The sequence below is a fragment of the Galeopterus variegatus genome, unplaced genomic scaffold (assembly GCF_000696425.1).
Source record: "Galeopterus variegatus unplaced genomic scaffold, G_variegatus-3.0.2 Scaffold3657, whole genome shotgun sequence".
NCBI classification, from domain to species: domain Eukaryota; kingdom Metazoa; phylum Chordata; class Mammalia; order Dermoptera; family Cynocephalidae; genus Galeopterus; species Galeopterus variegatus.
In genome coordinates this window covers 41,656-113,744 of record NW_007729768.1, presented here as the reverse complement: position 1 = coordinate 113,744, position 72,089 = coordinate 41,656, and the positions used below count along the sequence as shown (strand labels likewise).

Genomic DNA, 72,089 nt, shown 5'->3' with positions numbered 1-72,089 from the left:
TTAACTGAAAATAAAAGAAATTTCATAAATTTAAGTTTAAAAAACATACAAAAATAGGTAACATTTAAAGCATGTCAACTACTTTAAAACACTTAAACTAGAAAGGGAAAACAACCTATACAGTGTGCTAAATTAGATCCATAAATGAATATCATGTGACTCCCCCCTAAAATCTAGCATATCATCTGACCAAAGAAGTTACTAATATGTAAGTGAAAAAAGATACTAACAAAATATATACAATATGACACACTGTCTGGCACAAATCAAGGCAGTGAAAACAAACCAGTACCAGTAAACTACTACTAATTGTATTCTTCACTGCTATTTTCTCTGATTTTTTTTTTGTTTTTGGGTTGTTTTTTTTTAAGCCACTCTTAATTAAGAATGTCCTTGATGAAGCAATAATTTTATTAAATTTCAACCCGTGCATACCCATCTTTTTAATATTCTAGTAATGAAATGGGAGGTGCCCAGAGTACTTCTGCTGCACACCCAAGTATGATGGTTGCCTCAAGGAAAAAGCACTTGTGCAACTGTTTTGTGAATTGTGAGTTTCCTCATGAATAACCTTCAACAATGTAAAACAAACTATGGTTATTTACACTTAGACATACAGCAGACATTTTTCCTAAAAGGAACAAAATGAGCCAGTTACTTCAAGGAAAACCACTGACAAATTTGTTGTCAATAATAAAATTCAAGTTTTCAAGCAAAAATTGGAATTTTGGGAAACATATTCACCACTATGAGCCAGCCTGCCTGCTTCCCAATACTTAGAAACGTTTATGTTGAGATCAGTGGTAATATTAACAAATATCATGTTTTTGATAGTTTAAAATGAAATATATCAAATTTGGAAGATCTGTTATAACTCAGTGAACCAATATTTTCAAAATGATCAATTCATAATGTTTACAGAGTTATGCATTGGTAACAGATCTATTCAAAGTGTAAGACAGCCCCAATGGATTTTAATGTAACAGTGCAAAGATGTTCACCAATATGTTTTCATACTCCAACTAACCTTTAAGAAACTAACATTTAGGGCTGGCCCGTGGCTCACTTGGGAGAGTGTGGGGCTGATAACACCAAGGCCACGGGTTCAGATCCCTATATAGGGATGGCCAGTTAGCTCACTTGGGAGAGCGTGGTGCTGACATCACCAAGTCAAGAGTTAAGATATCCTTACCAGTCTTTTTTTTTTTAAAAAAAGAAACTACCATTTGTTCACTTTTGGTGTAGTATCAAAGAACAATATCCATAATTATCTGAAAAGGCTATTAAGATACTCCTCACTTTTCCAACTACGTATCTGTGCGAAGCCTGATTTGGATTTACTTCATAATATATTAAATATAACAGATTGAACAAAGAGTAAGAATCCAACTGTATCATTAAGCTGATGGAGGTTTGCAAAAATGTAAAATACCACTCACTAAATTTTTTTGTTTTTGAAGCTATTTTTTCATTAAAAATATTGTTCATTAAGTTATTTTAAATTAATATGTAATTGTGTTTACTATTTTATTTATTTATTTTTTTTGTCTTTTTTGTGACCGGTAAGGGAATCGCAACCCTTGGCTTGATGTCGCCCGTAGCGCGCTCAGCCAGTGAGCACACCGGCCATTCCTATATAGGATCCGAACCCGTGGCGGGAGCGTCACTGCGCTCCCAGCGCTGCACTCTCCCGAGTGCGCCACGGGCCAGACAGTGTTTACTATTTTAAATGAATACATTTTTAAATTTTTTTCTTTTGTTTTTAATATGGTAAATATTAATAGAACCAATAACCTGAAAAAATAAAAGGTCTTTGGGATCACAGTAAATATTAATAAAACCTATAGCCTATAAAAATAAATGCTTTTTGAGGTCCTCAATAATCTTTGAAAGTATAAAGGGACCCACAGACCAAAATTTTGTGTACATTTTTGTTCTAAACAATATAGTCCTTACAGTTGTATCACACAACCTCCGTTATATACCTTAGCTCCTCAATGAGAATCCCCTTTTTTCTTTTTCAAATTACTTTCTAAGGGCATACTTTTATAAACTAGTTAGGATCATAGTAAATATTTTTAATAAAATGCTTTTAAGTATTCACTTATATGTTATTTGTGTTGGCAGTTCCTATGCTTAACTGGCACTAAAAAATATTTGACTCTTAAAGATTAAATTTCTTTATAAGAATTTATGTCAAATTATAATCGTAAATCAAATTATTAGATTAAATGTTTTCTCTTTATGTACCAGACTTTATTTTTTCAAGACTAGTCAAGTGCAGTAGTAAGAAGAGGAGAAAGAGTAGAACAAAGGAGTTCGATCTGTAACTGACTATGAACAATTGAGATAACTCACCACGTTCAGACCAGCCTGTACAAGACTCTTAAGAAAATTACTATACAATCTGTCTCTATTTACTATGCCCACACAGCACTTAAAAATTTTCCAAGTGTTTTTACATATATTTCATTCTTATGATAAGATATGTGAAGTAGTTATAAGTAGCAACTAGGAGGAAAATTCAGATCTTCTGATCCTCATCCAGCTTTCTACCACACTGGGTTACAGAGATCCCTTTAAAAGAGTAACTTTCCTAGTAGTTTTTCTTTATACAAAAAATTTTTTAAAAATCAAATTCATTTTTAAGGTTTCAATTTTTAAAAATATTTCCTCCTGTTTGGTTAAATTTAAGTGACTATTTTAAATCATATTTAGAGATACTTTTAGAAAACAAATTCTTAAGATACACAGTTCCTCATAGCCTAGTCTCCACTTTCTGGATAACAGATGATTTCAAAATATACCTCCAGTTTTTCTCTGAGTCAAGACTTCTCTTACCAGTTTTTTAAACCAATGAAAATTCAAGAATGCAGAGGAGGAAGAGAAAAACTAACTTCTCTAAGTTTCTCCAGCTCCGTGTTCTAAGAGCCCATTTCCTTCATCAGTCAGAAGAAAATGTCACCTTTTTTCTTAAATTTGAATTTTATCAGGCTTTTTGTATCCATTGACAAATATATTGAGCCTAAAATTCTTTACAGCTTTATTATAGTATCAGATACTGATAGCTTGTAAGTACCAATATCTCTAATAATACATTTAAACACAAAATAAATTAACTTCCTTACAAATTCCATAAGAATGTATTTTTTTCACATTTAAAAATACTTCATAAACCATTATAAACCCATATACCTTCTTTCTACCACTCTGAAATGAACACTACTTATTCACTACTGAGGGCTTGCTAAGTGCCAGCACAAGCAAAGACAAGTCTCTACCCTCAAGAAACTTCCATAACAAATATTAAGAACACTAATAGAAAGTGGAAAAACTCATTATTTCACATGTGTACTTTTCCAGAATCCTGAAATCATTTCCTTACTCCACCTTTATTCCAAAGGTTTTAATTGTAAAGGAAAATTGAGCCCAAATCCAACACTCTGTTTAGTAAGCCTGAAAAAAATTTTGAGATCTGAATGAGATGATGTTATAAAAGAAATTTTAAAAAAATCCTCTAATTCATCCCAAAGCTGCTCTTTAGATTTGAAAATACAGTGATCATGTACGTATAACTGACTACAAAACTTCCTCAGTAAAAGACTAAAAATATTTGTCAACAAGCTAATAATTTAACCCAGATGTTACAAGGATGCAAAGTAATAATTTTAGTACATTACTCTAAACAATAAAAGAGTAAAGAAGGGAGCCCAACAGGAAAATATCTTAGCGATCCTACACCTTTTGGAGAGTGGCAGCAGAAACAGAGAAGAATCAAACCTCTACTGAGAGAAACATGATTAACTGCATAGGATATTTAAAACACAAAATGTATGAGAAATAAAAGACAAGGTCACAAACCTAATGGCCAAGGAAAACAATCACATAAATCAAGAATTTGAAAAAGGAAAACGGGCTAGCAAAGATGAAAAGAAATATAGTGTATAAAACTACATTTAAGACTTGGATATCTAAGTGGATAATCCTGGAATTGACTGGAAATACAGGACTGGGGCTCATGGAAAAGATTTGGACTAGAAAGAGATCCAGAAATGACTAATAAATTGAGATTATTTTAGGGCATATACTGGTTTGTGCCAAATAAAGAAAACCCAATTATCAAAAATATAAAAAATAAAAGGAGACATTTAATAAATGGTTAAAACATACTTATTTCAAGTAAAACAATGTTTCTTACCTACTATTTTCCACAGCCTTCATAGCATATTCAACTTGAAAAACTCTTCCATCAGGAGAGAATGTAGAGGCTGACAGGTCATACTAAGGAGAAAAGGTCAACAATAAGCTTATAATATACCTTTGGCAATAATAACCATACAATTTTTTTCTCTCTAAATGTCTTAAACATCAGGAATGTGATATATTCCAATAAAGACTGCTTTGAAGAGGAAGGAGAAGCATGTCAGAACAGCAACAGTGGCTACGGCAAAGGTATACACCTTAGATTTCTGCTTTTGAAGAGAAACAGATCCAAGTCCTAGGGGAAGTCAGAACTTTCTTCACACAGAACACAAAATTCATTTTTGAAAAAAATTAATATGGTATAGTGGAAACAGCACTGGAGTCAGAACATTTAGATTTAGCTGTGCTGCTAACCAATTGAAGGACCTTGGACAAATCATTTAGCATTCCACAAACATCTGATGAGCATTTATAATATGTTAATCACATGGGAATACAAAGATGATCACTCATTCATAAAGTCCTTCAGTGAAGGCATTGCTGGGGCAGTTATATTTAAGCTAAGACCTAAATGACAAGGAACTAGCTATTTAGGATATGGAGGAAGAGCTTTCCCAGCATTTGGCACAAAGACCTTAGGGTGGAAATAAGCCTAGCACAGTCAAGAAACAGAAATAAGGTCACTGTGTCTCAAGCACTGTAAGCAGTAGTGAAAAGAGCAGACTACGTCAGCTAGGTAACTAAGGGCCAAACTATGTTGGGTCGACTAGGCTGTAGTAGGGAGTTTACGTTTTACTCTAATGAGTTTAAGCAGAGGGGACGATATTTCCAAGTTTTTAAAAACATCACTCTGGCTTCATGTGGAAAATGAATTGTAGAGGGAAACGAGTGGAAGCAGAGATTAGGTATTCCAAAGAGAGTGGTGGTGGCTTAGAGAAGAGATGGAAGGGAATACCTTCTGAAGGTAGCAAAAAACTTGCTAACAGATTGGCTCTGGGAGTAAAGTAAAAAAAAGAAATTAAAGATGAACCATAGACTTTTTTTTTTTTCCTGAGCAACTAGAATTGGACCATTCACTGAACTGAGGATTGTAATAGATACAAAATGGCAAGGGGAGGAGAAAACACAGAGCTCTACTTTGGACATTCATTATGAAATGACAGTTAATCAAGTGAACAAATGTCAGACAAGTATTCACATCTGAAGTTCTTGGGAGAAGTAAAGACAGAAGATAAGCCTTCATAAGTTGTACTTTCTGAGTCTCAGTTTCCTGATCTGTTAAACAGATCGTTACTCTACCATTGTAATACTAACATATCCCACGTGGTTATATTTATCAAGTATTTTTTAAAGGTTTGTAGAATGAAACACTATCAATTGAAGGTAATATCAATGTAGTTGCAAAGTCAACCTGCTACAAGATACATTATTAAGCATTTACTTATCCAAAAAAAGTATTATGATGGCATACTTTAGCATCTCATAACCGAATGGATTAAACCATCTCAAACATAAGTTGCCTGTTATGAAACTCGGAACACCAGTATTTGGCTTTAAAATTGAAATCAAAAATCTTGTAAACAACTAGAAATATATGAACTGAGAAACCCATTACAGATGCTCCTCGACTTACCACGGGGTTACATCGCGATAAACCCATCGTTAATTGAAAATACGGCAAATCGATTTACGGATTGAATGCGTATAACTTTAGCACCATCTTAAAATTGAAAAACTGCAAGTGGAACCATCGTTAAGTCGGAGACCGTCTGTACTCAATGCCTCTAGTGCAAATAACTAATAAGTATTTCCAAAAACACCTGTATTTCCTATATGGAGAAGTACATAAAGGGAGTAAGCAAAACACTGCACAAATGCAGTACGTTTAACAAAGGAAAGTGGTAAGCCGAACAAGTTAAGTCCAACTCCAAAATCCTCAAGAGTCTGTTATAGGTTGGAAGCGGTTAAGTCCCTAGATAATGCTTAAAAGCGCTGGTAAGTAATTTGTACAGGAAAAGCAGGGACAAAGGAAAAACTGAAAAGATACATCAGATTTAGTTTTCAGACCAGTTTTCTTAACAGTTCTGTCCCGACAGGGTTTCCAGGGACTCTTACACTGAGCAGTCGATCAGTATACTCGAGGGGAAGACAGAGAAGGCCCGTGAGTCAGCAGCCCCCTAGGAACAGAAAGACGGTCCACAGGAAGCCTGAGTCTCAGACCATGGAATCCTAAGCCGCACTGCCTCGGTGGTTCCCAAGAGGCGAACTGTTGCCCAAACCCTTCACACACTATTTCAGACCGCACGAATTTCCACTTTCGGTTTCCCTAAGCGGCTAAAGAAAGTGACTCAGCATCCAGAACTGCTCCAACCCTCACTGCTGCGCCGCCAAGCCTGCTACAGCCGGGCTGCCACGCTTCAGGAGTCACCTCCACCTGAAACGCAGGCCTAGAACAGAGCGGATAAAAGACCGACGGGCTGCAGACAGCTGGAAGCGGCCCACCTGGCCGCGGGCAGTCCTAGCGCACCCCATGCGGCCTGTCCGGGTTCCTTTACACGTTGGTCCCTAGGCCTGACTATCACACCAAGACATAACAAACTCACCCCGGTGCCGATCGAGCTCATCGTGCTAAAACCACCGGGACGCGGACAGCTTCCAGGCCTAAAGTGCTTGCCCTACGCCGCAGCACCCGGCACACTAGTAACAAGCCTTCTCATTGGCTGCACTTTAGACCAATGGTCTTTTTCTCTGTGGCTCGTTCCGCGGACTCGAAAAGGATTGTGGGGAAAGGAGGGGGGAGGGAATGAGAGTGGCCGGCGGTGCGCATGTGCAGAAACAATGGGGTTGGGAACCTGCTCCGTTTCTCTTCCTAGGGATTATTACTTATCTTGTGTAGTGTCACATTATATTATTCCTCTCGTTACTTTATTTTCTCTTGAAGGAAAAAGGATAGATGTTCCTACGAGTATACTCTTAACAAAGACCAGAGAAAGCAGTAGGGGAGTGGTATCCCCTCCTCCTTGGCATCCTGGTTCGGACCCAGTATCTTGATGGCGTCTACTTCACTCTTCTATCCTCAGGCTCTCGGAAATGAAGTTGCATTTTAAGGGTATCATCTTTGAGCTCAGCTTGGGATTTTACAGAAGGATTAGTGCCCTTTCAATGAGTCTAATGCTTTTTAGTAGAGTTAAGGATAAGCCTGATTAAAGAGATTTATTTAACACTAATATGTTCCAAGTACCCTGTTAAACATCGCTGATAAAACGGTGAAGACATACTCCCGTCTCTCATGGAAATTGCATTCACTGGGAAGAAATAGGTAACAAAGAATAAATAGACAAAATAAGTGGTAAGAAGGGAGAAGAGCTCTTAAATAGAAAATGGAGGTGCGAACTTTAGGCCTGGTGTTCAGGGAAGAACTTTCTGAATTGGTGATAGTACACTGAAACTTGGAATAAGAAAAGGCTGAGAGTGGTTCAGAGAACAGCAAGTACAAGGAAAAACGGCTTGTTCTAGAAACTGTGACGTCAGTGTGGCTTGTCATAGTAATTAAGTGGGGAAGAGTTACAGAGAAATCAGAAGTGTACATAGGATATATTATAGTGGTTTGGATTTTGATCTGATTGTAAATAGACCATAAGCACTTTTTTTACTCCTAAATACTTGCATGTATTTTTTCAAAAAATAAGAACATTTTTTACATAAACAATACAACTATGAAATTCAGAAAATTAACAATACTATTATTTATCAACTTTGTTCATATTTTGCAATTCTCCCACAACGTCCTTAGCAGCAAAAGAATATCCAAGACTACACACTGCATTTAGCTGTCATGTTTCTAGTCTCCTTTAATCTGGAAAACAGTTGCTCAGTATTTCTTTACTTTTCATGGCATTAACACTTTCAAAGAACATGGCTGGCTGGTTAGCTCAGATGGTTAGCTGATAACACCAAGGTCCAGATTCCATCCCTGTACTGGCCAGCTACCCAAAGACCCCCCACATTTTTGAAGAATACAAACCATTTATTTTGTAGACTATTCCTTAATATAATTAGATTTGGATGATGCATTTTTTGGCAGAAATACTGCAGAAGTGACCTTGTACTCATTCGTGTCAGAGCATTATATTGAGGCACATGATGTCAATTTGTTACATTAGTGATGATGTTAATTTTGATCACTTGCTTAAGATTTCTCCACTATAAAGTTTCTATTTTTCCCTATTTAGTTAATAAATATCTTACAAGAAAGCACCTTGAGGGCCGGCCCTGTGGCTCACTCGGGAGAGTGCGGTGCTGATGGCACCAAGGCCAAGGGTTCGGATCCACATAGGGATGGCCGGTTGGCTCACTGGGTGAGCGTGGTGCTGACAACGCCAAGTCAGGGGTTAGGATCCCCTTACCGGTCATCTTTTAAAAAAAAAAAAAAGAAAGCACTTTGAGACTATAGAAACATCCTATAACTCCTCAACCTTTTACCCACTGATAGTATCTGATGATTCTTATTTGAGTTAATTATGATTATGATGGATTCCAAATGGCAATTTTCTAATTTCCATCATTCTTTTCACACTTATTATTGATTTTTTACTGTAAAATTATCAAGAGTTTATTAAGTAAGATAATTATATGATTTAATACAAATTATTAAATAATTTCTTTTGTTTCCATGCAAAGAATGATAGCTAGGGGGAAAAAATAAAGCAGGAATACTAGTGGAAAACTACTGCACACCTGTGGGCAAGCAGTAATGGAGAGTGATTTGAACTACAGAGGAGGCAGTAGAGAAGGAATTGTGTAGATGGATTTCAGATATGCAGGGTGCTATGGTTTGGATGTGTGTCCTGCAAAACTAATGTTGAAATTTAATTGCCAATGTAACTACATTGGGAGATGGGGTCTTTAAGAGGTGATTAGGTCATGAGGGCTCTGCCCTCCTGAATGGATTAATGCTGTGATCTCAGGAGTGGGTTAGTTATCTCGAGTGTGAGCTCCTGATAAATGGATGAGTTCAGCTCACTTTTCTCTCTCTGCCTCATGTTCTCAATTTCCTTCTCCCCTTTCATAATGGGTTAATGCAGCACAAGGCCTTTGCCAGATGCCTATACCACACTCTCAGACTTCCCAGCCTCCAGTTGTGAGCCAAATAAAGTTCTATTGTTTATAAATGACCAAGACTGGTGTTCTGTTGTAACATCAGAAAACAGACTAAGACATAGGTCTTCCTGAAGAATTGGATGTAGGAAAGAGGGAAAAAATGGGAACTTCAATTACTTTTTCCTGCTAAAGAAGCATTATAATTAATGGTTAGGTTTTATTTTTTAACAAGTGAATAAATAAAAGATTTGAATTTACTTGGATAACTAGGCACTTAATTTGCCTACTCATTAAAACCTTCTAGTTTATATGTGCGCCTGATTTAGACCAAGGTAAGCCAAGAAAGCGCTGAAGAAAGCTAAAGGCTACAGGTAGTCAGTCATAGGAGGATTCACCTTGAAGGTAAACTATAAGTACTCCAAACTTGTTTAGGTATCCAGTTAAACTTTTAATTAACTTTATTACTTGTGTGTGATGAAGACTGAGTGCATAGCGCACTTAATATTTATTAATAATTAAGAATTTGAGGGTTCTTTCTGAACTCACTGTCAGATGAGCTGCCTAGTTCGGGGCTGGATTGTTGATTTGTCTTGTGTCTCAGAAGAGCGCATTGAATTGTGGTCTCAGGTTCTTGATTATTTGCCTGATTCATTACAAGTCTTAAACGTTTGGGTATGGATTTATTTGTTTCTTTTAACCAAGTTACTCCAAATTACTTTTGAAAGTAGTACATTGGAAATCGGTATGCAATTTACACATCTTTCGTATAGGGTGATAAGCATTTTGAGGCTATCCAAGTCTCTTTTATCCTTCTATTAGAATGCTAACACAGTGCTTTCCATGGGGTAGGTACTTGATAAATGTGTTGAATATGCAAAAATATATATATACAATCAAATTCACTTCCCAATTATGTTCTGCTAAGATATAAAATAATCACAAATAAATCAATTTGAAGTTGCAAGAAAAAAAACTGAGTAATTGTAATATTTTAAGCTTAAAAATTGTAAATACTCAACTTAAATCCTAGGTGTACTTTGAGGGATCTAAGCATATAGTACTATTTTATGACATATCCTAATTATTTTTTAATTATGTACCTTAGGCAATGTGATGCCCAATGTGTTTAGCTTCTAAATACTGTGGTTTAGGGATAGTATCCTAAGAATCCCAGGATTTAACTTGCAGTTCTGAGCAGTAGGATAAACAGCACCCCACACTCCACTGTTACAGAAATTTGCAGAATTTCTTATCTATAAAGGTTCGCTAGCATCTCAGAATATATTTATTTCCATAGGAGATTACTCCATTATCTCAGCTTGTCATAATTTGATTAGAATCAGGTTCATCTCTATTCCTCTTATAATTAACAATCTTTTCCATTAGATTCAGAGGCTCTATAATGTAATCCTTATCTCCCAGTTTCTGTCATTTGAGCAGGATAACAATAACCTCTGAGCGTCCTCTCTCCACTGTCAGACAGTTATCCGAAAGAGAACTTGTTTTAATAGAATCGTAATCCTTTCCTCAATATAACTTTTCATTAGAAGATACTCAAATAGCTAAGCAACAACAACAACTAAGTTCCGCTGTTTTTCAAACTAACTTCTTAGAGATTGGACTTTTTTTTTAACGCGGAGCTGAAATATGTAGGAATCCAGTATGCCTTTTGATCGAAGTTGGATGGCCTTGATACGTATTTATGTACAAAAGATAACACTGGGCAGTAAATATTTTTAAACACTTCAGAAACAAGGTTCAATGACTCTGTAATGGTAAGGACTTGCATAAGCTTTCAGTGATCTTCGGATACATACACAATAAAAATTCTCAAATTTAAGCACATCTAAATGTTTTCAAATGCTTTTAAAAATAATACTGAAGTACCGACTTAATATTTCACGAAATTTTCTTTAGAAAATGATGTGGGACAAGACCAAATGTAGTACAATACTCATCAAGAGGAAAAAAAACAAGCACGTTCACCAGGCGCCCGGCTAGCTCAGTCGGTAGAGCATGGGACTCTTAATCCCAGGGTCGTGGGTTCGAGCCCCACGTTGGGCGAAGCTGCGTTTTGCTGGGGTATTAATGTTCTCTAAATCTTTTACAGTTTCTCCAAAGCACGTTACCTAAGGAGTCTTCTTACACCGAATTGATTTAAATACTTTCAATATTAACCAGATCTCTGTTAAAATAGGTCTTCGTTTTGCACATGAAACAGGACGCAAAACTGCGCTTGCGCACTTGAGATCATTCGTCCTGTCCCCAGCCTCCTGGCGTTAGCCACTGTTTTAACGCTGGTTTTCTGTGTTACCCGCAGAGTTGCCCAGTTGTTGGTAGAGGGCAGTTTTTGCTTAAATATTAACAAAATTACGAGCCCAAATTTTGGCCGTTTTTCTAAAATTTAAGAGATCCAGTGTAAAAAGCAGTTGGAGTCGCCCGGGGACTGCGAAGAAAAAGAAACAATTTATCCTTCTTTTCTGTTTTTGTTTTTCCTTTTTCTTCTTCTCAGTAAACGGCCTTTCACGGTGGGGTGAGGGGAGGGGATATTCCCTAAAGAAATATATAAGGAGGAATATTTCTTTCTGTGGTCGGGTTTAAACAACCAGTGCATACATCAAGTTTTCTTCCATTGTTCTTGGGACCATATTTGGGATCTGTTAATTGGATGGATATTAGGACGTTAGTATTTTAGTAAAGCCTCTTGGAAACAGACGCACAAAGGAACTGAGATGTAAAAACTAGATAAAATTAGATGGGCGATTAGCTGTTTTAGGGAGGCAGGGTTTCTGCCTCCTTCTTCACTGAGAACTTTGAAGTAATCAGAAAGACAAAGTGCACACTCTGACCAGAGCAGGTAGGTGCGTCCCAGGATCTCAGCCACCCACGTAGGTGAAAGATACATGCTTCCATGTGAAGCCAACCCTCCCTAAAGCACTACATACGATACCCTCCGTATGTTATCCACCAGCTTTCTCCCTACTAAATGAATCCATTTTTCTCTCTCCTTGATTGTTTCCTTCAACTTACAAACATGCTGCTATTTCTCTATCTTAAAACAGAAACTTTGAGCCAGTTTCCCTGCAGGCTACCATTCTGTTTTTCTGCTCCCCTTTGGAGAAAAAGTCACCCCCAGTCGCCTACGCTGAGTTCCTCGCCTACCATCTCTTAACGCTGGCAATGCCCTTCAGCCAAAGACCAAAAAATAAACACACCTGTGGTCGAACAAGTTTGGTTTATTTCTCACTGCAGCTAGGGAGAACCATGGGGTGTTTCAGTAAATGGGTGTTAAAAAGAAGCTGTCATAGGGTTTGGGCTTTGGTTGGGTAATTTGGGGGAGGGTTGAAGGAGGTGGAGATTTGCTCTGGTTTGGGTGCTCTCAGAAAGCCAGGGCAATTCTATGATCTTAATAAATCTTTTCTATGGGGAGGGCAGACTAAGAGAGGGATAAAGCAGTCACTCATTTAGCAAGAGAGAGGGATGTTTGGTGTTTTGAGTTGGACAGTGACCAACTTGTCTGAAGTGGATGTTCTGTGAAAAATGGGAGAAAAATATAGTTTAGTTGAAAGCGTCCCATCAGTATGTAATAGCAGAGGCTTAGCTGTGTCAAATTAGTTCCCAGATGTCATGGCTACATTTTATCTTTCTGAACGCACTCCAGCCAGGTTTTCCTGCCCCCAACCCCATTTCCCACTAGTATCCTGAAACTGTCATGAAATGGTCACCAATCATCTCCACATTACTACATCTAATTGTTAATTGCTAGGCCTGATCTACCTGACCTGTCAGATACTTATTACAAATTTGATCACTCCCTGCTGGATACACTTCTCCCCTTAGCTTCCAGGACACTAACGCTCTCTTGATTTCTCCCTCTGTCTCTAGTTCCTCCTTTTCTCTCCTACCTCTTCATTTGGAATGCTCTAGGGATGAATCCTTGGTCCTTTTTTCTGCTCTTGCCATACTTACTCACTTGGTAATCTCATGGCTTTAAACACCACCTACTTGCTGTTGATTCCCAACTTTATGTTGAGAGAGCCCAGATTTCTCCTTTAAATGTCAAACTTGAATATTCACTTGGATGTTTAGTAGATACCTCAAACTTAACATGTGCAAAACTTAACTCTTTTTAAATTTTTTAAAGCTAGTCAAACTTAGCAGTGGGGGATTGTATACCAACATTGATGTCACTAATGGTAATTACTTCTGATAACCCAATACCATTTAGGAACAGCCTAAAATTTAACTCTTGATCTCTACCCTGAAATTTATTTTTCCTGCAGTTTTCCTTTTTTTCCATTAATGGTAACACCATCCTTCTAGTTACATGGGCCAAAAATCTTGAAAACATCACTTACTTCCTCCTCTCTAACCCCATTTTGGAAGTTCACTTCAGTGAATCAGGCCCTTCTTTATTCCCCTCCCACACTGACTGTAGGCTTAGCCATGTGACTAGTTTTGGCCAATGGGACATTAGAAAGCATGATAAAAGCAGTGTCTTGATGAGAACTTAGACAATGTGGCTTGGATCCAAGCTGCCCAGGGAGAAGTCTGAGTACCCTGAGACCTCCATGTTCTGAAGACGCCAAGCTAGCCACATGTAGGGAACCCATGCGGAGGAAAGGCCGTGAGAAGAGCACTGAGACCCCAGACTTATAAGCAAAACTATCTTAGACCTTCCATCGCAGCACACTAATTGAATACAGCTAAGTGAATAATTCCTGGCTGATGCCATGTGGAACAGAACTGCTTGACTGAAACTTGCCTGAATTCCTGACCCACAGAACCATAAGCAAATAAAATTCTTACTGTTTTCAGCTACTAAATTTTGGGAGAGTTTGTCACAGAGCAATAGATAACTGAAACATCCACATCAAATCTATCTGGTAATCCTGTTGGTCTTACCTTCAAGATATATCCAGAATCAGACTTCTCACCTTTACTGCTAGCACCCTGGTTTAGATCATTACCTCACCTGGATTACTGCAATGGTTTCTTAATTGATCTTCCTGCTTGTCTTTTTCTCCCTAAACTCTATCCTTAACACAGTATCCAGAATAATCCAGTTAAAACAAATCAGATCTTGTCATTATTGCACTCAAAAGCCTCCAAGTGCACCCATTTCACTCAATAAATATGCCCCAATACTCCCCCATTTCTCTGATCTAATCTCCTATTACTTTTCTTCTTGCTGATCATGGAACATTACACTTGCCGCTCCTTAAGGGCTCTTGTCCTGGCTGTTTCTTTTTCCTGCATCATTTTTCTTCCCGAATATCCAGTCACCTCACTTACCTAATATACCTTTGTTCAAGTCACTACAAAATGAGCCTAACTGCAGCCACCCTATTCTTATTGGCAACTACCCCATCCATAGAATGTTTCATCTTCTAACTTATTATGTTATTATCTGTCTTCCTACCTTCCTCTACTCCCTTGGAATGGAGGCTCCAGAAAGGCAGAATTTTTGTGGGTTTTTTTTTTTTTTTTTACACTTATGTATCTTGAGCACCTAAATTAGTATCTGGCAGATGTTCAATAAATATGTATTGAATAAAATACACAAACTGAATCATAAAAAAATTGTCTCACAGTTTTGGAGGCTAGGAGCTTTAAATCAAGGTGTCCACAGGGACATGTTCTCAAAAGCTCTCTTCGTTCTGCGTTTTTAGCTTCTGCTATCAACAGCAATCCTTGGGACTCCTTGGCTTGCAACTTCACAACTTGTTTCTGCCTTTGTCATCACATGGTGTTCTCCCTGTGTATCCCTCTCACATGGTGTTTTCCTCTTCTTATGAAAACACCAGTTATATTAGATTAAGGCCCATCCTAATGACTTCATCTTAATTTGACCACATCGGCAACTCTATTTCCACACATAATTAAGGTCACATTGACAGGTATCACATTAGGACTTCTCTTTTTGTGGAACAGAATTCAACCCACAAGGGAGGGCTACTTGGCCACTATGTCTCAGCTACTTTATAGCTATCTATAAAGCTCTATTTCAGTCACAGATCTTGTTTTTCACATTATTCAATGATGAAAAACTCATAAGTAACTAAATTCAACCAGACACAGTCAATATGAATACAAAGTAGAGAATTTTTAAAATTATGCTTACTGCAAAAAGAGATAAGGTTAATAAAACAGTGAATCCATACAATTAACAACTGATACCTACTCCCTGCAATCCCACTGGGAGGTTTCAAAGTTAAGAAATAGAGGAGTCTTGTTTTTATTGAAGAGAAGATACAACTTGTGTAGATACAATCACAAGGTGAAAGTTATAAGTGCCTCAGTTATAGATAATGTGCTTAGGGAAAGATCACTACTTTGGGGTAAAGAGTGCTGTGGAGGAGTGGGAGGCTTAGAAGATAGAGGAATTTCACCTTTAGGAATCAATATATTGGAAAATTGGACGGCAAAATTACACTTTCATAGTTTTATTCACTGGTTTAACATGGTTTTCAAATTCTTCATGTTCTACTCCTAAATTATAATTAGCAATGTCTCATCTCAATGCCACCCTGAGCTTCAGCAACATCAGATCATTCCCTTTAAGATTTTGTGTACAGAATTCAGTTCATATAGCCTGGAATAACTCTTAACTATTGATATTCTACTCATCTTTCAGGAACAAGGTCAAAAGCCTTCTCAATGAGATTTTTCCTGAACTTCCCAGTCAGAATTAACTGCATCAGAAACAAGCAATTGATACCTTTTATGGCACCCACCACATTCTGTTTTGTATAATCATTTGTGTACACATCCTTTTTTACTAGCCTGTAAACCTCCTAAGGGCAAAGGTCCATGTTTTACTGTTGCAACACATACAGTATCTAAAACTATACTACATATATAGTAGACATTCAATAAATATTGAATGAATCTTAGTCTTGGGCTACTGATGTGGCACATGCTGACCAAGCAGAGTTAGAAGTATTTTATTTTATTTTGGCAGCTGGCTGGTACAGGGATCTGAACCCATGACCTTTGGTGTTACCTAGAAGTACTTTAAAAAGTAAAACATACACATAGACACACACGAACACACACATCTAAAAATGAATCCTTTCTTAATACTAGGAAACTAACTCTTTAAAGTGTTAGTTGGTGTTGGTATCTTCATACATAAAGGGTATGGCAAAACTAGGAAGGATCTAGAAAAGCAAATTTTTAAGCAAATGATTAAACTATGAGTAAGAACAAACTTGGGAATATACAGACCAGAAAATGTGTCAATTCCTACTCTCTATTTAGGCATATGAACGTACATATATTTCCTATTTTCACAGGTTATCTAGGTTGAATGAAACCAGGAAAATTTCAGCAAATGTAGTTCATTAAAAACAAATGAAGAAAAATAAACAAAATTAAAAGTCAAACAATGACTGAGTACATACTTCAGAGAACCCCTGCCCTGAGAAATATAAAGCACAAAAGCGAAGATTAATGACATTATGAATACATTTATAAAGCAGTTGTAACTTCATATAAAAATGAATTTTTTTTCTTAGAAATGTAGAATTGTTCATAAAGGAAACTGTAAAGTTAAATAGTGAACATTTCCACACTTGGCTTAACTATGCTACTAAACATTCTCAGTTCAAAGGATCAAATATATTTCTGGAAAAGCAGCATTATTATAATATGTACACATAAGTACCAAAACAAAGGATTTTTAAGAATAGACCCATGTTAATATTTGAAATAGCTAGTAATGGTTAACATATTTATTATTTAAATGAAATAATTGCTGAAAATAGTAAATTTAATGGCGTCTCCAAAGACCAGGACAGAGTATGTTAACCGTGGAGGAACAATATTATTATTCTTTTTGAAAAATGGACCATATAACAAATCTCCAAAATTCAGCTGCTTTACTATATTTTATTGATATAAATACAACAAATTTCATAAACATCAGCTACCATTTTACCACTACACAAGAGAAACAAGTCAAAAGAATTAAGTATTAACACAAGAGTAAATACAGAAATCCTTTCACTTCCCTAAAGTCATCTATAATAAAGCATCCTACATACTTTGTACAATTTGCTTGTAATTAATTAAATATTTAAAGGAAGCAAAATTGAATTTTAATCAAACTTTTATTTCTCAGTGGAAAATGCTCTCTTCATCAGAGGCGGTTGAGCTTTCCCAATATCGAACATCATTTCCAAAGGTGGGTTATTGAGAGAACACCAATCAGGTATACGACCCGTCTGATTATAATATTCCTTTGAGACTGACCGGCTCCCAAGTATATCTTGCAATGCTCCAAAAATAGCCCCTGTATGGTAAAAATATTTTCATAGCTAAGATGAAAACTTTTAGCAGAAAAAGTTATGTACACATACATCCACTTCAATATATGACAACAGTGGACTGTAAAATTCAGCAATGCATATTCACACTCTTCAAATTAATTCCAGATAAACTATCCTATATCTAACATTTAATAATAGGGTAAGCCATAACTCCTGTGCTGAAAGTGACTTAAATGGTCTTTAGCAGATTATAGTGAAGAAAACAAGTATTACTTTGTCTAAAAGCAACTGAGGTAGAGTAAGGTGGAAGGTAATTTCAACTTTGTGTAAATATAATCAATAAGACCCTTAGTTTTCTTAGTTTTGCCACAACTCTAAGGTTACACATCAATAAATAAAATGGCAGTGCAAAATTCAATAGGCATCATTCTAATATCCTAAGATTCTATGTTAAAGACCTTATAAAGACCAATAAAGGGCCAGCCCGTGGCTCACTTGGGAGATTGTGGTGCTGAAAATACCAAGGCCATGGGTTTGGATCCCTATATAGGGATGGCCAGTTGGCTCACATGGGAAATCGTGGTGCTGACAACACCAAGTCAAGGGATAACATCCCCTTACTGGTCATCTTTTTTTTTTTTTAAAAAGACCAATAAGGCAGTTGGTAAAAAATAATTTAGTTACTAAATCCATTTGTCCTAGATCAAAATTATATTTTGATCAAATTCTACTTTACAAGAAATAATATTACATTCATTTAAAAATCTCAATACTTTTTCTGTCTGAATGTACGATCCTGATACCTACTAGCTCTAACTGCATTATCAAACACATATCAGAACATATACAACTGTACACATCTGTGATTATTTTTCTCTTCAAAGTAGTTACTTATTGGGCTATTTGCTTAATTCAGTAAAACTATCATTACTTAAAACGTTCAATGAACTCACTCACAAATAAAGTGTAAATATAAAGTAAAGAGACCCAGTTGTATATGTGGTTCACTAGCTTTGGAAGGAATTAAAACAAGTGTTTTGAGCAATGGTAACATCACTGGAGGAAATTCATAACTTTCACTATTCTGAAGGATCTTTAATTGGATGAAGAAGTTTACTTAAAACCACAGGGCAAATGCCAAGAGAAATAGGTATATAATTCTGAAAATTAATATAATTTAAGGAAAAGTCAATGTTCAAAGAAAATTATTCAACAGTTCTATTTATTAAGTGGGCAATTTGGAATACTGTATCATCTGTTCTAATATATCCATTAGTAGAGTCATTCAGGAACCAATTACTATATAATCATTACATTTTAAAAACAAAATTCTTACCTCCCAACCAGGCCACACAATTAGCCTTTGCAGGTGGAGTGTGAATTCGGAATGTCTTGGTGCCAAGTATTTTTTTATATTTTGGTTTTTCTACCAAATACCTTATTTCTGCAAGCAATCTATGGAGAAATCCTGGTAACATAGATGTGCCACCTATGACTACCAAATTCTCTGCTAGTTGCTTCCTGGTGTCTATTGGGCACTGTTATTAAAGAAGAAGAAAAAAAAGGTTTATGCTTAATTGTATAAATAATGTCTGACTGCACTTAAAAGAAATACACAGAAGTATGTACTACAGATTAAATAGGTGATCATTTGTATTATAAAAACAACCAGGGCCAGATTTCTTTCATGTAGCAAATATAACCACCATGATAATTCTGCCAAATATGACAGTACACGCACACATACACATACACACATGAGGGGTCTTCAAAAAGTTCATGGAAAGATTCATATTATCTTTTAATTTCATTTTTCCATGGTGTATACATATACATACAGAACTTTAAAGATTTTAAAATTTCATGGTATAGAATTTTAAATTCCACAGGGCATACGGCAGCAATAATATGTGAATGTTCTCATTTCCAGGGTAGAATGATTGAGTTGGGCACAGAGTACGAGAAGTCATCTTTTCTTTTTTAGTAAGGAAAGTATATGGAAACTTAATATCTGTATCAACCCAGAGTCAGTTGTAGAGTGGAAAGATAACACTCTGCAAAAAGATTATGTTTCCAAATCAGGAATTAGGAATGGTAAGGTCCTTCACTGAGTGAATCTCTAGAAGCAGACAATATCTTCGAAGGTGATGGTGTTTAATGTGGAGTTCTGTGATTACATAGTCATGCAACAACAAAAAAGACATATTACCATATGCCCTGTGGAATTTAAAATATAATAATAAATAAACCTGAATTTGAAGGAACCACAAGCCACACTAGGTATAAAATAAAAATCTGGTAGCCCTGCTCTGGAAAAATTGCACATGTCCATGGAACTCATTAATCCGGGGTTTGAAATGTTATAGGTACTATTATCTCAATGCCAAAGTAAAACTCTTCAACTATAAAATTTAAATAAAAGTTTAAAAAAGTAAAAAAATGTAAAAAGTTAAAAAAGGAATGGTATTCAGTAAAATTCAACAAGCAGATTAGTTAGTGATATAAGAGAATTAGAAACAAAAAACCCTCTGCATTTCTTTGTTCTTAAAAATAATACAAGGATTGCTAATTGCCTAAAATGGCTAAAATAAAAATACAGAAAATAACATTTAAAACTTTTCCTTAAAGTGCTGTCATTTATAAAGGGAAACTTTTTACAAAATAAAATACCTGCATAAGGGAATCCAATATCAAAGTGGCAACTGATTTCTCTTCATTATCTTGTTCAAAAAGAATTTCCACAACTGAATCTCTAATGAGATTAAAAAAAGAGAGCACTTTGTTTGTGTCACATAATATGATACAGAATATACCACTAGTTCTATTGACATAATATTTTTAAGTCCCAGTACTATGTTAGTGCAGAATAATTATTAAAATACAAGGTATTCTCATTTGTAAATGGGGAGAATAATAGTACCTGTCTCATAGGGGTTTAGGTGAGGATTCAATGATTTAACACAGCAGGGTCTGGCACATAGGAGGTGTAACCTAAGTATGAGCTACAACTATTATTATGTATAGATTTACCTCCCCAAACCTAAAACAGGAAAGTAATGGTATTCTGTAGAAGTTAGTAAGATTCAACAAGCCGATTAGTTAGTGACATAAGAGATTTAAAAACAAACTCCTCCACCTGCATTTTTTTGTTTTTAAAAAATAATATATGACAAGGATTGCTAATTGCCTAATACAATATTAATTTTCCATATTTCTGTCTGTTCTCAGATTTAAAAAAATTCTATTTTGGGGTAGCATGAGGAAGATCTTTGTGGTGACCGAATAGTTCTATATCTTTTTTTAATTGTACATATTTAAGGTATATGGCATGATGTTTTAATATAATATACTGAAATGATTACTACAGTCAAGCAAATTAGCCTATCTATCACCTTCCATAGTTACCTTTTGTGTGTGTGTGGCAAGAGTACCTAAGATCTACAGTCTTAGTAAATCCCACTATATAATACATTATTAACTATAGTCCTCACTCTGTATGTTAGATCTCTAGACTTACTATGCTATGTAACTCCAAGTTTGTGCCCTTTGACTTATTTCTCTCTACCCCTAGTAACCACTGTTCTACACTGTTTCTAAATATCAACTTTGTTTTATATTCTACATATAAGTGAGGTCAAGCAGTAGTTTTTTTCTTTTTCTGTGTCTGGCAATAGTTCTATATCTTGATTATTGTAGTGATCATAGAAATCTACACATGATGAAATTATACAGAACTTTACATACATTTTGTACTAAAGCCAATTTACTAGTATTGATATTGTACTACAGTTACCTAAGATGTAAACATTGGGGAAAACTGGAAGGGTACATAGACATCTTTGTAGAATCTTTTGCAAATGCCTATTAATCTATACTATAATTATTCAAAAATGAAAAAAGATAAAACCCCATATTTAAGCTGGATACATTATGCCTATCACCAACTCCACTCCCTCCAAGTTAAAATACTACATTTACCAGATTCCCTTGCAGCTCGATGTAATTAAGTACCAGACAATGAGATGGAGGCAGAAGTGTTATGTGGGACTTCCAGAAAGCGTTCTTAAAAAGGAGATGGACCCCAAGGACAAGGGCTATACTCCAGAAATGATAGATGGAAAGATGTTTGGGTCTCTGATAGGAGTTGTCATACCATCCCTGGACCATCTACCTCTGAACTTCTTTTAAATGAGAGACAAACTTCTATCTTGTTGAAGATAAAACTATCTTCAGGCTTATAACTTGTGGCCCAACCAAATCCTAAGCAAAGCAATGCAAAATTAACTATACATATGCATATATAAACTCTTTTTCATTAAACTGGGATATTATATGTACTATTTTGCTTTAGAAAATATTTTTCAAAACATAAAATTCTTTTCATGAGACTCAACCTACTTGCTAACTCACTCCATCTGACCAGTAAAGTCTACTGAGGCCTTCATGGATAGTATGAGCAGACATGGTTAGTCAGCAACTTGCTGCTATGTGTGCAAACTTCTACTTCCACCAGTTGAGTTGCATGCTTACAGTTTTCTTTTTCCAAATCTGTTATTGTCAGTTGATTTGACATTGAAATTGCATAGCTTAACAAATACTAATTAACCAACAAAATATTGAATTTTTTTTTTTTTTGGTGGCTGGCCAGTATGGGGATCTGAACTGTGACCTTGGTGTTAGGAAACTTATAATACAAATATTATAGAGCAAAAATGATAATGTTACCAACATAATTATATTAAGTCCTTAACCACAATTTATATTGCATCAACAGACAGAATGGTTGAATGAATAGTAAAAGGCGAATGACCAATGGGTCCTAAAGATTGAATATATTTGGAATAATATATTCTTTCTAATGAAACAAAGTTTTAAAGCAGTAGTCAGCAAACTATGGCCTATGAGTGAAATCTAGCCTACCACCTGTTTTTGCAAATAAAGTTTTATTGGAACACAGCCATGCTCATTCATTTACATATTGGCTATGGCTGATTTTGTGCTGTGACTGTGAGTTGAGTAGCTGCAACAGAGGCCATATGGCCCACAAAGCCTAACAGACTTACTATCTGGCCCTTTACAGAAAGAGTTGCTAACCCCTTCTTTAAAATATCATATACTTCCTGCTCCATCTCAAAGAATGGTTAGTTTCATTAATGAAACTAATCTTAAATTACTTTGATGAACAGGAAAGAACAGAAAAGCTGAATAAAAGTAATCATGAATGATGAGGTTTAATGAAAAATACTTAATTGTTAAGTCAGCAATACTGAAATAAAGGCTGATACAAATATTTTTGAAAGTCAAAAATTAATTTTAGTTCATTATTTCGTTCATAAAGATTAAGGTCTAACCTGATTGATCCAAGGACATGTAAAATCTTCTCTCCATCTAATGGATAGTCAACATTTGGGGGTGGTAAGGGACGCTGAAATATAAATATCATAAGCATAAGTCTATAAACATTGTAACCTCTGAAAAAAGAAGATACATTTATTTTTAATTTACCTCAGTATTACCATCAATATTAAATTTTGCTGCTTGGATTTCCAGTCCTCGCTTCAGGTCACTTACAAAGCAAGTGCGCACTTAAAAGAAAGGAAGAAAAGGAGACCTTGTAATGACTTGTGATTAACTGAACAGAGTGAACCTATGTCCCAGTTAATACAATTCTATTCAAGTGGACATGCTAATCATCCATTCCTTTGGATTTTATAAACTCTGTTCCTGTCTTTAGTTAGGTTATGACAATTAATTCACAAATAAAAAAACTTTTCCATTCACTGAGGGATCTTAAGACATGTTGTAAAACCACACTTAAAAAAAATCACCTTTGAGGAAACTATTATGTTGTTTGACATCCCTTATATAAAAAATACCATAATAAAATATAAATTTTGGCATCATGAAAATGTAGCTATTCTAACTGAAAACCATGAGTTTTTGAACCAGACTCCTTCCTTCCTTCCTTCCCTCTCTCCCTCCCTCCCTCCTTCCTTCCTTCTTTCCTTTCTCTTTCCCTTCCTCCCTTCTTTCCTTCCTCTCTCCCTCCCTCCCTTCCTTCCTTCCTCTCTCTCATCTCCTCTCCTCTCCTCTCTTTCTTTCTTTCTATGTCTCTTTCTATCATCTATCTGATTCTTTAAAAAAAATCCTGGTTGATTACAACACAAGGCTAAATTTTGCTCTTAGTTGCAGTAACACTCCTTCATTTAGGGTTTTGGTGCATTATTTTCTCCTTAGTACACTCCAACACTACCACTTAACTTTTCTGCACTTTGAACATTGATTCTTTTAAAAATTCTTCTGTTGCAAAGTACCCTTTATAATAAGCTTCTTAAAATTATTTTCAGAAATAAAGAATAAATACATTTTTTTTTTCCTTTTTGTCTTTTTTTTTCGTGACCGGCAACGGATCGCAACCCTCAGTGTCGTGCCCGTACCGGACCGGGACCGGCAACGGGATCGCAACCCTCGGTGTTGTGCCCGCTCCTCACACAGCCAGTGAGCGGCCGGTCTGTATGTGGGATCCGAACCCTAGGTGGGAGTGCCGCCGCGCTCCCAAGCAGCGCACTGTAGCAGTGCGCCACCGGGCCGGCCCAGAATAAATACATTTTTAAAAGTAGAGACAAAACTGATGTTGAAAGAAAGAAATCTGATTTAGTTAATTACTTGTAAAAACATGTTAGTCATATATATAGTAAATAAAGTTACTTATATATTTTATATTTTATTCAAGTCTTCATAATAATCTAAGCAAGGTAAATATGAGTATCTAGCCCTCAAGATCTTATATATACTTGGCAGAGGCAGCGCCCTTCTTTAACGCAACAAAATTATACTAAATTAAAAATCCAAGAACAGGGCCGGCCCGGTGGCACACTGCTACAGTGCGCCGCTTGGGAAGTGTGGCGGCGCTCCTGCCGAGGGTTCGGATCCCACATACAGACCGGCCGCTCACTGGCTGAGCGAGGTGCGGGAGCAACACCGAGGGTTGCGATCCCGTAGCCGGTCCCGGTCCGGTCCGGGCGCAACACTGAGGGTTGCGATCCGTTGCCGGTCACGAAAAAAGACAAAAAGGAAGAAAAAAAAAAAAAATCCAAGAACAGATAAATTACACTTAAGAATTTCAGCTTGAGAACTACTTTGCCTGTTTATATGTAGATGATATTTTCTGTTAGAAAAAAATAATAAAGCAATTTTAAATTTTTCAGAAAAAAAAATTTTAAATAATTGAATTTAGGTAATTAAACACGAGTAATATAATAAATGTGTGTTGCATACTTATTTTTAACAAAAATTGTTTCCTACTGTCCATATTAGTCAGCAACATGCTTTTTCCTTCCCATTACGGGCATCCTTCCAAATCAATACATCAGCCTCTTTCTTTTTAATAGTTGCAGTATTCCTTATAATGAAGTTACCAAACTCCATTCAGAATTCCCCTTTTAGATGGGATACACAATTTCAATAAATATGCCTCCCAAAAAAGGTTAGTTTGCAATCCTTATTTAAAGTATTATATACTCATTTTTCTATAATCTCACGAATACTGGATGTCTATCTTTCAAATTTTTGCCAATCTGCTGTTTCCCTGACTAATGGGAAAGTTAAACATCTTTTCACAATTTGGAGGTCATATGAAAAGAAATATTACACACAGTGGACAATTGTTACATCATGGGGGATAGGACTGGAAGAGAGGAAAGGAAATTATTCATTTTATCTGAGATATTTCTGTATTATGTGAGCCATTGCAATAAGCATTACAAATGACTGAACTTTTACAATAATTAAAACGATTTTAGGTAATTATACAACATAAGTAAGCAATACAATGAAGAGCAAGATCTGTTTTGCTGCCCTAGTTCTAACCGTGCCTACTGGTGTGACATCAAACAATTTGTTTTATATTTCAGGATCTCAACTGTACTGGATTATCTCCAGGCCCATTGAAATTCATTGTTGTCTAATTCTCTATTCAATGTTCTAGAATATTAATTTTACATGACACTCTAAGCACTGAAGAGCTTTAAATTACAGTTTAAATGCTTTTCCTTTTAGTGAATAAAAACATCAGAAAACCCAATTTTCACATTATCATAAAAATCCACTCTAGCAAAGTAGAAGCAATATATCTTATTAATGTGAATCTAATATACTTTGGCCCCAATTCTAGAATTTCTGAACAGTAAGTAACATCACTAACCTTATAAAAATGTATAGAGAAATTACAGTTAAAAAAAAATTACACAGCATCAAACCAGTGGCTTTCTTAGCAATTTAACTATTATTTTTTACTGTACGGACTAGTCCCTAGTAACCCTATATACTCTCTCTATAATTCTGAAGCTTCTTCAATAACACATCATGAATAATGCCAGCAGTCTGAAAAAAAATCAACATTTCTGTTTACATTATTTCATAGCCTATACATTAAATATTTTTAGGATATTACATTATGAACATATTTTCTATCTGTATAAGTATTCAGAAACATATGCTCTCCAAAGTAACACTTAAGGATGAAAGTGACAAAAATGGTAACTTATTTTACCTTTAATGTCCTCTAAGATACCTTCTGGAACTGAACCTAAAACAGAAATTTTATTTAGAATTATATAATCTTTTTTTTTTTTTTTTTTAAGATGACCGGTAAGGGGATCTCAACCCTTGGCTTGGTGTTGTCAGCACCACGCTCAGCCAGTGAGCAAACCGGCCATCCCTATATAGGATCCGAACCCGTGGCCTTGGTGTTATCAGCACCACACTCTACCGAGTGAGCCACGGGCCGGCCCTAGAATTATATAATCTTAATAATAAATAAAACAGCCTATTAAACTGCATTCACACTTCCATTTCCCATTACAGCAAAAAAAAATTTTTTTTTTTTTTTGTCTTTTTCGTGACCAGTAAGGGAATCCCAACCCTTGGTGTGGTGTCGCCCGCACCACGCTCAGCCAGATAGGATCCGAACCCGCAGCGGGAGCGTTGCTGCGCTCCCAGCGCCGCACTCTCCCGAGTGTGCCACAGGCTCGGCCCAATTACAGCAAAATTTTAAAAAATATAACTACTATAATTTTTTTAAAATAGAAAAACTAACTTTGCTTTTAAGGAAGAAATTTTAGCATTCAAAGCCAAAACAAAGCACAGAAGTTGAAATCAGGTGTGCACAAAATGCTATAGGATATTATAGATTCGCACTGTTCATAAAAACAAAACCTCTAAATTATAATTAGCATTAGATAGGAATTGACTAAGAAAATATTTTATAGCATAAGAAGGTTTGCTGGTTATCTTGTGGCAAAGTATGTAGAAAAACATGTAGGGCTTACGGATGAGTCCCCGTGGTGCCTTCCACCATGTTATGATGAAGCAAGAAGGCCCTCAACAGATGCGGCCCCTCAATCTTGGACTACCCAGTCTCCAAAACAAAATAAACTTCTGTTCATTAAAAATTACCCAGTCTGTGGTATTCTGTTATAGTAGCACAAAACTGACTTATAAGAACAAATTGCTGACATCAGGGAAGACAGAAATTTATAGCTGAAAAATAAGTCATGATTTAATAAGCATAATCACGCACTTCTTCCACCTGGATCTACACATCTTGTTAGCTGTAACTTTCAATTCTGACAGCCACTGGAACTAAGTATTAAAATCAATTAAACTTAAAAACCACATCTTCAAAATGCAAACCCATAAATAAAAAAGAAAAAAATATATATACTTAATATAGCATATTTAATCACACTGCTTTTGAGAGGGAGCAAAAAATTTTTACCATTAATAAGTCCTTTAGAATTATTTATTATCTCATCCTTTCCAAATTCTGACTTTTGGGTTTCATAATATAGTAATAATATAGTACATATATAGATTACAAATAAACAAACATACATATTGAAGGTACATGTTCAAAGTTTTCTTTTCCCTGTGGGGCCTGTGTGTGATCAAAAAAATCTGAAGATTCTTATGCTTAAGTGTTAAAATTTATCTCACAAGACAACAAAGATATCCCAAAAGATTTAAACCTGGCTATAAACAGATGAGAGAAATGTAAGTGGATTTTAAGAACCTTCAATTTAAGAATAAGTCCTAAGGGCTGGCCAGTGCCTCACTTGGGAGAGTGTGGTGCTGATAACACCAAGCCCACGGGTTCGGATCCCCTTACCAGTCATCTTTAAAAAAAAAAAAAGAATAAGTCCTAAAAACCAGAGCATTCCATAACTGTTATACTCTCTAGGAATGTTCAAATAAATTCCAACATGTGTTGAAGAAATTTGGTAATATGAAAAATAGTTTTCTTTAGACAAATGCAAGGCAGGCTTGAAAATAAAGGCTTTATTTTAGCTAGACATAGACACTGTTTTGGGAAGGGGCTCCTTAATCTTAGCAAATAATTGTTAACTATTTAACCTTTGCAAGGAAGAACAGAAACAAGAGGCATTCACTGGCTCTGGCTCTGAAAAATTGTATTTAAATTTCAGTTAATTTAGGAGAATAAGCAGCAGAATATTTTGGTATATAATTTAAATTGCACACTTTTCAAATTAGTGTACCTAGGTTAGCCATTATAAGTTATTATAGTATATTCATTCTTTTTTGAACTAGGTGCTAAATACTAAATAAGAGGCTCACGCAAAATTCATTTAAGGATACCTAAGTATATCTAAGACTTGCATCTAATCATTGCTGAGAATCTTGAAAAGAGATATATTAAATGTGCTTGCGTGTCTGATTCTCCTAAGTATGTGCTTCAGCAGTAATATGATTTAATTCCTCAATTTTAGTAGGATTGCATAGTTAACTATCACAGTCTCAAATTATGCAGCATATGAAGGGAAAGATTAGAATGAGTCCAAGAATGTAAAGTTCAAAATTTTTAGGAAATGTTATAATCTATTTTATTTTAAAGAAGACCTTTACTAAAAGTATACTGGTGTGCTATGCTGAATTTACTTCTTTGAAGACCTTTTATAATTATCTGTCATTATGATACACTAAAATAGTAACAAAATTTATCTGGAATTTTAAAATTATAATTGCATCTACAGAATGAAAACTGCTAATATCTTAACTATCAATAAGCAACAACAGGAAAACAACATGATAAACAAGGCTAAGTGTCCTAAAAACCTGCCTTTCTCTTTCCAACATTTATTCAGTGCCCAGGCACGATATCAGGTGCTATAGACTGAAAAACAAGTAAGATAGCGATTCTCAAAGTATACAGGGAAAAACAGGTAAGAAACAAATAAGAATGTATCAAATGTGCTATAATAAATATTGCTGAAGGCTTAACAGAGAGGAGCAATTTATTTTGCTTAGGGATGATGAGAAAGGCTTCACAATTAAGATGGTATTTTAGCTGGGTCATGCAGGGGGATCAAAAACTCAGCTAAGCATAGAAAAACATCTCAAGTAAAGAAATAGAATAAATAAAGGCACAGGGATATGTAAGGACTCACGGTGCATGGAAGACTGTGAGACATTTACGGTACTGAAATAAGAAGCAAAGGATAGAGTTTACTGGGTTAAGGCTAATAGGCAGAATAAACTTAGATTATGAGGAAATATGTATAGCTAACAGAACATTTAGATTTTAAGAAATATGTATATCTAATAGATCATTTAGATTTTAATCTGTAGGAGCTAACAAAAATTCTCAAGAAAAAAGCAATGCAATCAGATTTTTGTGGAAAGTTATTCCTGGCAACAGTGTAAAATAGACTAATCAATCCAAAGAGTAGCCTCCTGTAATAATCCAAGCAAGAAATAATAAGCACCTAGATTAAAACAATGCCTTCGTTTTCAGATGTTCAGTGGTGTGGAAGATGGAAAAAGAGGTGAAATGTGAAAGAGATTTCTGAGGGAGAACTGAAATGATTTGATAACTCCAGTTTTCTAAAATGGGAGATGGAAGATCTTATTCCCTTTACCTAATAATGATTAATTGAAGTGAATTTGAGGGGAGAGATAATGTGTCCACTTTGGGAAGTCTTAAGTATGTCTAGTGACACGCACTGTTTATGTCTAGTATCAGTTGGAAATATGAATAAAGTTCAGAAGAACAGTCAGGCTTAGTGATGCATTTGAGAGTCAACAGCATACACATATAGCTAAAGTCATAGGAGTCGATAAGATCACCTTTAAAAAGCCACTAGCAAGTAAGAAGGAACAAAAAACAGATTCCTAGGGGAATACCAGTAGAAAAAGCAAGAGCAGAGGAAACCAAGAAGAAATACTCGGAGAAATAATATAACACCATAAAAGAGAGTCCTGAAAGCCAAGGAAGAGAGAATTTCAAGAGTATTTGATGACCTACAAATTCTAGAAAGGATGACTAAAACAAAACTACTGAATTTGGTGATTAAGAGCTAATTGATGACTTTGGAATTGGAGCAACGTCATCAGAATGGGGTGGGAAGAAAACAGAATAACTATGCAATGGGGCAAAGACTAAAACATAGTAAGTTAAGGAAATGTAAAGAGCGTAAACTACTCTGAAACTGCTTAAAATGATTTTACCCATCACTGAGGGAAGGCTCTGTTCTTTAGCAGCACTTGTGTCAACAGTACATTGTTCCAAAAGTTGAGTTTCCAACTCCCTGAAATTAAAAAAAAAAAAAAAAAAGTTACTGGAATTAAAACACTTCAATTAATACCCTTTTCTTATTTGACACTTTCACTACATAACAGATGATGATGCTTTAAATAAAAATGTTTTTATCTTTAAAAGATGAATACACTGAAAGCTAACAGAAAATGAAATAAATAAAATTAAATGTCCATATTATAAGACCTTTGTTGATCACTGTGGAAAAACTGGCATCTGTTTTTGCAGCACAGGTGAAGAGAATGTGCTAAATTCCAAGAACCTTACTTGTGAAGAGTTTTTCCTCCAAGGGGGAGAGCTCCCCAACAATTTAGTACTGGGATTCCTTCATATATCTGTCGGGTTGTCAAGGATATTACTATTTTAGGAGATAAAATGTGGTTTCCCTGATAATTCATCGCCTTCTGTAGTATTATTATAAATCAGCTTTGATAACAAATTCTTATTTCTTATTTTTAAAAGACTTACAGAAAAATCAAAAAGTATTTTTTCACATTGTCACCAAAAAAAAAAAAAAAGATTAAAAATACACATACACACAATTCAGTAGTTATGGATGGGACATCCAATAAAGTAGCCACAAGACACATACAGCTAGTCTGAATTGAGATGTGCTGTAAGGATAAACTACACACCAAGTTTAGAAGACTTTAATAAAAAAAAAAAAACTTGTAAAATATCTCATTATAATTTTTATATTGACTACATTGGAATATTTTGAATATATTGGATTAAATAAAATATACTATTATCTTCATCTCTTTTATAAAAAATTGTACTTTCTAAAATCTGGCTCTTAGAAAATTTTAAATGACATATATGGCCCACATTATATCTCTTGAACAGAGTTGAGAGGACAATAGACAATATTATACTATGGGTTTGCTACCTTTTTTACATACTGTTTTGGTTGGTGTTCTGTAAACACAATATTTATAAAAAGAAAAAAAGTATACTGGTAAGAGCATCCGCTTTGGATGCAAACATGGGTTTTATATCCTAGCTATATGCCTCTTCCTTTTTTTTTTTTTTTCCCCTTTATTTTTTGGCGGCTGGCCAGTACTGGGATCTGAGCCCTTAACCTTGGTACCTGGCTATGTGATTATGTGAACCTAAGTCAACTACCTATCCCAACTTTCAATTTCTTATTTATATACTGAGGAGAATACTACTTATGTCACAGGATTGTTTTGAGAATTGTACACAAAGTACTTTATATTTAAATCATTATTGCCTAATTTAGATCCTTAGGAGTTAATCATTCTTGATTTAGTTCCTATGAATATTTCTTCTAATAAATATACATATAGATCTCAAAACTGCAAGAGTCTTAACTTCAACCTACTTTGCAATGAAGCAATGTCCACTGTGACATTTCTAAGAGACATTTGCCTATATTCAGCTTAAATGTTCCTAATGAAAAGGAATGTACCTTTTCAGTTATATAGTCGGTAACTGCATTAAGGGACAGCTTGAATTATTAGTAAGTTCTTCCCTAGGGTGAATGAAATAAAAACTATACCTCTTACTGAGCAAGTTACTATGTGCCAGGTCCTATGCTAAATACTTTACGTACACTACCTCACTTAACCCACACAACAATCCTGAAGTGGAATTGTTACACTCACCATTTTACAACTGAGGAAACTGAGCCCAAAGAGATTAAGCTACTTGACCAACATCATATAAACAGTAAGAAGCATAGCTGAGATTTGACTTATTGGGTATTTGATTCTAAAACCAAGCTCCTAAACCCTATGGCATACTGCCTCCATGACAGCCTCTGGAGATTAAGAGAAAAAAATATATTCACTTTTCTACAGAGAGCTCTACAGCTATTTGAAGGCTGATTTTATGCTGTCAGTAAGTTTTTGTGGTTTTTTTTTGGAGGCTGGCCAGTATGGGGATCCGAAAGTTTTAATTTTTCTTGATTGAACTTTCTCATTTCAGTTTGCCCTATTACTCTTTAAATAATTTTTCTTAGAACTTGACTATCCTGGGGCCGGCCTGTGGCTCACTCGGGAGAGAGCGGTGCTGATAACACCAAGGCCACGGGTTCGGATCCCATATAGGGATGGCTGGTTTGCTCACTGGGTGAGCGTGGTGCTGACAACACCAAGTGAAGGGTTAAGATCCCCTTACTGGTCATCTTTTAAAAAAGAACTTGACTATCCTAGTCAACTTCTTTGTCACATCCTAATTAACTGATGTTTCTCTTGAAAACTAAACATAATATTAATGGAGGTCTGCTTCTGAGGTATATACTGGGATGAAATCACAATGATAATTTCTATAAAAAGTAAACTTAAGTCTCACAATCCTGTGACCTTTTTAAACATGGTAATTCATATTTGTACATGGTAACCCAAAATACTTTGACACAATACAAATCACTTGTAATAAGCTTATTTTGAAGTAGAGTAAAAACTGCAAAATTGGCTGGTATACAAAAAAGATACAGGTAACACCAGACTCTCCCTATATCCACAATCCAGGACCATGGCAGAGTTAATCCCAAGCGTCAGAAGAGCCATTAGATGACTTGGAGCAAGCAAGACAGATGGAACCTAGAAAATAATAAAACCAAAATAACAACGACAAAACCAAAATAAGGGTTAGCATTTAAAGGTGTTTGCCTTATATTCAAATATATTTCAAAAATATCACAGGAACATTATATTTATTTATATCATGGTACTTATTCAATCATTTTATGGCACTAAATTAAGAACTACTTTTGATTTGTATGAATTTACCCAATAATTGAAATATACTGTAATAAAAACAGTTTAAGCTCTCTAAATTGTTTCATTCCGCAATGATAATTATGAAGCATTTTTATTAATTCTTGCTCTATCTCTTTTGCAGGGGAAAATTTAAAAATTTAAAGGTGTAAAAGAAGAGGTCCAAAAATATAAATTCAGAGGAAGATGCTGAATTAAAAAAATAAAAAGATGTCTTTACCATCAAGACTTGATTGTCTTTATTCACAAAGTTCACAATATAAACTATATTTTTAAAACACTATAATATAGCAGTTAAAATTAAACTGAAGAACAGAACTACAAAAATCCTTAGCTCTAGAAGACATTTTTTTCAGTGACAGTTTACAAGATCTGGTAACACGCCAAATACTAAGTAAATATTTAGTCAAAATATGAAAGTCCATCAAAATCAAATGACAGACAAAATAATGGCTGTATTTCCGTTTTCTGAGTCGATATAGCAGGTATTCTAGTCATATACAAGATAAGAATACTTAAAAAAACACAACTAAAACTCTGAGTTAATGTTAGAGAATCTTCTACTTTATTCAGATAAGAGCTGATGTGACTTCTTGTTTTGTTTTGTGGTCTCCCTACTGCAAATGAAATTCCTGAATCTATGACATCAGTAAGTATAGGAGGTTATACAACCTGTCTCTGAACCTATCTCACCAAAATATGATTTAGCAATATCAACTGCCTTTATCTCATAAAGACACTGTGATTTTTGATAATAGGTATATTTTGAGTTCAGTATAATGTATAAAATTTCATTTACACATGTGCTTAATTTTTTGTATACCGTACTCATTTTATACAATCTTCCATTTTCTCCCACTGAAAAAAACCCTAAATTTCAAGCCAGAGATTTTTTTAAAAAGTTTAAATAATAAAGATTCTGGCATACTATGAAATGTAATAACCTTATATTATATTCCTAGTCTTAAAATAATCTTGATTCCTATAAATAAAAGCTACAAGTAATACTGCTAATATTAAGATGTAAGTCTCATTCTTGGCACTGCCCACTACATCTGAGGGAGAGACTGTTTGAATGTTCCATTTAAAAGGAATTAAAGCCTAAAATGAAAGAATTAAAGAATTCAGAACAATCAGCATAACTAAACAAAGGAAAGAAACATATCATAAACTCCACAACACAGAACATATTTTTTAATTCTGAAAAAAAAGTCTCAAAACAAAAAAACCTACATTAAAACAAATAACAGAAACACCAATAAGAAGAAATCTCCAATTATCTAAGTATTGGATGAAATGCTAATTAAGTATGAAATAACCACACAAAGAAAAGAAAATAAATGGCCAATTTGAAAAGGCTTCTGTCATCTGGTTCCTCAAACAACACTCTGTAGTATGTACAATGAAGGAGATAAAATGAGGATTTTTCAGTTTAAGTTTTGAGTACCTACCAAAAGAAAAATTCCCTAAAAATTAATAAGTAAGAATTTTATTGCCTCTCTTTCTACTTGAGAAGTAAGTTACCCATTTGATTTAAAAACAGGTACCTCAAAATATTTGAAAAGAACACGAGTGAGTGTCTCTCTGAAGTGGGAAGGACATAATACCGACTCGATAACCACAACTCGGCGGTCTCTGGGATTCACCAACAGATGCCTGAAAAGTGATAGTTTTGTTTTTAAAAGTAAATAAAAATTTGTATTTATTTTGGTAAATAATGCAATTTGTTAAGAATAGAGAAACTGTACTACCTTAGCTTAAGATGCTTTATGACAAATAGACATCTCCACTTCATTACTCCAGAAAGATAATGTTTCTCACCTCTTGCTATGTGCCATGCACTGTGCCAGGAACTTTGCTCTATTAACTTATATATCTCAGAAAACTAAAACTACAGTCTACTATAATTATTAACTTGAGCCAAAAAGATACAGATTTTTTTTTTTAGGTTACAAAAGTAGTGCTCACAAAACTCCAAATATTATAGACATTTTCAACTTGGAAACTATAAGAAGCTTACACTTCTACTACCAAGAAACTACCACTGATAGTGGTTTGTATATTTTTTCATTTTTGTGGATGTGTATGCACATATTCTAAAAGAAATATTCATTCCATAGATGATATTCTTCAACTTGCTTTTTTCACTTATCAATATATTTAGGACACCTTTCCATGTGAGCACATATAGATATAGAACTCATTTTTTTTTTTTTTATTTGGTGACTGGCTGGTATGGAGATGTGAACCCTTGACCTTGGTGTAATAACACAGAACTCTTTTTTAATGGCTGCATGATGTCCCACTGCATGGATATAGAATAATTTAACTACCCAATCCCCTTTACTAATTGATATTTAATTTGTTTCCAATATTTCTTAAGCTTGCCAGTTTCCTAGTCTTCAAATATATTTTTTAAAAGCTTGAAAATAAGCAAGTCAAAATGGCAACGAAAGTCAATTTTTTTTTCTGCATCAGATGTAATAATCAAATATCATTATACTGGCATTATGCAAATCTATGTAATTGTAAAAGCTAGGGAAAAACAAACAAACAAACATAATTGTTTCTTACCTGAAATACAGTATGTGGATGAATTCCTTCAGGTAGGAATACAATTCTTCTGTATTGATATTATACTGAACAACTTTGATAGGCTATAAAAAAATTAAATGATTTATTTATTTTAAAACTTCAAATTAAAATTAAAATGTGCTTATTTATTTTACTAATGCACTTTTTGGTAATAAATCAAAAGCAATTTGTACTGAGAATAGATGCAAAAATTAAACAAAGACTAATCTCTTAAATTAGGAATCCTTAAGAACTGGCATGTCCAAGATGATGGAAGTTTTTGGCTGTGGTAATAGAAGTTTGTGTCCATAAGTAAGTAAAGAGCTGTGCTCATATGCATTTTTCTTCCATCTGACTTATCACTTTGGCATAACTGATGATAAAAATCAGCACTGATTAAAAAGCATCAAAGGCTTCCTCAAATACTCCAGACTTGGTTCAGTTCCTGTTAGTCACTCCAAAAGCACTGATACCCTCCCATTTGCAACATCACCACACTTTATTACTTGTAAAATCTCTACCTTCCTGCTAGTCTATAAGCTCCATGGGGCAAGAATTGTTTTTAGATTCTTCAAATGATACAGTGCCAGGCATATAGTAGGCTGCTCATATATATGTCTGGTAAAAATAAAAACAAACACCATTAGCACTAAAGAAGCATATGCAAACACTACTAAACCACAAATGCTAAGTCAATGCTAATACATAACAAGGGCTTCAGCTAGAATCCTCAGAAAGCTCTAAGTACTCTGATGCACCATTGGCAGATCTCTCTTCATTTACTCTTTTCAAAGAAAGACCATCAACTTGGCTAATTTCTTGATTTTATGTGGATTAAAAAAGGTTCCAACCATTTATAACCAAATATAGGTAATTTTTATATATACTTGTCTTTCCAAAATGAAGATAAAAACTCAAAGCACTTAGCAAAGTGCCAATGAGAATGTAAAGTCTCTAAGTTCAGTCAAGAATCTATCTAGTAAAATAATAATGCCAATTATTATAAAGCAAAACATAAAAAATTAATAGACAGGAACTTCCATCACATTTTAAATACTATACCACAAATATCTACATTACTGGCTTGTCCAAGGATTTGCAGAAAATTTTAAAATCAATAAAATGATTTCCCTGATCAAGCATAATTAAAAAGATTTCTGAAGCACTCCAATGCCAAATATAAATTGATGTACTTGTCTATTCTACTACAATATGTTTTCTTTTTTTTTTCTTCAAAAGATGACCGGTAAGGGGATCTTAACCCTTGACTTGGTGTTGTCAGCACCACACTCTCCCAAGTGAGTTAACCAGCCATCCCCATACAGGGATCCGCACCTGCGGCCTTGGTGTTATCATCACCACGCTCTCCCAAGTGAGCCACGGGCCGGCCCTACAATATGTGTTTTTATAAAACCAAATATGTTCTTATGTGATTGCTAAATAAGGGAATTATGTCAGTATAATATTAAAGTTGTATTACTTCATATTGGGCAAGAGAGGCTAATACTATGATAGCAAAATTATCACCATCAAGGGCTGGCCCGTGGCTCACTTGGGAGAGTGTGGTGCTGATAACACCAAGGCCAAGGGTTTGGATCCCTATGTAGGGATGCCTGGTTAGCTCACTTGGGAGGGCGTGGTGCTGACAACACCAAGTCAAGGGTTAAGATCCCCTTACTGGTTATCTTTAAAAAAAAAAAAATTATCACCATCAAGAAAAAGTCATCAACTCAGTGGTCACAAAAGTAGGCATTCTTTTTTTATTTGTTTGTTTGCTTTGTTTTGTTTTTAAAGGTAGGCATTCTTTAGATTTAACAAATGTTTAAATGATTTCCTATAACAGGGCTCCCACCCCAGAGTGGATCCTTTCATGACTATTTATCAGGCTGCATTTCCTCCTGGTCCCAATTTAACAACAGCCCCACTAGTTCAGAGCTTTCTTCCATCTGCATTGTTTCAGCACTCATGTACATTTTCAATACAGGACTTTATTTTTAATAACCCCTAAGCTAGCATCTAGCCACACTCAGCTGCTAGCGAAAGCTATTCAAAATTCCCCCTGAGGTATCTGACTGTTTTTGCTTGCGCTCTAATTACAAAGTTACATAGATTTTGTATGGTCTACAACATCTTGTTTTCCCTATAAGTTTTTTTCTTTCTTTTTTTTTTTTTTTTTGTGGCTGGCCAGTAAAGGGATCCAAACCCTTGACCTTGGTGTTACAAGGCTGTGCTTTAACCAACTGAGCAAACCCGCCAGCCCTGTTCTGTTTTTAAAAAATGTACAATTTTGCAGAAGAAAAGTTTTTCAGGAATGCGTACATTATGTTATAGCAGAAATACCTGTATCTCTCTCTCTTTTTTTTTTTTTTTTTTTTTAGCTGGCTGATACAGGGATTGAACCCTGGACCTTGGTGTTATGATTACCACACTCTAACCAACTGAGCTAACTGGCTGGCCTTATATCTCATTTTTTAACATGTGAATTTTATAGTATGAAAAATTATACTTTCTACTGGTCTGCAATTCCTAATCTGCCAAATTAGCTTTGGCAAGACACTTACTTTAAAAAAAAATGTTTATTTTTCAAAATTCTTTGGATTTTGAATTATAGATAAGGGAATGAAGACCTTATATATTTTGAATGAGGTAAGAATAAAATTATTCAGCAATTATGTTACACTGTAAGGTTTATAAAAGTATGTTACTAAGGTTAAAAACTTTCTCTTAATATTATATGATTCCACTTATACAAAATGTATAGAAAAAGGCTAGCCAGTTAGCTCAGTTGGTTACAGTGTGGTGTTGGTAACAACAAAGTCAGGAATTTGGATCCCCTTACTGGCCAGCTGCCAAAAATAAATAAATAAATAAAATGTATGGAAAAGGCAAACCTATAGAAACAGAAAGTATATCAGCGGTGGGCTGAAGGTGGGAATGGGGATTAATTGTGAATGAGCATTAGGGATCTTACGGGGGTCACAAAATATTCTATAACTGGATTGTGGTGATAGCTGTACACAGGGTAAATTTATGGTATGAAAAATTACACCTTGATAAAGTTGATTTAAAAAAACATTCTGTTGGAACTATAGCCATAAGTTATTATTTAGCTCTGTTCTAATCAATCTTATTTGAAGTAATATTTAAAAAGATTTTTTTAGTACAGCATTTATTTTACTAACTTGTTTTAAAAAAAATACCTTAGGCATGCCAGCTCTTTTTATCACACTAGGAATTATACATCTTGGACCAGTTTCTCCAGCAAATCCACACCTGCAAATAAATGGAAAATTGAAAAACTCAATTTATAACATTCTTTCTAAATATATGTCACAGAAACAAATTTTTCCATATTTGTTTCAAAACAACAGCCTCAAAAATATCTGGAAATGCCTCTGATGCATTCAAAGAGACAAAAGAAATCCAAAAAACTAACAAATTAATCCCATCTATTAATAATTGTGTATTAAAGAAAAAATCTATCTCAAATTAGTGATACTGAAATAAACCAGTGTATTATTATAGGGCAACATTTACTTTTTTTCCTAGTTTTTAATTTTAGCTCAATTTTAGGCAAGACATTTCTACAACCTGCGATCTGTACTATATTATGTGACTTTGGTTATATAATTCATATAAGTCACTCATAATTCCATCATCCTAATATTAGCTTCCATATTGGTATGTTTCCTTTCAGTCTCTTTTTTTAACTATGCATATTTGACATAGTTATAATCACACTTTATACACTGTGAACTCATATAATATACCTCTGCCCCTACTAATATAGGCTTCACTGCTATCATTTTAAAAACTGCATTTCATCCTGTTTAAACTGTCCTTTCTTGAGTACTTAGCTATTTCCATTTTTGTTTCATGTGAGTAAAACAACACTTTCGTAAAAACATTGCTAAAAATGATCATCATGCTAGCTTAGTCTTCTTGTCCTGCCTAGTTTTTGGTATTGTTCTCCTCCTATTCCCAAAAAGCTCTCTCCATCTTCTACTATACCCATCTCCTAGTTTACTTTTATCAGTGCTCCTCAAATCACTCAGTATGCAACCAATTAGGTAGCTCCAAATCTTTTCCTTTACTTCATATATTCATCTTATCACCTTCTTGCTGTCTTTTTTCAATGACCATCTTCCTAACAGCTTTTTGCTTCTTATCTCTTCAATGTACAGCCAAAACAATTGTTTCAGTAACAGCCTCAAGGTATTTATTATGCTATTATAATACATTTCTTCAAATAAGTAAGAAAATATAAATTAATAAGGGAGGGGCTTGCATAGGACATTAAGAGAATGTCATGAATCAAGGACTGTGTTTAATCCCATTCTGGAGCTCCTAAGGTCCAATTTTTAAAGAGGCTCTTCTAACCACTTATTCAGTAAATAGTTATTAGACATCTACTATATGTGAGGCAGTGCTTAGAGATATATTCAGGTTTTTCCAAATGTTTCCATTTCATACACACACACTCACGAGTATAAGATGTAATTCTGCCTGTCACTTTCCTCTCTCCTGAGCCCAATACACGGTCTCTTAATCTGGGGTCCGAGGACTACAATGATGGTCTGTCTGCCAAAGCCCTAATACTGTGTGCAAATATTTTAAGATTTGTGCATTTGATGTTTTCATCTGGCCATCAAAGTAATATCTGACATCCGAAAGGTTGAGACCTACAGTCTCGTGTTTACAAGTTGCCTGTACAAGTTACATGTACAAACTAACCTAAGAGTTTCGGGGAGCCAACAAAGGATTTCCAGAGTCTTACCTATACCATTTCACCTCTCTGTTTATGTGCCCAGACTCCGTAATTTGATTCCTGGGGAACAACAGCCCTATCTTAAACATACTTGTATTACCAGCACTAACAGAATATCCATTCAATAAATGTTTTATGATGGAAATCGTCACCAAGCGTTACAATTCGGTTGCTGCCTTCCTTTTTAGACAAGCCCAGGGTAAGCAGGATCTAGGTTATCGCTGTCATTCCCCGCACAGATGTCCCCAAAAGTTCTGTTCGGTTTGGGGTGATGACCGGAGGTGAAGGCAATTCTCCCGAAGCTTCCTGAGCCTCAGACCCCGACCGCCCCAGCGGATCCTCAGGATCAGCATCGCCCAAGGCGCAAATAAGAAAGGCCGTCATTTGCGGAGGTGCTAGAGGAGACGAAGGGAGAGCCCCGAACTGCCCCGCAAGCCTGCATGACGACCCAGGCCGGGCCACCAGCCCTCCTCGGGCCGACCGCAGCCGGCGCCGCGGCCACTCACTTGGTAAAGGCCTCTCCCAGGTCGATCACGACGGCCGTTTTCTCCCCGCCGCTCCCCAGGCCCTCGTAGAGCGGCATGGCGGCGAGGAGGACAGTGCGGAGGAGGACAGTGCGGAGGCGGCCTCGGATGCAGAAGCCGACAGGCCTGGGCTCTCGGGGGGCGGGGCCGGGGCTCCGGCGCGCGGGCGACAGCGACAGCGGGGGCCTCGCGCGGCCGCGGCGCGGGCGTCTCTTTTTTTAACTATGCATATTTGACATAGTTATAATCACACTTTATACACTGTGAACTCATATAATATACCTCTGCCCCTACTAATATAGGCTTCACTGCTATCATTTTAAAAACTGCATTTCATCCTGTTTAAACTGTCCTTTCTTGAGTACTTAGCTATTTCCATTTTTGTTTCATGTGAGTAAAACAACACTTTCGTAAAAACATTGCTAAAAATGATCATCATGCTAGCTTAGTCTTCTTGTCCTGCCTAGTTTTTGGTATTGTTCTCCTCCTATTCCCAAAAAGCTCTCTCCATCTTCTACTATACCCATCTCCTAGTTTACTTTTATCAGTGCTCCTCAAATCACTCAGTATGCAACCAATTAGGTAGCTCCAAATCTTTTCCTTTACTTCATATATTCATCTTATCACCTTCTTGCTGTCTTTTTTCAATGACCATCTTCCTAACAGCTTTTTGCTTCTTATCTCTTCAATGTACAGCCAAAACAATTGTTTCAGTAACAGCCTCAAGGTATTTATTATGCTATTATAATACATTTCTTCAAATAAGTAAGAAAATATAAATTAATAAGGGAGGGGCTTGCATAGGACATTAAGAGAATGCCGCGCCTGCCAGTGGCGCCCTTGTGCGGTGGCAGGCGAGAGAGGACCCGAGCCACAAAACTTTGATTCGTGGGCTCCTGGGGCCAGAGTTGCCGAGCCAGAGTTGCCGAGACCCTACTCAGTGCCGGGCGTTTTGCCTGTCATTTAATCTTAGCAAGAAACACCGACAGTGGGTGTTCTTATCTGTAAAGCTCAGAGAGATTAGGTAGCTTTCCCAATGCCCCACAGTGGAGACAGGCGACCCTCCGACTTTGATTTCAAGGCCCTTACTGCTGATGCTTTAGAGAATAATACGAACAGGCAGCGCTTTATTTGGTAGTCATTCTGCTGAAAGTTTTTATTTTCATCCAAAAGAAAACAGCTAAAGTAGCGTCTCCGAATCTTTCTATCTATAGAGGAGCAGTCAGGATGGTTTAGTAGCAGGAAAGTGGAACCAAGGGCCCCTGTTTACTATCAAGCTGAGGAGCTGTGCAACCCAGGAAGAGTTACTAAATCTCTCTGTGTCGGTATGTGCACGCATTAGGAATTCTGTAATGACAGCGGACTATTTACTTTTTATCACCACGGCTTCCAGTGAAAATATTGTCTTTCCGCAAATGTTAGTTCAAACTGTATGTGTGGGAGCGGAAGAGATTGCCAAAGGAGAGGGTGTACGATAAGAAGAAAAGAAGTTCAAGAGAACCACGGAGAACACCAACAGTTAACGAGCATACTGGGTTGCGTGGTGTCCCTCCAAAATTCTCGTTCACCAGGAACCTCAGAATGTGACCTTATTGGGAATCAGGGTGTATGCAGATGTCATCAAGTAAAGATGAATTTATGTTGGATTAAGATGGGCCCTACTCTAATGACTGGTGACTAGAGTTAGCGAGATAGGTTGTTGCTTTGTCTCTGTAGGAAGAGTAAAGCCGTATTTTTCGCCAGTATGTCTTTCTTGCCTGCTGTAGATGCCTGAGCCTCCTTACAAAAGATAAGTTCTTTCCATAATAAGAGCGAAGGCTGCACAATGCAGAAACTTGGACAATGTGATATTAGTAATATTCATGTTCAAGTTTAAATAACTGATCAGCGATCTTCCTGAAAACAAGGTTCTAGGGGTAAGAGGATGAATTTGGAGTTTTGATGGGGAAGGAAACTTAGAGTGGTAAGGAATGAAGCATTTTGCTTAATATGGTCAGAGTGTTTGAACAGGACCTCTCACTTATGTTCATATTATGTTTCTGTCACTTCTTGTCAAATCCCTAATAACCTCTTATCATCCATTTTCTTATCTGTAAATTGACCTGCCACTTCACAAGGTATGTATGAGGAATAATTGAAAATGTATTTCTGGAACTATTAAAACTATAAAGTGTTATTACTCATCCTGTGTTTTCCATGACTGCTCGCCAGCTGTTTTGTTTGTTTCCTAGGGCCATAACAGTACCACAAAGAAACTGGGTGGCTTAAAGCAACGGAGAGTTCTTCTCCCACACTTCTGGAGGTGAGAAGTCAGAAAATAAGGTGTCAGCAAGGTCCTGCTGTCTCTGAAGGCTCTAGAGGAGGATCCTTCCTTGTCTCTTTCTAGCTCCTGGTGGTTGCCAGCAATCACTGGTATTCCTTGGTTTGTAGATGCATCACTCCAATCTCTACCTCTGTCATCACCTGTCCTTCTTCCCTGTGTCTCTGCATTTTCACGTGATGTCCTCCTTTCTGTGTCTTCACATAGTTTTCCTCTGTGTGTCTCTGTGTCCAAATTTCTCTGTCATAAGAAAGTCATTGAATTAGGGTCTTTCTTAACTCAGTATGACCTCATCTTAACTTGATTACATCTGCAAAGACCCTAATTCTAAATAAGGTCACATTCTGAAGTTCCCGGTGGACAAGAATTTGGGAGAGGACACTGTTCATTCTAGTACACCAGCTAAATGTTGGTGTTCTCCATGGTTCTGCTCTCAAAACTCTTTTGTTCTTATTGTACACAGTCTCCACTGACAGTCTCTTCCACTCCCGTGTAAATAGCTAGAGCTAATATTTGCTGAATTCTGTTTGCTAGCTCTATTTACTATATATAATCCCATTTATTCCTTACAACAACTTTATGAGTTAAGTATTATTATCTCCATTTTACAAATGAGGATATTGAGGCCAACAGAGTTTAAATAATGTGCCCAAGGCCTCTCAGCTGCCAAGTGGCAGAGCAGGAATTTGAATCCAGACAATCTGGTAGTTTGACTCCAGAGCCCAAATTACATCGCATAATTATGAACTAGTTATTTATTAATTCAGATGATTGTATCTTATCGTAGAATTGTGTACTCTTAGAATATGAAATGACCTAGGAGGTTTTCAAGTCTAAACTCACACCTAATTCAAGAGTTTCCTGTCGATCTCTGATGAGAGTTATCTTCCAAAATGGTTCCAGAGATAAACAGAGGGCTCATGCCTTCAGAGGGATCTACAAGACTAAAAATGCATTGCTTGCTAATACAATTAGAAGTAAAAACAAAACAAAACAAAACCCCAAAATGCTATAATGATAAGAATCGATTTAAAGAAGACTGACCACCAACAGGTACAAAATTGCAATTGGATAGGAGGAATAAGTTCTGATATTCTACTGCACAGTATGGTGACTATGGTTAACATAAGTTTTATGTGTGTTTAATCTCTTTTTTGGGGCAACAGAAGTTTTGTATATTACATAATAGCTAGAGAAGAGGCTTTTTAATGTTCTCACTTCAAAGAAATGATAAATGCATGAAGTGATGGCTACACTACCCTGACTTGATTATTATACAACATATATATGTATCAAAACATCAGATTATACCCCATAAACATGTACTATTGCAATGTGTGAATTTAAATAAATAAATAAATTTATTAATAAATAAAGAAGCCCAACTCTTCCAGTGGCTTAGTATAATAGACGTGAATTTACATCCTAATTCTTTTAACTGGCTGACCTCAGGCAACTCTGTTAAATTCTCTGGGTCTGTTTCCTCACTGTAAAATTAGGAAGTTGTACAGGCAGTAATAATCTGAACTAGGTTGAACTGGAATCTATATCTCCTTAGCTAAGACCACTTTTTGTCTCCTGCCCACCCCCCACCCCCTTTTGCAAGCTAGGCTTTCTCTTTTCTTCTAATTTTCCTTCATGACCATGATTTTCAGGCCACTTATAAGCCCATTTACCCACTTATGGAATCTTTCTATTTTGTATTACACAACACCAAGATACATGTGAAAAGCTCTGAAAAGTTCATAGTGCGATGGGACTCAACTCCCTTGCTCCAGCTTCTATGCTTTATTAATACATAGTAGTGGATTTCCTTATTTGTTTTGTTTTTAGACACATTACACTGTCTCTCCCATCTGTGAATAAAAACCTAATTTGTACCTGAATTTGAGACTTTCTGTTAAATTTTTTCTAGCTAGTTTTGGCCCATCCTTCCAGCGTTTCCATATGATTTTAGAAAATTCAGATCTTTTTGAATCAAGAGTCAGGTATTCCACATTAATTGTAATATTTATTATTATATTAGTTTGAGAGGCATGCTTTCAAGGTTTTCATTCTTTCAATAAATACTTATTGAAGGCACATTATATGCTAGGATCAGAGACTACAAGAACAGAAAAGAATGGTTTGTGTTCATAGACTACATTGGGGAGATAGACATATAAAGCAACAAGTACCATATGGAAATATATGGAAAGTGCTAATGAAGAGAGAGGAAAGGACTAATTAACTGCCTAGGGATTATTCAGAGTGATTTGGCGGAGGAGATGGTCATTCATCCATTCTTGAATTCAAGAAGATACTCTGTTAACCACTAGAGGTGCAAATATAAAACCAAATTACTGGCCTCAGGAAATTATAGTCAGTTGAGGACAATCAGGCAAACAAACTTTTTAAACTGTTGATAAAAGCTAATGCTTACACCTGGCTAGTTAGCTCAGTTGGTTAGAGTGCAGTGTTGTATCACCAAGGTCAAAGGTTTGGATCCCTTTACTAGCCAGCTGTCACCCCCACACTCCCTCTGCAAAAAAGCTAATGCTGACATGAACATGGTGCTTTTCAGACAGAGACCAGAGAGCATCTCAAAGTTTTACCAGAGGAGGTGGGAATGAGAATGCATCACAGAGCCCACCCCCCACCTCTGGGGAGGGGAGGGGGCTGAAGGTTGAGTTGATCACTAATGGCCAATGATTTAATTAATCATGCCTATGTAATGAAGTCTCCATAAAAACCTAAAAGGACTGGGTTTGGGGAGCTTCCAGGTTGGTGAAGAAGAACACATCCACGTGCCCAGAGGGTGGTGCACCCCAACTCCACAGGGACAGAAAGTCCTGTGCTCTGGACTTTTCCAGGCCTCACCCTATGTATTTCTTCATCTGGCTGTACGTTTGTATCCTTTAAAATATCCTTTGCAATAAATGAGTAAACTAAAAAATAAAGGAATATGTAACAGATACATAAACTATCTAGAAGACTTTTCCAGGCTGAGACACTGTGTGTGGCAATGGTTTACAGGAAATTTGGTAAAGCTAGAGGGGTATGCTGTCAATTGTCAAGAGGTGACAGAGCCAAATCATTATTCCCCTCACTGATAGGGAGTTTGGACTTTATCCTACAAGTATTAGTAACCATTCAAAATATTATATACAAGGAAGGGAATGTCGTATTTGTGTCCGTTTGATTCATTTGTGTTCATTTTTATCAAAGTGGGATAGACCAGGATGAAATGGAGTGGACAGAGACTAGTGATGAGAAACCAATTTGCTAGCTATTGCAAGAGTCCCTGAGAGAAATGATGATCACCTCAACTAAGGCAATGGCATGGCAAGGGGAAGAAAGGATTTTAGAGAAATTCGAAAGAGATTCGCCTAATGAAGGCAATATAAAAACTTTTTTCTGACATACAAAAGCTGAAAAAAAAAAAAAAACCAAAAAACCAAAAACAAAGCCTCAACATCAGCAGACCTGTCCTATGAGAAATGTTAAAGGAGGGTCATCAGACAGAAGGAAAATGATTGAATGCCTTACTATGTGCCAGGAACTGTTCTAGGTGCTTGGAATCAAACAAAGCATATGAAGATTCTTGCCCTTGGAGAGCCTACATTCCAGCAGGGGGAGATAGACAATAAATAAATACAGTACATAATACATTAGACAACTGATGCAGTGTTACAAGTTGACTTTTTTTTTTTTTAGGGAGAGCATGGAAAGGAGGATCCGAAATGATGGGCACAGATTTAAGTATTGAATAAGGTGGTCCTTTGAAATATTATGTGTGTTCATCTAGGATTTAACCCATATTTTAAACTTGAATTGAAAAATAACATCTTTAGGATTTGTATCAGAAAATAAGAAAAAATTTAAATTTGAAGCACTCCGTGAAATCATTTATATATTCAATGTTTAATTATATAGTCAAGGAATTTTTGTTTGAATTTAATTTTGGAATGGAGATAGAATTAATTAGGGAATAATAATGTATGAGCATATGTGACAAATTACCTTTAATGGGAGAAGACATAATTTGGAAGAAGACATAATTTTTATATTTTGTTGTGAGACTGTCACACGGAAAAGGAACCAGAATACCCAGTTGAGAATTTAGAAAGGGGGTCTTTGTTAGTCGGCCAGTGACTGTCTCTCCAGATATTCTGGTAAGAGAACAACCCTGAGTTTAAGTTTAAGGGGTCTTTTAAAGACACATAGTCACACAGGAAAAAAAAATCATATAGTCACACACTTAAAGTTATCATATAGTCACACACATTCCCTCCTAGTGTGAGGAGGGGGGAGTTTACGAGGCCTAATGCAAGTTGGTTACAGAAGCCAAGATAAGCCAGTTAATCACTTAGGGACAGCAAAAACTTCCACAGGGTGGTTTCCTCCTTAGGTTGTCTAGACACATCTGGATACAGCTCTTGGTTTTATCAGAGAGGGACAGCATAGGCGGGAAACAGCAAAGGCAGGCAGAATTTAAAATTTTTCTAAGTACAGGACAATTTTTAACCTTCAATTTTCACCACAGGTATTGGGAGGTTTTCAAACAAGAACACTTTTCAAACAGTAAAAATGGCATAAGCTAAATCAATCTACCTCGTCACAATTTAATAGCAATAAAATCACAATAAGTTGATTTAGGGCTGTTTTCTCAAGCACTGTGTTAGAAAAAAAATTTAATAAATATTCTGATTTAACCAACTAAAGTTACCTGGTCACAGGAACTTCATAGTTGTAATTATATTAGTGCTTCCTAATTAATCTTTTCTGAAGTAAAGATTTAATCAGAACTGCAGCTTTCATTCTGTAAGCTTTATTTTTCAACTTATATGACTAATAGACTAAAACAGGTGGCAGTGTTCAGACATAAGATTTGGTCTATAAATTGATGGATTTTGTATGTGACCGGCACCACTGTGCACACAATAAGCACAAAATAGCTGCTGGCCTTTTCTTCCACTCCAGCACCAAACCCTTCCCCCCTTCCCTTTATGAGAAGCCTTGTGACTTAAACAGAAATCCTTCTGCTTCTGCAAGGGCGCAGTTCTCCACCCTTGTCGCATAGTCTACACATTAGCATAATGCCCCTCCTCAATGGTATCAGCCAGCCCTTGGCACACTATATAAGCTCTCCTACCCCAACATCTAGTGCTGTCCCCCATTTTGAGGGCAGCCCTGGGCTGCCCATCACTTTGAGCACAGCCAGCAGATTCCTTTCCTTTAATAAATCTTGAAGGGTACCCGGCATCTTGGCTCACTTTCTTTCATAAATATCTCCTCGGAAACAACTAAAGGGATTCATACAACTAGAAAAGAATATGATACAGAGAAATGGACTGAGAAAGGATGACATATTAAACACCAGAGATTCATCAAGATGAGTTATGTATATCAACTAAGCCACATAAGACGTTACAAGTATAGTAAAAAATAGATGGTGCAACAAACCCCCATTACCAAGCTTCAATAATAACCAGCATTTCTCCATACTTTTTAAATTTTTCGTCTTCTCTCATTTTTTTGTTGCAGTATTTTTAAGCAAATTGTAGATATCATGTCATTTCATCCCTAAAGAATTATTCATTTCAAAAAAAGGGCTCTTTTTTTTATGTAATCATAAGAAATGCAAACATTTGCAAAAACTTTTGAAACTTAGCTGTGGAGGAATTCTTTCCTTTCACCAAAATCCAACTTACTTGAGCCTTGCTAACCTTCAAATATTTCCTTCTCTATCACCACCCAAAACGAAGGATACTTTACTAAGATAACCCGATGTTTATGTACTTTTTGTTGCTGTTGCTTTGGCAAAACAAGTTAAACAGTATAGCCTTTTAAGTATTTAACTTTTCAAGTACTCGTATGTATATACTTTTAAAAAGTATGTGGTAGTATAGGAATTTAAAAAAAAAAGTGGCCTATAGGAATGTATGGAGACAGTAGGAGGTTTATAAGTTGTAGGGGAGAGTGAGGTAAAAAAAATAAAAAAAGCAACAGGGGAGTGAATATTTAAGCCACAGGAATGTTTACAAAACATTAACCATTTAAGTAGCTCTGTTTACATGTAACTATTGCAAAAATTCTTTGGTCGAAACTATAACCAAGAAACAGAATCAGATTTTGTTTTTTGTTTCTTTTTTTTTTTTTCCTTTTTGTCTTTTTTTACTGACTGGTAATGGGATCGCAACCCTCGGTGTCGCGCCCGTACCGGGGACCGGCAACGGGATCGCAACCCTCGGTGTTGCGCCCGCACCGCGCTCAGCCAGTAGCAGGAACCGGTCTCCACATGGGATCCGAACCCTCAGCGGGAGCGCCGCCGCGCTCCCAAGCGGCGCACTCTCCAGTGTGCCACCGGGCTGGCCCACAGAATCAGATTTTGAAGAGATTTAAAAAATAAGAAAAATTTATTACCTATATGTGTACCTCTTCTGGTGTTCTTCATTTGTGTGTGCAGACCCAAATTTCCATTATAATTATATTCAAGAAGGTAGAGAAAAACATGAGTGTGTTGAAGGACAGACATGGAAGATACAAAAAAAGAGACCCAAGTTGAACTAGAAATTAAAAATATTATGTTGAGATGAAAAATACATTGGATGGGATTAATAGCAGATAAAACACTGCAAAAGAAAAGACAATTGGATTTAAAAGCATAACAGTAGAAACTATCCAAAAAGAAACACAGGAAAATATAACTGAGAAAAAGAAAACATAACAAAGCATCAATGAGCTGTAGGACAACTTCAAACAGATTAATATAGAAGCACATATGGACTACAGTTGTCTGGAGGATATTAACTATTTTAATGTCCTTACTAATAATTCTATTATCTGTGTTCTTTTTGGTTCTGTTTCTATTGATTGATTTTTCTCCTTACTGTGAGACATATTTTCCTGCTTTTTTTTTTGCATGCTGGTGTTTTTGTTTTTGTTTTTTGGCAGCTGGCCTGTATGGGGATCTGAAGCTTTGACCTTGGTGTTATAACACTGAGCTCTAACCAACTGGGCTAACCTGCCAGCCCCTGCCTAATTTCTGATTTGATGTCAGGCAATGTCAGTTTTACATTGTCAAATGCTGGGTTTTTCTGTTTTTGTTTGTTTGTTTATTCCTTAAAATATTCTTGAGTTTTGTTAGAATGTAATTAAGTTAGTCAAAAAACAGTTTAATCCTTTTAGGGCTTGCTTTGGTAAGTGGGAACAGAGCAACCTTTAGACTCAGGCTAATATTTCCCCAACAGTGAGGCAAGACCTTTCTGAGTATCCTACCTGATGCCCCATGTATTGCAAGTTTTTCCAACTCTGGTTGGTGGGAACACAAACTCTTCCCAGCTGTATGTGAGTTTCAAGGAATTATTCCACCTTCTATTTTTCTGGTGGTTCTTTCCCCAGCCTTGAACAATCTCTTCACACGCATGTAGCTGAAAATTCCAGGGGAACCCTGTGCAGATTGCCAAAGCTCGCTCTCTCTTTGTGCACTTCTCCTCTCTCCATGCAGCTTTCTCCTCTTTGGTACTGTCCTCTGTGAATTCTGTCTGCTTGAGCCTTCCTGAATTCTTGACTCTGTCCGCACTGGGAGCTGTTTGGGTTCCCCCTCTCTGTGCTGCATCCTGGAACCTCCAGACAACAGTTGGGGCAATCATAGGGCTTATCTCACTTCTTTCCCTTCTGTGGGAATCACTGGCCTGCCCTGCCTGTTATTCAAGATCTGAAAAACATTGTTTTGTATATATTATGTCCTGTTTTTTAGTCATTTTAGGTAGGAGAGTAAACATGGTCCCTGTTACTCTGTCATGGCTTGCTGCAGAAATCCCTCCAGAAACTAATTTGAAGCCAACATTCTGTATAAAAGCTTGTATCAATTATCTATTGCTGCCTAAGAAGTCTCCCCAAAATTTAGTGGCCTAAAAAAAAAAAAACCATCATTTGCTTATGATTATGTGTTGAAAATTTGGACAGTTCTTATGCTCCACATGGTGTCAGCTGGGCTCACTCGGGTGTTTGCAGTCCATTCACAAGTGAGCTGGGTGCTGGCTGGTCCGAGAAGGCCTTGGTCACATGTTTGGCAGATGGTGGTGGTTTTCAGCAGAGCTCCTCTCTCCTTGTGACCTCCCACCCTCTGGAACACGAATCCAGGTTTCCTTACTTGATGACAGAAGTATACCAAATGGCTGAAAGCCACAGTTGCAAGGTTGCTTAAGGCCTAACCCTGGAAGTCACACAATATCACTTCCATCTCATCTTACTAGTTAAAGCAAGTCACAAGGCCAGCACAGATTCTAGGGACAGAGAAGTAGACTCCACCTAATTGTTGAGAAGAGCGGCAAAGTCACACAGTGAAGCAGCACGGACAAAGGGCACTGCAATTCTCTTGGGACTGTCATACGAGTTGACGACACTCGTCAACAAAAACATGTATTTAATGACAGCTTTTGTTTCGAAGCTATCTTCTGGATTAGAGGACACTATTATAAGGAAAAGGCTAGTTTATTTTGAACTAGTTGAAAATAACCCTTCTTGTGGAAGGCTAACCCTTCAGGCCTTTGCCCTCAGCTATGAGGTGTCAGGATTGGACTAGAGTAACTATTGGACTGTAAGTGGCTAGATCAATGTTAAGATCCCCTCCAGCCCTTCCAAGGGACTGTGTGTTTGTGTGTGGAGAGAGAAAAGAGAAAGCGGGCGAGAAAAAAAGGGAGAAGATGGAAAAAATAGTAGTAGTTCAGAAAATAAAAGAATTATATCTTGCCATTACTGATGCAAAAAGGGCTCTTTTGGTTGCACGAGAAAGCGGGCGAGAAAAAAAGGGAGAAGATGGAAAAAATAGTAGTAGTTCAGAAAATAAACGAATTATATCTTGCCATTACTGACGCAAAAAGGGCTCTTTTGGTTGCATGTAACAGAAGCCTAACTCAGAACTAGCTCAGTTAACTGAAAATCCAGGAATAGAACAGGGCATTAGGCACAGCTGGATCCTGTGCTCAAACTATATGATCAGATTATCTCCATCTTTGAGCTCTGGTTTCCTCTAGGTTGATTTAAATCTCAGTCAGGCTCTTTCCTTAGGAGAGCAATGTGACTCCCAGAAGTCCCAGATATATATACCTACCAGTTTAGCTATGTCAAAGAAAGACAGCTTCTTAGGGCATCAGGCACAGCTGGATCCTGTGCTCAAACTATATGATCAGATTATCTCCATCTTTGTGCTCTGGTTTCCTCTAGGTTGATTTAAATCTCAGTCAGGCTCTTTCCTTAGGAGGGCAATGTGACTCCCAGAAGTCCCAGATATATATGCCTAGCAGTTTAGATATGTCAAAGAAAGACAGGTTCTTTTTTTTAAATTCCAGCACTTCTGGTGCTGACCAAGCCTGCTTCAGTCCATGCTCATCCCTGAACCATGAGCAGGGAAATGAGGTACTCTTATTAGCCAGGACTTCTGCCCATTGCTGAGGTGCCCCAAAAGCACTAAATGACTAAAAGTGGGAGAAGTGTGGTTTCCATGAGCAGGGAAATGAGGTACTCTTATTAGCCAGGACTTCTGCCCATTGCTGAGGTGCCCCCAAAGCACTAAATGACTAAAAGTGGGAGAAGCGTGGTTTATCAACAGAAAACTAGGGTATTGTTCCTTGAAGCAAGTGGAATATATGCTGGGCAGGCTAAAACAATGGAAGCCCGGACTGCCTCTCTCCCTTCCTCTTGTACACAGCCTGTTTTACCACATTCCCACTGTACTGCCTCTGCAGGTTATGCAGCCAAAATGAAGATAATAACAAGGCTTTGGAGCCCATGTTGGCAATCTCTCTGCAGGTTATGCAGCCAAAATGAAGATAATAACAAGGCTTTGGAGCCCATGTTGGCAATCTCCTCATTCTTAGTCACCAAAGCCCTCCTCAGACCTAGCAATTACATACTGTCTCCAGGAATAATGCAACTTCTTTAACTTATAAACCAATGTTGGGTCCAGAGTGGCTGGGAACATGACCTAACCTTAGGCTTCCTGAATGCACTATAAAATCTCTCCAATGTTTTGTTGATGAAGGAAAATTCTATCAGCACCAATGACTCAGGTAGTTGTCTTTATAGTCAGAAGTTTAGAGCCGAGTCTCCTAGGACCTGCCCATTCAATCTTGTCCTATCCTAATGAGTTGCAAAGTCCTGTAGATGCCACCTCCTCAGTATGTTTAGTATAAATCTTATCTTCTCCATTCCTACTCTGCCATCAGAATTGTCACCAGCTGCTTAATTGGTCTCTTTGGCCTCTCCACAGTCCATTATCTGTACTGCAGGCAGAGTGAACACTCTGAAATGCAAATACAGTGATGACACTCTTCACTTAAAATATTTCAATAACACTCTTCAGTTTTCAGATAAAGCAGCAGCTATGTCAACCTGCCAGTAGTTCCCAAATGTATCCTGCTACTTCACACCTCCCATATTGTGCCTGGAATGCCTTCTTTATCTAGCTTCTTTCCCTTTTGTTTTTCCAAACTCTGCTGAACTATCACTTCTTTTAAAGAGCCTTCCCTGACCCCTGGTCTATTAGTCTATTTAGATCTTCTTCATCTGGGCTTCCATGGCCTCCTGTGCACTTTACAGCACATTATATACAAGTTCCATGAGGGCAGGGGTCTTTGTTTAGTGTATCATTGTATTCCCAGTGCCTAATGGAGCACTTGACACATAGTAGGTTCTGAATAAATATTTGATAAATGACTGAACTTATTACCATAAAGAAATTCCTATTTATTGTCTTCATCCTTAGAGCAGGGACTTTGTAGACCAGCCCCTGGTAGAGGATGGCATATGGAGTAGTTTTTGGAATGGATGACAGTGGCATGGAAAGGTGACCAGCTGAACTGCTTCAAGCTCACCTTGAAGCCAATTGGCAAGGGACAGTAGGAAACTGCTTTAAAGTCTGAGTATGTGGCTATCCATCTACATGATGGACCACAATAGTGCTTTTGAAGCTGAATTCCTAAAGAATATTTCATACCACATTTCATGGTATGCTTGTGGCACATTGTAATAAAACTTCAAATAATGAACTAGAGCCCACGACCAGCTGGAATTATGGTGGTGTGTCCTCTTTTAGGAAAGAGAAGTAATTCACCAGAGAATAGGACCAGGAACTCTGTTAAGGTCAAGACACATTTGGGTTGATATATCACACTTTTCATTTCTATAAAACTGCATAATGAAAATGTGTTGCTAGCTATGAGGTATGGCAAGATCCTGAGCCATCAATCACAGAATCAGTTACTCACATATATTTATACTTATAAAGGCAGAGAAAATTGGCTAAAATATTTAGTGAAGATTTTAATAAATGATTCATTGAGTACAGGAGTATTTGTTTGCTGAACTAGCGTTCTATTTTACCAATATTCTACTATAAATGATTTTCATTCTGTGCCTGCAATTGGATGGACAAAACTGGAAGTCTTCTGGTTTCCCCACATTCATACCTCAGGCCAGGTCAGGTTTAGAACAGACACTAAGGATTTGGATTTTTTTGTATTGTTGCTAAAAAGAGAAAATGAGGATTTTTTCATTTCTCCCATCATTTTCTTCTGTTAGTCTCAACCAGAAAAGTTTGATATTTTATTCTGAGAGGATAGAATCAATAAAAATGGTTAGATTGACATGATTTCTAAAAAAACAGATTCAAAATAGAATGATTTAAGAGTGTCTATCAGTTACAGTTCTGTTACTCTAGCTCTTGTTTATATTCAAGGCAGTGATGGAATGAACAATATTCCTTACGTAGCTGATCATACGCAGTAATATTAAGCTCTTGTTGAGGAATTGGTTGGACAACTGCTAAAGAAAAAACTATTGTTAGGGAACTTTTGATAAATTATATGTATGCATTATAGAAAATTCCTTTTGTTAAAAATAACAACAATTTTTTAATTGTCTAGTATATGTAGGCAGAGTGCTAAATCCAGTATCTAATTTAATCCTCTCAAATACTCACTAGTCAACAGATGAAAAAAACCTCTTGCTCATAGAGGTTAAATAACTTATGTAAGGTTATACCGCTAGTATGTGACAAAATTTGGAATTACTCTTCCTGTTACCCCACATTGCCTTTTGAGACATGACAGCTAAATTGTAAATGTGGACATCAGGCCCTCCTAAAGGAAAAAGAATCTGGAGCCAAACCATTTAAATAAATGTGACAAGATATATCTAAAATTAAACAGTACATTGAAGGGTGTGATTTGTTCCGCTACAGAGAAACTATTCCCAGACAGTCTAGATTATGTCTCTAATCAATATGCTCAGTGAGGAAAGGATATTCCATTTTCTGAAAACGATCCCACACATTTCAGCTTCAAATAGTTAATTAGTCATTTCATAGCCAGAAAGAGGAGAGTAATCCTTTAATGTCCATATGGCATAAGCTTTTTGAGTTTATTTTTGCATTCCCTCAGTCCTTTAAATCCCAGCCTGAAAAGATCACTTGGGGATGTAAAGAAATGTTACCATGTATGTTCTATCAGGATGTTCATTGAGCCCCTCTTTTCAAAGTCCTTATCAGACAGAGGTTGTTCTAACATTGGGGGTTATTTCTTTAATAAATTTAAATAATAGGAACATTGACTGGAAATTTTATATTAAACAATTATTGTTAAAATATTTTATGTGTGATCATGATATTGTGGTTTTATTATTAGAAAAGAATTCTCTTTTAGAGTTGCATGATGACATATTTATGGATAAAATGATGTAATTTTTGAGATCGGCTTCCATATAATATAGGGAGGGAGGTTATTGGGTTTGTAGATGGGGCAGGTTGGCCATGGGTTGATGGTTGTTGTCCTGGGTGGTGGCTATTTGGGATTTAATACACTGTTGTTACTTTAGTTTTTTTTTTTTTTTAAGTTAAAGTTAAAAGAATTAAAACAAAATTACAGCTAACAAGGTTGAATCACTCCTTGGCATATATATTCACTTTATGATATCTTTGCCTTCAGGTACACTATTTAGGCTGTAACAACAGTACTAAAAGTATGTTCTAAGAGGGTTGCTTATCGTCCATAGCTATCAATGCATGAAGGCCAATATTTATATCAGGACAATATTTTCATTACTATTTTGGTATAAGAAATTTTGATGTGATTTTTCTCATTGAGGTCCCTCCAAAAGCGCACCATTCTTCCCATTTTTATCCTGGGAGACTTTATTGTGGTCATCACTGCCATTGTAGCTGTTATTGTTTTGTTGGACTGTTTTTTGTAGTAGCAACAAGTTGGAGTGTCTGACCTATACATCCCGTGGAGTATGTGGTTCTGCCAAAGTTGTCTGGGGTTTGGAAATACCTGAGAGGCACTGTTCTAATGATTGAGTCTAATCATAATGTTTTTGTTCTCACCAGTCATTAAAGATTGGCAAAGCCTAGTCTCACACCCTTAGGGAAAATGGTATGCCATACTGTCTAAAGTTGTCATCAGGCATAGTGAGAGGGAAAGAGAAATTGTCAGCCTATATCCTGTAATTCAGGGACAAAGGTGGAAGCTAAAGCAAAGCTACATATGTTTGTCAGCTTACACAAAATGGTACAGTCATACAATAGAATGCTGTTCAGCAACAGAAAGAAATGGACTACTGATGTATGCCAAACACGGATGGCCTCAAAATCATTATGTGAGTGAAAGATATTAGACACAAAAGATCATATGTTGTATAATTCATTTTACATGAAATGTCTATAAAAGTCAAAACTATAGAGACAAAAAGTAGATTAGCAGTTTCCTGGGGCTAGGGGTAGAAATGGGGATTAACTCTAAGTGGGCATTGGGATCTCATTTGGGTGATAGAGATGTTCTAAAACTGGATTATGGTGATGGTTACGCATCTCAGTAAACTTGTTAAAAATCATTGAATTGTATACTTAAAACCAATGAATTTTATGGTATCCAAGTTATGCCTCAATGAAGTTATTTTTTTAAAAAAAATCATAACTGCTCTAAAGACTTATTTTTCACTTTTCTTTGGACATTATTGGGTGTGTGTGAGATGGGGCTGTTATCAAAGCTAGTGGAATGGCAACCAGGGAGAAAGTTTGCTTGTCATGTCTTATAAGTTTCCGAATGACTATTCTCCATCTGATTTGGAACTCCAGTACCGAGAAGTGTTGTATCAAAAATTGGTGGCGGTGGTGGTTGTTTTTTAGATGTGTCTGTAGAGCCTCCTCTTTATCATAGGGGAAGAGGCTTCTGTATTTGTCTGTTAACAGAATACCTGAAACAGTGTAATTTTTAAAGAAAAGAGATTTATTTGGCTCACGATTCTGGGATAGCTGCTTCTGGTGCAGGCCTCAGGCTGCTTCTACTCATGAAGGAAAGTGGCGGGCAGCCAGTGGATATGCAAGATGGATATGCAAGTGGATATGCACTTACCAAGCAAGGAAGCAAGACAGAGAGAAAAAAGGAGGTGCCAGGATCCTATAAACAATCAGCCCTGTCAGGAACTAACAGAGCAGAAGTCACTAACTATCCCCCCAACCCCCACCAGGGATGGCATTAATCTATTCATGGGGGATCCACCCCCATGACCCAAACACCTCCCACCACTGTCACATTAGGGGTCAGACTTCAATGTGAGCTTTAAGGCAGGGCAACACATCCAAACTATATCCTGCTCCCCCCAATTCATGTCCCTTTCAGATATGAAATACAATCACTCCATGCCAATAGTCCCAAAAGTTGTTCTGGCACCAACTTAAAAGTCCAAAGTCCAAGCCTCATCTTAGACCAAAGGCAAAACTCCTTCTACTGTGAACCTGTAAAAATCAAAAACAAATTTACCTACTACCAAGAGGCAACGTTGGAACTGACATTGGGTGCACATTCCCATTCCAAAAGGGAGGAATAAGCCAGAAGAGAGGAGAAACAGGCCCCAAACGAATCCCAAACCCAGGAGGGCAGATATTATGTCTTAAAGCTCCAAAATAATCTCTTTTGACTCCAAGTCTTGCATCCTGGGCACAGTGGGGGATTTGGGCCCTGAAAACATCAGGCAGCCCCACCCCCATGGCTCTGCTGGGCACAGCCCACTGGGATGTCCTGGTGCCTGCAGCTTTTCCAGGTGGACATTGCAAGATGCCAATGGCCCTACAGTTCTGGGGTCCTGGCAGTGGCTCTGCTCTGGTCTGCTCTACTAGACATTGCCTTAGTGGGGGCTCTGTGTAGGAGCTCCAACCCCACATTTCTGCTCTGCATTGCTCTAATAGATGCCCTCTGTGGTGGTTCTGCCTCTGCAAAAGGTCTCTGCATGGGCCCCCAGGCTTTTCCATATGTCCTCTGAAATCTGGGTGGAGGCTACCAGGCCTCCACTGCTCTGGCGTTCCACCTGCAGACCACGTGGACACCACCAAGGTTTCTGGCTTGCACTCTTCAGAGCTGTGGAGAGAACTACACTTGGGGCTGCTTGAGGCAAGGCTGCTCCAGCTGGAGCAACTGGGGTGTGGGGAGCAGTGTCCTGAGGCCCTGAACACCTCCCAGAGCTGCTACATTAGGAATCAGACTTCAAGATGAGCTTTTTGGGGCAGGGAGCACAACATATCCAAAATATATCAGCTTCCCTCTTCAATTTCAATCCAATCCCTTTACTTGGGTTCAGGACTTTATCTCCGTACCTCCTCGGTGGCCATGCTTCCTCAGTTATACTGGCCTCCTTCTCTTCCTCGCCAGCATCTTACTCAAAAAGAAAATCCTCCTCAAACCATGTCTTTCCCTCTAGATACCACCCTATCACTTTCTTACACAACTAATCTTCTTGTAAGTGTTCTCTATATCCATTGCCTCATCTTCTTCACCTTCCATTACTTCTTGACCCAGTGCAGTCTGGATTTTGCCACTTTATCAAGATTGCTCTTTCCAACCACATGAGTTCTTTTTCGTTTGCTAAATCCAATGGCCATATCTCAGTTTTTAACCTATGTGACTTCTTGGTAAGTTTTCAACCCGTTGACTGCTTTCTCCTTGAAACTTTCTCTTCCCTTAGCTTCTACAATACTACTCTCCTTTGGTTTGTCACTTATTTTATATATATTGTCTTGCAGCCTTCTACGAGTCTGTCTCTCTCTGAGTGTATTAATAAACTATTCTCTAGGATTTTGTCTTTGGCTCACTTCTCTTCTAACCTCTATACACTCTTCCCGCATCATCTCATTCTCTTCCATGGCTTCATTTACCATCTTCTACTCATGCCCAACCCTGCTCTCCAACAATCTGGCTCAGAACTATTGCCTAAGTTTAAAACCTGTCTACAGCCATAGCACCCTGAATGTGCCCGATCTCGTTTGATCTTAGAAGCTAAGTTTAAAACCTGTATTATCTAACCATATACTGATCAATTCTTTGTGGACATCTCACATCCACCTTAAACTCAACATGTCTAAAACTTTGTTCATAATCCCTTGAAAATTGTATGCATGTGCCACATTTTTAATAACTCTGAAAGACCAGGCTGGAAATCAGAAATAGTTATTCTCACCTCCTCCCTCCCTTTCACTTCCCATATTCCATCAGTGAAGTCCGATAATTTTTCCTTCTGCTGGAAGATTTGGTGTCTAGTGAGGGCCCACTTCCTAGTTCACAGAATGGTGCCTTCTTGCTGTGTCCTCATAGTAGAAGAGGCAAAGCAGCTCTCTGGGGCTTCTTTTATTAGGGTACAAATCCCATTCATGAGGGCTCTACTATCATGACCTAATCATGTCCCCAAAGGTCCCATGTCCTAATACAGTCACCTTGGGGGTTGGGATTTCAACATATGAATTTGGGGGGGATGCAAACATTCAGACCACAGCACTTTCTCTCCATTGTTACTACTGCTAATTAGTTCAGGTCTTTGTCATCATCTCTTGCTCTGTCTATAATTTTACTTGTATTAAAAACATGACATGGTAGCCACAAATCCATTTATAGTTTCTTTGCACTGTCACTTGGGTCTTTATGATCAGTAAGTTCCTGAGAGAAAGATTTAGTGAATATCATCTTTTTTTAGAATTCCATGGTCAGATAGCTGCAGGAATTGAAAATGGTATCAAAGATGACTTTAGCAGAGTTGTCCAAGTAGCAGTGCAATTCCTGTTAGAAGTATAGCAATTACTGATATCAGTCATCAGGAGCAGTTTCTTTGGCACAGGAATGGAGAGATAACGTCAGCTCATTTAGGGGCAAGAATGAGATGCACCCCTAATGAGACCCAACACCCTGTCACCTTGCAAAGAGATTATCACCCAGCAAGAATAAAGTGCTTGTTAATCTTGTTTCCCAGTAGCCTCATCTCAAAGGAATTAAGATATCCTGGTCAGAATGATGGCACCATGGATGGCAGTTTGAGTTCCTTGAGGCATTTGGACTACCAGATCAACTCAATGGCCACAAACACCTTCAGCCTGGGTCACTGACTGTCCCAGTCTGTTACAGAAAGGACAAGATCTTCAGGGCCCTGAGAGATTGCCCTAGGAGGGAATAAAAAGGAAGGAAGAGATCTCCTCCAGGGAAGTAACTTCCATGGCCTTGACCATGTGGCCCAGCTTGTATTCCAAAAACCACTCCTTGTCCTAAGTCTTGCCTCCAAGACCCTGGCCACCACTGCCAGAGGCTTCTGTGAACTGCCTTAGTTCCTGACTCCATAGTCCTTCCCAGGTCATCAGAGTCCAATCAAAGGACCAGTGTCTTCATCTGCTATTTGGTATGTTCTCTTAGAAGCAAAAGCCCATATCATCTCCTTCCTATGTTATTGCAATTGCTTCCTCACTAATTTTCCTACCTTGAATATTATCTTGACCCTTCACATTTCTCACCTAGTTTTATTTTTTCACACTACTGCCCAAGACATCTTTCTAAAACCCAACTCTGATAGTGTCATCTTCCTACTTAAAACCCATAACCATCAAGACAAATTCCAGATGAATTCCATATTTCTTACTACAGCAAGCAAAACCCCTCCTGACTTGACCCCTGCTCATCTCTCCCTGGCCTTTCCATTCCCCTCTTAGAGTCCTTTGAGTACTCTACCGAACAGTTCCCTAAGTGTGCTGTGTTTTCAGCTCATTACTGTGACTTAGCACACGGCTCCTTCCCCTACCTGGATGCCTTCATCCTTCAGGACTCAGTTCAGACATCACCTTTGCTAGGAAGTCTTCCCTGGCCCTCCAGTTTGTACTAGCTGCCCCTCTTTTTGAGTTCCCTTCATTTTCTGTACAAACCTTTTATTATATTGTCTTGTAATTTTTTCTTTTTCTTGTTTATTTCCACTTGAACTGAAAAATCCTTGAGGTGTTTTAACTTTGTATTCCCAGAGCTGAACATATAAAATATTCAATAATTTTTAAAAATGAATTAATGATGCATAGAAAAATGAATAAATGAAGGATATAATGAATGAATAAAACAGAGCCTATAGTTTTCCTCATTTGTTTACAATAGTTCGAGAAGACAAGCCAACTTAATTTCAGAGGTTAGGTCCAGACTTGTTGCCCTAAATTATTACCGCATAGTAAAAAGCCTACAAAGAAGGTTATTACATTGAGGTTTATCCTAATAAACTCTAAGGAAGCAAGATCCCTTGATCCTTTCTTTGTTCTGACCTTTAACATGACTATTGTCAGCTGGTTTATAAAAATTATTAGCATCTAGTTTCAGACTGCGCAGTGATAAATACTTTGATTTTTGGATTATTACTCCCTCTGGCATATGAGAGAAGGCAATCAGGAAGAGAACTGACAAGAAGTGAGTTATTTCAATGGTATCATGTTGATTGATGCTACACAGTTCTTCCTGGCTGTAGTTTTCTTTCTCACTTACCCATCAACGTGTATCACTGTGCAAATATATCATTAGGCATATCATCGTATGGTAGCATTTCTCTCTAATTTTATCACTTAATTATGATTTAGTGTTTATTTCTAGTTTGGTAAACAGGACATAAAAAATGTCAAACTAAATAAAGTTGGCAGATGTTTTGCTTTTAACACATAAACAACTGTTTTTTTTTCTCCCCAAGTGCAATTTAATTTTTCTGGAAAAGTTTAAACATGCTTTATGGTTTTTGACAATATTGAAACATTTTAAGTACATAGGAAAAGAGCACATCATATTAACCTTTTTTTCTTGAGAAAATATTCATGTTGTACAGAAATATATCAAGTAAAATGTGTCCTTTCCCTAATATGGCACTTACCTTCTTTAATACCACTCCCCATAGTTAATCATTCTAACCTTTTGGATATTTACTATATTCTGAGGTGTGCATGCACACACACTTATTTTACAAAAATGTTATCATTGGCTCTGAGACTTATTTTTTTTCACTTAACATGCCTTAGAAATCTAATTGAATCTGTACATATGATCTCACTTCTCCTTTTTCCTTTTTTAATGGTTTTTCATGGATGTATCATTTTTTTAGCAGAGCTCTTTTAGTGACTTAGATTATTTTTAGTTTTTCTCTATTACCAAAGCTACAGTAAACATCCTTTAACATCCTTTATATGTATATGTATAATCTTTGTGTACATGGGTGTATATCTATAGGGTAAATTTCCAGAAATAAAGGTCAAAGAATAAGGATATATATTATAAAATACAGCTCAAATGTTGTACCAGTTTACACTCCCACCAATAATAAATAAGAATGCCCATTTTACTGACGTTCTTGAACACAGGTTATCATCAGTCTTTTAAATCTTTACTCACTCGATAGGTGGAGAATGGCGTCACATTGTTATTCTAATGAAAATTTCTATAAGTATGACTGGAGTTGAATATATTTTCATGTGGTTATTTTATATTCCCTATTTATGTTATTTGCCTGTTATTCTGCTGAGTTGATTGTCTTCTTACTAGTGGCAACACTAGAATTTCTATACAGGAAGAGCTTAACATAAGCAACCTTATTGGAAAGGTTAAAGCTATGGACCTTGCCCTGAAATTGTGATTTCACGGTACTTTACGTAAGATTGAGAAAAAGTTAATTGTCCTTATCAAAGAATGGAGGACGAGTAATGGAAATAGGCTCTCCATCCCCATCCCACTTTGCTCTCACCACTGCTTTTATTTGATGTATAAGAGATCTTTACGTATTAAATAAATCCACCTTTTTTATGTCAAAAACAAAAATATTTGTTGCAAATCTTTTTCCTGGTTCTTCTTTCACTTTTATTTAAAGTAATTTTTACCCTTTAGAAATTTAATTTTTATCTGAATTAATTTATCATTCTTTTTAAGGCTTCTAGGATAATTGTAATATTTAAAAAATACTTCTACAATGCAAGATTACAAAAGATTTTACTCATTTTTTGGATACATTTATGATGTAATATATTTATGTTTAAATTTCTGATTCGCCTGGGTTATATTTTTGGCAAGAAAGAATTCAGAAGTCCAGCTTTTTTTTTTAAAAAAAAAGACTAGCTGGTTGGAGGATATAGTTACAATTTTAAAAAATGTTACTCTAAAATTCTGTCTATCAAGATCTAACTAGAGGAAAATAAACAAATGAGCTTCTTTTTGTTGTAATTACTCAGAATTTGTTTCTGTTGCTTTGTAATATTTCAATTAAGACACTCTTTTTCCAATATTCACTCTGGTTCAGAATGCATCTTAAAACAAATTAAGTGCTGTTAAAATAAAGTTATGTTAGGGGAGAACAAAATACAAAATGACTACATACATACAGTACAGTTCGACACGAAGTTGAACTTATTGTCAACAACACAAGACAATTCTCTGAGAGCAAGTGCAATGGATGAATGTTTATGTTCTCCCCAAAACTCATATGTTGAAATTTTACCCTCCAAGATGATGCTATTAAGAAGTGAGGCCTTTGGAAGGTGATTGGGATTACTGCTCTTTCAAAAGTGACCCTACTGAGCTAGCTTACCTCTTCCGCCATGTGAGGACACAGTAAAAAGACGGCCATCTCTACGAAGAGACCTTTTACTAGACATGGAATCTGCTGATGCCTTGATCTTGAACTTCCCAGCCTCCAGAACTGTAAAAAATAAATTTCTGTTGCTTATAAGCCACCCAGTTTATGATATTTTGTTCTAGCAGCCTGAATGGACTAACACAGCAAATTTCTATCATTTTTTGTGTGTCATTCAGCAAATGTGCCCAGAAGAATCTATTATCTAACTGAGAGCACAATATGACATACAGTCAGCCCTCTGTACCTGTGGGCTCAGCATATGTAGATCCAACCAACTGCAGATGGAAAATATTCGGAAAAAATTGCATCTGTACTGAACATATAGACTTTTTCCTGTTATTATTCTCTAAACAATACAGTATAACAGCTATTTACATAGCATTTATATTGTATTAGGTATTATAAGCAATCTGGAGATGATTTAAAGTATACGGGAGGATGTGCATAGGTTATATGCAAATAATATGCCATTTTATAACAGGGGCTTGAGCATCTGTGGATTTTGGTATCTGTAGGAGGTCCTGGAACAAATCCCCCATGGATATTGAGTGTTGACTATAGGTGATTTCCTGTTGCCCTCTTTTTTTTTTATTGAATCATAATTGATTATAGATATTTTTGGGATTCAATGTTGACATATGTTGATCAAGTCAATATTACTAGTATGTATATTGTTACAAATTGTACTTATTCTTTATCTCCTTGTCCAATCTCTTCCTATCCCCCTCTCCCTCCCTACTCCTACCACTGATAACCCTAGATTTCTTCTCTCCTTCTGAAAGAGTAATGGTTACTCTGTTCATTAGTTGCCTATATGATCTATCCAATGCCAAGAGAAGTGTTCAGGGCCCCCAATATTATCATAGACCAGAAGCTTCTTCCATCATTCTGGGATAGGCTTTGTGGAGAGAGACATCCTCTTCTTTTCTTTGGTCTCTGCTGGTGACACTCATTGTGTCAGTGCACTCCAGTGGCTGATGGACCCTCTGCATGGTGGTTGTGAGATCTAGTCACTTTCACCACAGCTGTGGTGGCTCTGGTGGGCCACTCACATGGATGTGATGTTTTTGGCATGCTCCTTGGCTCTGGTGGTGTGCCTGGTTGTCGGTGGGGGTCCAGTCCCTGACTCCATGCCCAGGCCCCCAGGTGGGGCCTCGAGGCACTGGTGGTGTGCCTGGGTGTGGGCGCCGTTGCCCTCTTTTTAAAAATCAAGTGAATAGTTATACAGGCATGTGTCACTTAATGATGAGGATATGTTCTGAGAAATGCTTCATTAGGCGATTTTGTCATTGTACAAAAATCATAGAGTGTACTTACACAAATCTAGATGGTGTAGCCTACTATACACCTAGTCTGTATAAAGCCTATTTCTCCGACCGCCATCATATATGCAGTTTGTAGTTTGTTGACTGAAACATTGTTATGCAGCACATGACTATAGTTGTTTATTAGAGTATAAGGTTCTTGAAGGCAGGGAATATGTTTTATTCAATATTGTAGTGGTCCTAAATAAATAATTTTTGAATAAATAGATGCATTTTAATCTGTAGAGTATATATCTTAAAAGGCATATTTGTAGATCATTAAAATTTGGGATTTGGAATTTTAAAAAATTGAAGTAAGTTTCAGCCTGTGGTTAGGGATTTTTTTCTATAGTATTTTCCCCTACTTATTAAAGAACTAGAAGAAACCTGGATGATATTCATGTCTGGAGATTATATAATGATCATATTTTAGTTAAAATATTTATCAAGTCAAAAGATAATACTGTAGTTGATACAAAAGGATCTAGTCAGAAGAATGTCCTCATTTATTAAATGGATCACAAGTAAGTTAGATTAGTCAAGCCAACCTCCTCCTCTGCTGAGTCTTGGGAGGTAACAACCCAGGACATTAACACGTAAGGCTCTGCTTCTTCACCTACATCCTTGAGGTGGAGGGATCACAATGGTGTAGAGAGGTGGGGGAAATAAGTTGGGAGACAGCAACTGGAAAGGTCTGAGCCTTGTTCACTTGAAGATTCTGAGGTTGGCATTAGATCTTTCCCATGGGATGATACTCTAAGATTTTACCTGACTCCTCTGGCCCTCTCCCAAACTGTAAAGATGGGACAAATCATGGTGGTTTAAAATACTTTATTTATTTATTTATTTATTTTTTAAAAGATGACCGGTAAGGGGATCTTAACCCTTGACTTGGTGTTGTCAGCACCACGCTCACCCAGTGAGCTAAGCAGCCATCCCTATATGGGATCCGAACCCGTGGCCTTGGTGTTATCAGCACCGCACTCTCCCGAGTGAGCCACAGGCAAGCCCCCTAAAATACTTTATTAACATCACTTCTGTTTTAAGCCACATCAACTCTGGGAAAAGCATGACTTGGTAGTCTTCTATTCTGGGGCCAGGGGCAGGAAATTGGGTACTTGTTGACCGACGTCATTTTTATATTTCTCTTTCATCCACACATAGAATAAATGTACTTCTTTTCTCTCCCTCTCTCCCTTTTTTAAGTGCACGATTTTAATGAGTGTTAATTCTGTTTGATCATGCAGGGGGCTATCGAAACTACAACTGTAACTTTTTAATGTCATCCCACAGAAGTCACTCTGAACAAAAACAACCTTAGCTTCGGCAAAATGTAGGCAGTAATTAAGGTGAAGATGTGGGCTTTTTGCTTAAATTATTAAGAGAATTTCTCTGATTTGCCTTAGCAATGGAGCATTGTGTGGTAAGATTTTGGAGCTCTCGGTTTCTGAAAAAGGTTTCCCAGGTATATAAAATTAATTCTCATTAAGTGTCAACAATTGTTTATATGCTGGCATCTATTTATCAATCTTTATGTACATATATAAAATATGTATTGTTCTTTATTTTTGAAATACCTTTATTACCACCCCTTCTCCATTAAAATACAATAGAAAGGTGTTCCTATATCATCAGTGATCACTCCCAGGTTTTTTTTTTTGTTTGTTTTTGTTTTTGTCTTTTTGTCTTTTTTCGTGACCGGCAACAGATCGCAACCCTCAGTGTTGTGCCCGTACCGGACCGGGACCGGCAACAGGATCGCAACCCTTGGTGTTGCCCCCGCTCCTCGCTCAGCCAGTGAGCCGCCGGTCTGTACGTGGGATCCGAACACTCAGCAGGAGCGCCGCCGCGCTTCCCAAGCAGCGCACTGTAGCAGTGCGCTACCGGGCCGGCCCGCAGGTTTTTTCTTTTTAATATCTTTTGTGGTATTATTTTTAGTTACTAAACTACTACATGCTCTTGACAAAATATTCAAACACTATAGAAACGTATAAAGAAAAACTTAAATCTTCCTTTTCTCCACCCAGTTCTACTCCTTAGAAGTAGTCACTGACAATTTGGTGTTCGTTCAAACATTTTTCTATGTGTGTAAAAATACTTTAAACAAAAAATATTCGTTTTTTTTCTAAAAATTCAACTTGTAGAGTATACAGTGCTTCTTGTTTTTTTAACAATTTTTATTTTGAATTCATTCCATACTTATAAGAAAGTTGCAAGAATATAACAAAGACTTTTACACACCTTTTGCTCAGATTCTCCAACTGTTAACATCTTACCACATTTATTTCAATTGTCTCTGTTTCTGTATGCATACATACAATTTTTTTTGAACCATTTGAAAGTAAGTCGCACTCATGATATCTCCTTTCCTCTAAATACTTCAGTGTGTTTTTCCTAAGAAAGACATTCTCTCTTATATCCATAGTACAAGTATCAAAATCAGAAAGTTAACATTAATACAATACTATTATCTACAGATTTTATTCTGTTTTCCAATTGTCCCAACAGCATTACTTTTTAATTGTATCATCTTTTATGGAAAGGAATGTGTCAACAGATACATGCCTTAACATTCTTTTTTTTTTTTAACAACTGTTCAAATGAATAAGCTGGTTGACCAACCGCAGATGATTATCTCACACACACATACATACAGACACACACATACAAACAGAAACACACAGCGTGGCCATCCTTAACATTTCCCGAACATGACTTGTCTCATGCTTTTGTTCACAACTTCTTTCCAAAATGCCCTTCCCCCCTTTTCCCTTTTCTGACTGGCAAAATCCCACTCCACATTCAAAGCCTCCTCTCTGACAGCTTTTCCAACCCAGTCTCCCTCATGGGTACTTAGTTTTGCTTCATTTGTGTTTCCTCAGCTTTCTGGATGAGGGTACTGCAAAAAGTTCATGGAAAGATTTGGGATTTTTTTGTTTGTTTGTTTTTGTTTTGGCAGCTGGCCAGTATGGGGATCCAAATCCTTGACCTTGGTGTTCTCAGCACCATGCTCTTCCAAGTGAGCTAATTGGCCAGCCCCATATTATCTTCTAATTCTATTTTTCCACAAGCTTTTTGAAGTACTCTTGTACAAGGCTGCTTTATAGCACTCCCTATTATACCATCACTATTTAGATTTGTACCTGATAGTTATTCTATTTTAAGCTTCTAGAAATCAGGGACCCTCCAGCACCTTGCCGAGGGCTCAGAATAGAAAGAATTGTCAATAAGTGCTGGTTTCACATTGAACAGCCCATAAGTCTTTTCTTCTCATGAGTCAATGCCAAAAAAATGAATAAAATACTGACTGCCTTCCTGTAAGTTACTGTCCTTTCTTATTTGATCTAAAATGTGTCATAGTGCAGCAAGGGGAGAAAAACATAATAGCTTAAGAACCCATCTGAACTGAAAACTACAAAACATTGATGAAAGAAGACCTAAGTAAATGAAAAGACACTCCATGGTCATGGATTGGAAGATTTAATGCTGTTAAGACAGCAATACTGGGCTGGCCCGGTGGCGCACTGGATGGTGCGCCGCTTGGGAAGCGCGGCGGCGCTCCCGTCCGAGGGTTTGGATCCCATATACAGACCGGCTCCCGCTCACTGGCTGAGCGAGGCGCGGGAGCAACACCGAGGCTTGCGATCCCGTTGCTGGTCCCCGGTCCGGTACGGGGGCAACACTGAGGGTTGCGATCCGTTGCCGGACACGGAAAAAAGACAAAAGACAAAAAAAAAAAAAAAAAGACAGCAATACTACTCAAAACTGTCTATAGATTCAGCACAATCCCTATCAAAATCACAACATCCTTTTTTAGAAAAATTAAAAAAGATGATTTCAAATCCATATGAAATTGCAAAGGAACCCAAATAACCAAGACAATCCTGAAAGAAAAGAACAAAGTTGGAGTATTCACAGTTCCTGATTTCAAAACTTACTACAAAGTGACAGCAATCAAAATCATGTAGTATTGGCATTAGGATACACTTATAAACCAGTAGGATAGGATTGAGAGTCCAGAAATAAACCTATACATTTATGGCCAGTTGATTTTTAAAAATTGTGATAAAATACATGTAACATAAAATTTACCATCTTTTGAAGTGTACAGTACAGCAGCATTACATACATTCACATTGCTTTACAACCATTACCACCATTCACCTCCATAACTGGTTTTATCTTGCAAATTTGAAATGCTGTACCCATTGAACAGTAATTTAGCCAACTGATTTTTGACAAAGGTGTCAAGTCCATTCAATGGGGAAAGATAGTCTCTTCAACAAATGATTGTGGGAAACTGTATTTCCACATGCAAAAGAATAGGGTTTGACTCCTACCTTACACCATATACAAAAATTAACTCAGAATGGATCAATGACAAAACTTAAGGGCTAAAACCATGAAACTCTTAGAAGAAAATATACAGGTAAATCTTCATGACTTTAGATTTGACAATGGATTCTTAATATGTCACCAAAAGTATAAGCAACAAAAGATCGAATAGATAAATTGGACTTCATAAAAATTAACTTTTGCAAATCAAAGAATATCATTAAGAGAGTGAAAAGACAACCTACAGAATGGGAAAAATATTTGCAAATCACATATCTGATATGGGTTTAATATCAGAATATAGAGAACTACAACTCAACAACAAAAATGCAAACAAACTAATTTTGAAACGGGCAAAAGACAAATAAACATTTCTCCAAAGAAGGATAAACAAATGGCCAATAAGCACATGAAAAGATGTCAACATCATTAATCATTAGGGAAATGCAAAATCAAAATCAATGAGATACCACTTCACACCTATTACAATGGATATTATTTAAAAAATATAAAATAACAAGTGTTGTTGAGGATGTGTAGAAATTGGAACCCTTGTACATTAGAAATAGGAATGTGAAATGGTGCAGCTGCTGGGGAAAACAATTTGACATTTTCTCAAAAAGCTAGACACAATTACCATATGACCACTCCTTGGTATATATCCAAAAGAATTGAAAAAAGTTACTCAAATAGATACTTTTACACCAATTTTCATAGCAGCATTATTCACAATAGTCAAAAGAATGGAAACAGTACAGTGTCCATCAACAGATGAATGAATAAACAAAATGTGACATATACATAGAATAGAATATTATTCAGCTGTAAAAAGGAACATTGTACTAAGTGAAATAATCCAGACACAAAATGACAAATATTGTACGATTTCACTTATATTAAATATCTAGAATAGGTAAATTTATGGAGGCAGAAAGTAGATTAGAGGTTACCAGGAGCTGGAGGTAGGAGAGAATGGGGAGTTATCGCTTAATGGGTACAGTTTCTGTTAGGAGTGTTGAAAAAGAAATACATATTGGTGATGGTTGCACAACGTAACTACTGCCATTGAGTTTTACACTTAGAAATGGTTAAAATGGCCTATTTTATGTTACATATATTTTACCATACATGTACCTACCTGAACCTACCTCAGAGTCTGAGGCCCATATGATCATTAGAGGCTAGATACGGTCATTAAAGGCTAGTTATGTTCTAGAGAGAGGGAGGGGAGAGGCTGCCAATTAAGGCAGGTCATAGTAGGTAGAATCAGAATCAAGGTGAAGAGGAGTGTTTTTCTAAAGTCTGGAATCTAACACTCTGGGTTTCCAATTTTACTTTGCATCAGATTCACCAGATTCATCTGAGCTGTTCCCAACCATAAAGATTCTAATTTGTTAAGTCTGAGGTGGTCTGGAACACTATTTTTAACATGTTCCCCGGGTGAGCATGAAGCAAAAATACAAGTATTTTTATGCTTGTATAAAATTGTAGAAGTATTGTTACAAGGTATTTGTTAATATATTCTGAAAACAGTGAAAAGAATGTGGCCAGAGAGCCCCTGACTGCAAGATTCCATGAATCTTTGCCCTTTTAATGCTAAGCTTCTGAGCTCTCACGAAGATTGCTCCTGGCTCAGAGAGTTCCATCTGCACACTCAGCCCTGCCCCGGCTTGGGGACCAATCAGAGGGTCAGTCCTTGGCTGACTCAGCATTGGGTCTCTTTGACTCAGCACCATGTTGCAGCTGTTCCTCCTGATCTGATCTTGTCACCCAGCTCTGACCTTGCTCCCATTTTCTATCCCAGTTTTGATAACTGGGTCTTTGTTTTGTCACCAACCCCCTGTCTTTTTCTTGCCAGTTTTCTCAAGGGAGTCTGTCCTTGAATCTTGGTCTCAGGACAAATGTTTTCCTGCCTTGGCTCAGTATTTTTTATTGAAAGCACTCACTTTCAACACTTCGTAGGCTCCACTCTCTTCCCCATTCCCATTCCCTCCCCCAACAGACATACTTCCCATTTAAATTCCCTGTCTTCTCTACTTCATCTCCAGTGCTAGCTAGCACTCGTACGCATTGCTACATTGTACAAAATACTCAACCAAATCAGGAGAGGGAGCCCACTTCTGACTCTTGGCCCCCACTTATGACTCCATTGACCTTCTTGAGAACATTCCACCCTGTGCAGGTCTGTCCCAGCAAACTGCAGGCCAGCTGTGGAGGCACCCGGCCCCAGCCTTATGCCTGTTGACTTGCCTTCTCTTAGATTGCCTGGCCCTGCGCTCTGCCTAGATGCCTGTCAAAATACCCCATTACCTCCACTGCTTCCTGCTGCCCACTGAGGGGAAGGGAAAAATTACTAATAGAGATGAGTCTGCTTGGTGTTTAGGCTACTATGCTAGG

The 72,089-nt window shown here is 36.9% G+C and overlaps 2 protein-coding genes and 1 non-coding gene across 4 annotated transcripts in view; 1 reads left to right on the top strand and 2 right to left on the bottom strand.

Moving 5' to 3' along the window:
* Window positions 1–6,935, bottom strand: part of PSMA3 (proteasome (prosome, macropain) subunit, alpha type, 3) — an 18,011-nt gene extending 11,076 nt beyond the window's left edge. The window contains exons 1-2 of the mRNA XM_008585658.1: window positions 6,807–6,935; window positions 4,199–4,281 (exon numbers count right to left, since the gene is read on the bottom strand). Of these exons, the coding sequence (XP_008583880.1) occupies window positions 4,199–4,281; window positions 6,807–6,827 (104 nt within the window). The 5' untranslated portion in view covers window positions 6,828–6,935. The remainder of the gene's footprint in view (window positions 1–4,198; window positions 4,282–6,806) is intronic.
* A 4,359-nt stretch (window positions 6,936–11,294) lies between these two features.
* TRNAK-CUU lies at window positions 11,295–11,367 on the top strand. The gene has a single exon. It is a non-coding gene; the product is annotated as a tRNA-Lys (tRNA).
* A 5,802-nt stretch (window positions 11,368–17,169) lies between these two features.
* On the bottom strand, window positions 17,170–40,948 carry ACTR10 (actin-related protein 10 homolog (S. cerevisiae)). Of its 2 annotated transcripts, XM_008585656.1 has the most exons (13): window positions 40,782–40,948; window positions 38,708–38,780; window positions 35,508–35,590; window positions 34,481–34,589; window positions 32,649–32,756; window positions 30,457–30,524; window positions 30,102–30,181; window positions 26,128–26,163; window positions 23,082–23,161; window positions 22,928–23,001; window positions 20,247–20,328; window positions 18,913–19,114; window positions 17,170–17,599 (listed from the first exon to the last, which is right to left on the bottom strand). In XM_008585656.1, exons 1-13 carry the CDS (start codon window positions 40,856–40,858, stop codon window positions 17,418–17,420), a joined length of 1,254 nt encoding a protein of 417 aa, XP_008583878.1. In that variant the 5' UTR covers window positions 40,859–40,948; the 3' UTR covers window positions 17,170–17,417. The 2 variants fall into 2 exon arrangements, with proteins under 2 accessions (XP_008583878.1, XP_008583879.1); XM_008585657.1 differs by lacking the exon at window positions 26,128–26,163 and having other exon boundaries at window positions 40,782–40,940.
* Window positions 40,949–72,089: the final 31,141 nt, after the last annotated feature.

Coding starts and splice junctions, on each gene's coding strand:
- ACTR10 (XM_008585656.1), bottom strand. CDS start 40,858: ATGCCGCTCTACGAGGGCCTGGGGAGCGGCGGGGAGAAAACGGCCGTC. Junction 30,182..30,456: donor GGAGGAAAAACTCTTCACAA/GTAAGGTTCTTG, acceptor TTTTAATTTCAG/GGAGTTGGAAACTCAACTTT. Junction 19,115..20,246: donor TATTGGATTCCCTTATGCAG/GTATTTTATTTT, acceptor CTTTAATAACAG/TGCCCAATAGACACCAGGAA.